The sequence below is a fragment of the Natrix helvetica genome, assembly GCF_964273705.1.
Source record: "Natrix helvetica genome assembly, chromosome: 4".
In the NCBI taxonomy this organism is placed as follows: domain Eukaryota; kingdom Metazoa; phylum Chordata; class Lepidosauria; order Squamata; family Natricidae; genus Natrix; species Natrix helvetica.
This window is the reverse complement of record NC_138550.1, coordinates 15,859,248-15,931,336: the sequence shown is the minus strand read 5'-3', so window position 1 is coordinate 15,931,336 and position 72,089 is coordinate 15,859,248. Positions and strand designations below refer to the sequence as shown.

General features: G+C 42.6%; 1 protein-coding gene across 1 annotated transcript; it reads left to right on the top strand.

The window, feature by feature from the left end:
- Positions 1-40,372: 40,372 nt before the first annotated feature.
- LOC309391492 (matrix metalloproteinase-20-like) lies at positions 40,373-66,508 on the top strand (the record flags this gene model as incomplete). Its single annotated transcript, XM_081952005.1, has 10 exons — positions 40,373-40,498; positions 43,999-44,243; positions 47,787-47,935; positions 51,931-52,056; positions 53,812-53,973; positions 56,512-56,662; positions 59,762-59,898; positions 62,655-62,811; positions 63,764-63,867; positions 66,408-66,508. The coding sequence occupies 10 exons, from the start codon at positions 40,373-40,375 to the stop codon at positions 66,506-66,508; spliced, it is 1,458 nt and encodes a 485-aa protein (XP_081808131.1).
- Positions 66,509-72,089: the final 5,581 nt, after the last annotated feature.

Sequence of the window (72,089 nt, the reverse complement as noted above, 5' to 3'; positions counted from 1 at the left end):
GAGGGGGCATACCTTTTGAGCTGGCCTTGTGTACGTTTCCTGGCAAAATACATGGGAAAATCCCATTGGGAAAAATTCTACTTAGGGTTAGGGTTAGCTCTCCAAGGATGCGCAGAGAAAAATGGACATTACCATTTGATTCAGAGCCCATCTGCATGGTTAGGAGGGGGCACACCTTTTGAGCTGGCCTTGTGTACGTTTCCTGCCAAAATGTACGGAAAATCCAATTGGGAAAAATTCTACTTAGGGTTAGGGTTAGCTCTCCAAGGATGCGCAGAGAAAAATGGACATTACCATTTGATTCAGAGCCCGTCTGCATGGTTAGGAGGGGGCACACCTTTTGAGCTGGCCTTGTGTACGTTTCCTGGCAAAATACATGGAAAAATCCCATTGGGAAAAATTCTACTTTGGGTTAGGGTTAGCTCTCCAAGGATGCGCAGAGAAAAATGGACATTACCATTTGATTCAGAGCCCGTCTGCATGGTTAGGAGGGGACACGCCTTTTGAGCTGGCCTTGTGTACGTTTCCTGGCAAAATACATGGAAAAATCCCATTGGGAATAATTCTACTTAGGGTTAGGGTCAGTTCTCCAAGGATGCGCAGAGAAAAATGGACATTACCATTTGATTCAGAGCCCGTCTGCATGGTTAGGAGGGGACACGCCTTGTGAGCTGGTCTTGTGTACGTTTCCTCGCAAAATGTATGGAAAATACCATTGGGAAATGTTCTACTTAGGTTTAGGGTTAATTATCCAAGGATGCGCAGAGAAAAATGGACATTATCATTTGATTCAGATCCCATCTGCATGGTTAGGAGGGGGCACACCTTTTGAGCTGGCCTTGTGTACGTTTCCTGGCAAAATACATGGGAAAATCCCAATGGGAAAAATTCTACTTAGGGTTAGGGTTAGCTCTCCAAGGATGCGCAGAGAAAAATGGACATTACCATTTGATTCAGAGCCCATCTGCATGGTTAGGAGGGGGCACGCCTTTTGAGCTGGCCTTGTGTACGTTTCCTGCCAAAATGTACGGAAAATCCAATTGGGAAAAATTCTACTTAGGGTTAGGGTTAGCTCTCCAAGGATGCGCAGAGAAAAATGGACATTACCATTTGATTCAGAGCCCGTCTGCATGATTAGGAGGGGGCGTACCTTTTGAGCTGGCCTTGTGTACGTTTCCTGGCAAAATACATGGGAAAATCCCATTGGGAAAAATTCTACTTAGGGTTAGGGTTAGCTCTCCAAGGATGCGCAGAGAAAAATGGACATTACCATTTGATTCAGAGCCCATCTGCATGGTTAGGAGGGGGCACACCTTTTGAGCTGGCCTTGTGTACGTTTCCTGCCAAAATGTACGGAAAATCCAATTGGGAAAAATTCTACTTAGGGTTAGGGTTAGCTCTCCAAGGATGCGCAGAGAAAAATGGACATTACCATTTGATTCAGAGCCCGTCTGCATGGTTAGGAGGGGGCACACCTTTTGAGCTGGCCTTGTGTACGTTTCCTGGCAAAATACATGGAAAAATCCCATTGGGAAAAATTCTACTTTGGGTTAGGGTTAGCTCTCCAAGGATGCGCAGAGAAAAATGGACATTACCATTTGATTCAGAGGCCGTCTGCATGGTTAGGAGGGGACACGCCTTTTGAGCTGGCCTTGTGTACGTTTCCTGGCAAAATACATGGAAAAATCCCATTGGGAATAATTCTACTTAGGGTTAGGGTCAGTTCTCCAAGGATGCGCAGGGAAAAATGGACATTACCATTTGATTCAGAGCCCGTCTGCATGGTTAGGAGGGGACACGCCTTTTGAGCTGGCCTTGTGTACGTTTCCTGGCAAAATACATGGGAACATCCCATTGGGAAAAGTTCTACTTAGGGTTAGGGTTAGCTCTCCAAGGATGCGCAGAGAAAAATGGACATTACCATTTGATTCAGATCCCGTCACCATGGTTAGGAGGGGACACACCTTTTAGGCTGGTCATGTGTACGTTTCCTGGCAAAATACATGGGAAAATCCCATTGGGAAAAATTCTACTTAGGGTTAGGGTTAGCTCTCCAAGGATGCGCAGAGAAAAATGGAAATTACCATTTGATTCAGACCCCGTCTGCATGGTTTGGAGGGGGCACACCTTTTGAGCTTGTCTTGTGTACGTTTCCTCGCAAAATGTATGGAAAATACCATTGGGAAATGTTCTACTTAGGTTTAGGGTTAGTTATCCAAGGATGCGCAGAGAAAAATGGACATTACCATTTGATTCAGATCCCATCTGCATGGTTAGGAGGGGACACGCCTTTTGAGCTGGTCTTGTGTACGTTTCCTGGCAAAATACATGGGAAAATCCCATTGGGAAAAATTCTACTTAGGGTTAGGGTTAGCTCTCCAAGGATGCGCAGAGAAAAATGGACATTACCATTTGATTCAGAGCCCATCTGCATGGTTAGGAGGGGGCACACCTTTTGACCTGGCCTTGTGTACGTTTCCTGGCAAAATACAAGGGAAAATCCCATTGGGAAAAATTCTACTTAGGGTTAGGGTTAGCTCTCCAAGGATGCGCAGAGAAAAATGGACATTACCATTTGATTCAGAGCCCATCTGCATGGTTAGGAGGGGGCACACCTTTTGAGCTGGCCTTGTGTACGTTTCCTGCCAAAATGTACGGAAAATCCAATTGGGAAAAATTCTACTTAGGGTTAGGGTTAGCTCTCCAAGGATGCGCAGAGAAAAATGGACATTACCATTTGATTCAGAGCCCGTCTGCATGGTTAGGAGGGGGCACACCTTTTGAGCTGGCCTTGTGTACGTTTCCTGGCAAAATACATGGAAAAATCCCATTGGGAAAAATTCTACTTTGGGTTAGGGTTAGCTCTCCAAGGATGCGCAGAGAAAAATGGACATTACCATTTGATTCAGAGGCCGTCTGCATGGTTAGGAGGGGACACGCCTTTTGAGCTGGCCTTGTGTACGTTTCCTGGCAAAATACATGGAAAAATCCCATTGGGAATAATTCTACTTAGGGTTAGGGTCAGTTCTCCAAGGATGCGCAGGGAAAAATGGACATTACCATTTGATTCAGAGCCCGTCTGCATGGTTAGGAGGGGACACGCCTTTTGAGCTGGCCTTGTGTACGTTTCCTGGCAAAATACATGGGAACATCCCATTGGGAAAAGTTCTACTTAGGGTTAGGGTTAGCTCTCCAAGGATGTGCAGAGAAAAATGGACATTACCATTTGATTCAGATCCCGTCACCATGGTTAGGAGGGGACACACCTTTTAGGCTGGTCATGTGTACGTTTCCTGGCAAAATACATGGGAAAATCCCATTGGGAAAAATTCTACTTAGGGTTAGGGTTAGCTCTCCAAGGATGCGCAGAGAAAAATGGAAATTACCATTTGATTCAGACCCCGTCTGCATGGTTTGGAGGGGGCACACCTTTTGAGCTTGTCTTGTGTACGTTTCCTCGCAAAATGTATGGAAAATACCATTGGGAAATGTTCTACTTAGGTTTAGGTTTAGTTATCCAAGGATGCGCAGAGAAAAATGGACATTACCATTTGATTCAGATCCCATCTGCATGGTTAGGAGGGGACACGCCTTTTGAGCTGGTCTTGTGTACGTTTCCTGGCAAAATACATGGGAAAATCCCATTGGGAAAAATTCTACTTAGGGTTAGGGTTAGCTCTCCAAGGATGCGCAGAGAAAAATGGACATTACCATTTGATTCAGAGCCCATCTGCATGGTTAGGAGGGGGCACACCTTTTGACCTGGCCTTGTGTACGTTTCCTGGCAAAATACATGGAAAAATCCCATTGGGAAAAATTCTACTTTGGGTTAGGGTTAGCTCTCCAAGGATGCGCAGAGAAAAATGGACATTACCATTTGATTCAGAGCCCGTCTGCATGGTTAGGAGGGGACACACCTTTTAGGCTGGTCATGTGTACGTTTCCTGGCAAAATACATGGGAAAATCCCTTTGGGAAAAATTCTACTTAGGGTTAGGGTTAGCTCTCCAAGGATGCGCAGAGAAAAATGGAAATTACCATTTGATTCAGACCCCGTCTGCATGGTTTGGAGGGGGCACACCTTTTGAGCTTGTCTTGTGTACGTTTCCTCGCAAAATGTATGGAAAATACCATTGGGAAATGTTCTACTTAGGTTTAGGGTTAGTTATCCAAGGATGCGCAGAGAAAAATGGACATTACCATTTGATTCAGATCCCATCTGCATGGTTAGGAGGGGACACGCCTTTTGAGCTGGTCTTGTGTACGTTTCCTGGCAAAATACATGGGAAAATCCCATTGGGAAAAATTCTACTTAGGGTTAGGGTTAGCTCTCCAAGGATGCGCAGAGAAAAATGGACATTACCATTTGATTCAGAGCCCATCTGCATGGTTAGGAGGGGGCACACCTTTTGACCTGGCCTTGTGTACGTTTCCTGGCAAAATACATGGGAAAATCCCATTGGGAAAAATTCTACTTAGGGTTAGGGTTAGCTCTCCAAGGATGCGCAGAGAAAAATGGACATTACCATTTGATTCAGAGCCCATCTGCATGGTTAGGAGGGGGCACACCTTTTGAGCTGGCCTTGTGTACGTTTCCTGCCAAAATGTACGGAAAATCCAATTGGGAAAAATTCTACTTAGGGTTAGGGTTAGCTCTCCAAGGATGCGCAGAGAAAAATGGACATTACCATTTGATTCAGAGCCCGTCTGCATGGTTAGGAGGGGGCACACCTTTTGAGCTGGCCTTGTGTACGTTTCCTGGCAAAATACATGGAAAAATCCCATTGGGAAAAATTCTACTTTGGGTTAGGGTTAGCTCTCCAAGGATGCGCAGAGAAAAATGGACATTACCATTTGATTCAGAGGCCGTCTGCATGGTTAGGAGGGGACACGCCTTTTGAGCTGGCCTTGTGTACGTTTCCTGGCAAAATACATGGAAAAATCCCATTGGGAATAATTCTACTTAGGGTTAGGGTCAGTTCTCCAAGGATGCGCAGGGAAAAATGGACATTACCATTTGATTCAGAGCCCGTCTGCATGGTTAGGAGGGGACACGCCTTTTGAGCTGGCCTTGTGTACGTTTCCTGGCAAAATACATGGGAACATCCCATTGGGAAAAGTTCTACTTAGGGTTAGGGTTAGCTCTCCAAGGATGCGCAGAGAAAAATGGACATTACCATTTGATTCAGATCCCGTCACCATGGTTAGGAGGGGACACACCTTTTAGGCTGGTCATGTGTACGTTTCCTGGCAAAATACATGGGAAAATCCCATTGGGAAAAATTCTACTTAGGGTTAGGGTTAGCTCTCCAAGGATGCGCAGAGAAAAATGGAAATTACCATTTGATTCAGACCCCGTCTGCATGGTTTGGAGGGGGCACACCTTTTGAGCTTGTCTTGTGTACGTTTCCTCGCAAAATGTATGGAAAATACCATTGGGAAATGTTCTACTTAGGTTTAGGGTTAGTTATCCAAGGATGCGCAGAGAAAAATGGACATTACCATTTGATTCAGATCCCATCTGCATGGTTAGGAGGGGACACGCCTTTTGAGCTGGTCTTGTGTACGTTTCCTGGCAAAATACATGGGAAAATCCCATTGGGAAAAATTCTACTTAGGGTTAGGGTTAGCTCTCCAAGGATGCGCAGAGAAAAATGGACATTACCATTTGATTCAGAGCCCATCTGCATGGTTAGGAGGGGGCACACCTTTTGACCTGGCCTTGTGTACGTTTCCTGGCAAAATACATGGAAAAATCCCATTGGGAAAAATTCTACTTTGGGTTAGGGTTAGCTCTCCAAGGATGCGCAGAGAAAAATGGACATTACCATTTGATTCAGAGCCCGTCTGCATGGTTAGGAGGGGACACGCCTTTTGAGCTGGCCTTGTGTACGTTTCCTGGCAAAATACATGGAAAAATTCCATTGGGAAAAATTCTACTTAGGGTTAGGGTCAGTTCTCCAAGGATGCGCAGAGAAAAATGGACATTACCATTTGATTCAGAGCCCGTCTGCATGGTTAGGAGGGGACACGCCTTTTGAGCTGGCCTTGTGTACGTTTCCTGGCAAAATACATGGGAAAATCCCATTGGGAAAAGTTCTACTTAGGGTTAGGGTTAGCTCTCCAAGAATGCGCAGAGAAAAATGGACATTACCATTTGATTCAGATCCCGTCACCATGGTTAGGAGGGGACACACCTTTTAGGCTGGTCATGTGTACGTTTCCTGGCAAAATACATGGGAAAATCCCATTGGGAAAAATTCTACTTAGGGTTAGGGTTAGCTCTCCAAGAATGCGCAGAGAAAAATGGACATTACCATTTGATTCAGACCCCGTCTGCATGGTTTGGAGGGGGCACAACTTTTGAGCTGGTCTTGTGTACGTTTCCTCGCAAAATGTATGGAAAATACCATTGGGAAATGTTCTACTTAGGTTTAGGGTTAATTATCCAAGGATGCGCAGAGAAAAATGGACATTACCATTTGATTCAGAGCCCATCTGCATGGTTAGGAGGGGGCACACCTTTAGAGCTGGCCTTGTGTACGTTTCCTGCCAAAATGTACGGAAAATCCAATTGGGAAAAATTCTACTTAGGGTTAGGGTTAGCTCTCCAAGGATGCGCAGAGAAAAATGGACATTACCATTTGATTCAGAGCCCGTCTGCATGGTTAGGAGGGGGCATACCTTTTGAGCTGGCCTTGTGTACGTTTCCTGGAAAAATACATGGGAAAATCCCATTGGGAAAAATTCTACTTAGGGTTAGGGTTAGCTCTCCAAGGATGCGCAGAGAAAAATGGACATTACCATTTGATTCAGAGCCCGTCTGCATGGTTAGGAGGGGACACGCCTTTTGAGCTGGTCTTGTGTACGTTTCCTGGCAAAATACATGGGAAAATCCCATTGGGAAAAATTCTACTTAGGGTTAGGGTTAGCTCTCCAAGGATGCGCAGAGAAAAATGGACATTACCATTTGATTCAGAGCCCATCTGCATGGTTAGGAGGGGGCACACCTTTTGACCTGGCCTTGTGTACGTTTCCTGGCAAAATACATGGAAAAATCCCATTGGGAAAAATTCTACTTTGGGTTAGGGTTAGCTCTCCAAGGATGCGCAGAGAAAAATGGACATTACCATTTGATTCAGAGCCCGTCTGCATGGTTAGGAGGGGACACGCCTTTTGAGCTGGCCTTGTGTACGTTTCCTGGCAAAATACATGGAAAAATTCCATTGGGAAAAATTCTACTTAGGGTTAGGGTCAGTTCTCCAAGGATGCGCAGAGAAAAATGGACATTACCATTTGATTCAGAGCCCGTCTGCATGGTTAGGAGGGGACACGCCTTTTGAGCTGGCCTTGTGTACGTTTCCTGGCAAAATACATGGGAAAATCCCATTGGGAAAAGTTCTACTTAGGGTTAGGGTTAGCTCTCCAAGAATGCGCAGAGAAAAATGGACATTACCATTTGATTCAGATCCCGTCACCATGGTTAGGAGGGGACACACCTTTTAGGCTGGTCATGTGTACGTTTCCTGGCAAAATACATGGGAAAATCCCATTGGGAAAAATTCTACTTAGGGTTAGGGTTAGCTCTCCAAGGATGCGCAGAGAAAAATGGACATTACCATTTGATTCAGACCCCGTCTGCATGGTTTGGAGGGGGCACAACTTTTGAGCTGGTCTTGTGTACGTTTCCTCGCAAAATGTATGGAAAATACCATTGGGAAATGTTCTACTTAGGTTTAGGGTTAATTATCCAAGGATGCGCAGAGAAAAATGGACATTACCATTTGATTCAGAGCCCATCTGCATGGTTAGGAGGGGGCACACCTTTTGAGCTGGCCTTGTGTACGTTTCCTGCCAAAATGTACGGAAAATCCAATTGGGAAAAATTCTACTTAGGGTTAGGGTTAGCTCTCCAAGGATGCGCAGAGAAAAATGGACATTACCATTTGATTCAGAGCCCGTCTGCATGGTTAGGAGGGGGCATACCTTTTGAGCTGGCCTTGTGTACGTTTCCTGGCAAAATACATGGGAAAATCCCATTGGGAAAAATTCTACTTAGGGTTAGGGTTAGCTCTCCAAGGATGCGCAGAGAAAAATGGACATTACCATTTGATTCAGAGCCCGTCTGCATGGTTAGGAGGGGACACGCCTTTTGAGCTGGTCTTGTGTACGTTTCCTGTCAAAATACATGGGAAAATCCCATTGGGAAAAATTCTACTTAGGGTTAGGGTTAGCTCTCCAAGGATGCACAGAGAAAAATGGACATTACCATTTGATTCAGAGCCCATCTGCATGGTTAGGAGGGGACACGCCTTTTGAGCTGGCCTTGTGTACGTTTCCTGGCAAAATACATGGAAAAATCCCATTGGGAATAATTCTACTTAGGGTTAGGGTCAGTTCTCCAAGGATGCGCAGAGAAAAATGGACATTACCATTTGATTCAGAGCCCGTCTGCATGGTTAGGAGGGGACACGCCTTTTGAGCTGGCCTTGTGTACGTTTCCTGGCAAAATACATGGGAAAATCCCATTGGGAAAAGTTCTACTTAGGGTTAGGGTTAGCTCTCCAAGGATGCACAGAGAAAAATGGACATTACCATTTGATTCAGATCCCGTCACCATGGTTAGGAGGGGACACACCTTTTAGGCTGGTCATGTGTACGTTTCCTGGCAAAATACATGGGGAAATCCCATTGGGAAAAATTCTACTTAGGGTTAGGGTTAGCTCTCCAAGGATGCGCAGAGAAAAATGGAAATTACCATTTGATTCACACCCCGTCTGCATGGTTTGGAGGGGGCACACCTTTTGAGCTTGTCTTGTGTACGTTTCCTCGCAAAATGTATGGAAAATACCATTGGGAAATGTTCTACTTAGGTTTAGGGTTAGTTATCCAAGGATGCGCAGAGAAAAATGGACATTACCATTTGATTAAGATCCCATCTGCACGGTTAGGAGGGGACACGCCTTTTGAGCTGGTCTTGTGTACGTTTCCTGGCAAAATACATGGGAAAATCCCATTGGGAAAAATTCTACTTAGGGTTAGGGTTAGCTCTCCAAGGATGCGCAGAGAAAAATGGACATTACCATTTGATTCAGAGCCCATCTGCATGGTTAGGAGGGGGCACACCTTTTGAGCTGGCCTTGTGTACGTTTCCTGGCAAAATACATGGAAAAATTCCATTGGGAAAAATTCTACTTAGGGTTAGGGTCAGTTCTCCAAGGATGCGCAGAGAAAAATGGACATTACCATTTGATTCAGAGCCCGTCTGCATGGTTAGGAGGGGACACGCCTTTTGAGCTGGCCTTGTGTACGTTTCCTGGCAAAATACATGGGAAAATCCCATTGGGAAAAGTTCTACTTAGGGTTAGGGTTAGCTCTCCAAGAATGCGCAGAGAAAAATGGACATTACCATTTGATTCAGATCCCGTCACCATGGTTAGGAGGGGACACACCTTTTAGGCTGGTCATGTGTACGTTTCCTGGCAAAATACATGGGAAAATCCCATTGGGAAAAATTCTACTTAGGGTTAGGGTTAGCTCTCCAAGGATGCGCAGAGAAAAATGGACATTACCATTTGATTCAGACCCCGTCTGCATGGTTTGGAGGGGGCACAACTTTTGAGCTGGTCTTGTGTACGTTTCCTCGCAAAATGTATGGAAAATACCATTGGGAAATGTTCTACTTAGGTTTAGGGTTAATTATCCAAGGATGCGCAGAGAAAAATGGACATTACCATTTGATTCAGAGCCCATCTGCATGGTTAGGAGGGGGCACACCTTTTGAGCTGGCCTTGTGTACGTTTCCTGCCAAAATGTACGGAAAATCCAATTGGGAAAAATTCTACTTAGGGTTAGGGTTAGCTCTCCAAGGATGCGCAGAGAAAAATGGACATTACCATTTGATTCAGAGCCCGTCTGCATGGTTAGGAGGGGACACGCCTTTTGAGCTGGTCTTGTGTACGTTTCCTGGAAAAATACATGGGAAAATCCCATTGGGAAAAATTCTACTTAGGGTTAGGGTTAGCTCTCCAAGGATGCGCAGAGAAAAATGGACATTACCATTTGATTCAGAGCCCATCTGCATGGTTAGGAGGGGGCACACCTTTTGAGCTGGCCTTGTGTACGTTTCCTGGCAAAATACATGGAAAAATTCCATTGGGAAAAATTCTACTTAGGGTTAGGGTCAGTTCTCCAAGGATGCGCAGAGAAAAATGGACATTACCATTTGATTCAGAGCCCGTCTGCATGGTTAGGAGGGGACACGCCTTTTGAGCTGGCCTTGTGTACGTTTCCTGGCAAAATACATGGGAAAATCCCATTGGGAAAAGTTCTACTTAGGGTTAGGGTTAGCTCTCCAAGAATGCGCAGAGAAAAATGGACATTACCATTTGATTCAGATCCCGTCACCATGGTTAGGAGGGGACACACCTTTTAGGCTGGTCATGTGTACGTTTCCTGGCAAAATACATGGGAAAATCCCATTGGGAAAAATTCTACTTAGGGTTAGGGTTAGCTCTCCAAGGATGCGCAGAGAAAAATGGACATTACCATTTGATTCAGACCCCGTCTGCATGGTTTGGAGGGGGCACAACTTTTGAGCTGGTCTTGTGTACGTTTCCTCGCAAAATGTATGGAAAATACCATTGGGAAATGTTCTACTTAGGTTTAGGGTTAATTATCCAAGGATGCGCAGAGAAAAATGGACATTACCATTTGATTCAGAGCCCATCTGCATGGTTAGGAGGGGGCACACCTTTTGAGCTGGCCTTGTGTACGTTTCCTGCCAAAATGTACGGAAAATCCAATTGGGAAAAATTCTACTTAGGGTTAGGGTTAGCTCTCCAAGGATGCGCAGAGAAAAATGGACATTACCATTTGATTCAGAGCCCGTCTGCATGGTTAGGAGGGGGCATACCTTTTGAGCTGGCCTTGTGTACGTTTCCTGGAAAAATACATGGGAAAATCCCATTGGGAAAAATTCTACTTAGGGTTAGGGTTAGCTCTCCAAGGATGCGCAGAGAAAAATGGACATTACCATTTGATTCAGAGCCCGTCTGCATGGTTAGGAGGGGACACGCCTTTTGAGCTGGTCTTGTGTACGTTTACTGTCAAAATACATGGGAAAATCCCATTGGGAAAAATTCTACTTAGGGTTAGGGTTAGCTCTCCAAGGATGCACAGAGAAAAATGGACATTACCATTTGATTCAGAGCCCATCTGCATGGTTAGGAGGGGACACGCCTTTTGAGCTGGCCTTGTGTACGTTTTCTGGCAAAATACATGGAAAAATCCCATTGGGAAAAATTCTACTTTGGGTTAGGGTTAGCTCTCCAAGGATGCGCAGAGAAAAATGGACATTACCATTTGATTCAGAGCCCATCTGCATGGTTAGGAGGGGACACGCCTTTTGAGCTGGCCTTGTGTACGTTTCCTGGCAAAATACATGGAAAAATCCCATTGGGAATAATTCTACTTAGGGTTAGGGTCAGTTCTCCAAGGATGCGCAGAGAAAAATGGACATTACCATTTGATTCAGAGCCCGTCTGCATGGTTAGGAGGGGACACGCCTTTTGAGCTGGCCTTGTGTACGTTTCCTGGCAAAATACATGGGAAAATCCCATTGGGAAAAGTTCTACTTAGGGTTAGGGTTAGCTCTCCAAGGATGCACAGAGAAAAATGGACATTACCATTTGATTCAGATCCCGTCACCATGGTTAGGAGGGGACACACCTTTTAGGCTGGTCATGTGTACGTTTCCTGGCAAAATACATGGGAAAATCCCATTGGGAAAAATTCTACTTAGGGTTAGGGTTAGCTCTCCAAGGATGCGCAGAGAAAAATGGACATTACCATTTGATTCAGACCCCGTCTGCATGGTTTGGAGGGGGCACACCTTTTGAGCTGGTCTTGTGTACGTTTCCTCGCAAAATGTATGGAAAATACCATTGGGAAATGTTCTACTTAGGTTTAGGGTTAGTTATCCAAGGATGCGCAGAGAAAAATGGACATTACCATTTGATTCAGATCCCATCTGCATGGTTAGGAGGGGGCACAACTTTTCAGCTGGCCTTGTGTACGTTTCCTGGCAAAATACATGGGAAAATCCCATTGGGAAAAGTTCTACTTAGGGTTAGGGTTAGCTCTCCAAGGATGCGCAGAGAAAAATGGACATTACCATTTGATTCAGAGCCCATCTGCATGGTTAGGAGGGGGCACACCTTTTGAGCTGGCCTTGTGTACGTTTCCTGCCAAAATGTACGGAAAATCCAATTGGGAAAAATTCTACTTAGGGTTAGGGTTAGCTCTCCAAGGATGCACAGAGAAAAATGGACATTACCATTTGATTCAGAGCCCGTCTGCATGGTTAGGAGGGGGCATACCTTTTGAGCTGGCCTTGTGTACGTTTCCTGGAAAAATACATGGGAAAATCCCATTGGGAAAAATTCTACTTAGGGTTAGGGTTAGCTCTCCAAAGATGCGCAGAGAAATATGGACATTACCATTTGATTCAGAGCCCGTCTGCATGGTTAGGAGGGGACACGCCTTTTGAGCTGGCCTTGTGTACGTTTCCTGGCAAAATACATGGGAAAATCCCATTGGGAAAAATTCTACTTAGGGTTAGGGTCAGTTCTCCAAGGATGCGCAGAGAAAAATGGACATTACCATTTGATTCAGAGCCCGTCTGCATGGTTAGGAGGGGACACGCCTTTTGAGCTGGCCTTGTGTACGTTTCCTGGCAAAATACATGGGAAAATCCCATTGGGAAAAGTTCTACTTAGGGTTAGGGTTAGCTCTCCAAGGATGCGCAGAGAAAAATGGACATTACCATTTGATTCAGATCCCGTCACCATGGTTAGGAGGGGACACACCTTTTAGGCTGGCCATGTGTACGTTTCCTGGCAAAATACATGGGAAAATCCCATTGGGAAAAATTCTACTTAGGGTTAGGGTTAGCTCTCCAAGGATGCGCAGAGAAAAATGGACATTACCATTTGATTCAGAGCCCATCTGCATGGTTAGGAGGGGGCACACCTTTTGAGCTGGCCTTGTGTACGTTTCCTGCCAAAATGTACGGAAAATCCCATTGGGAAAAATTCTACTTAGGGTTAGGGTTAGCTCTCCAAGGATGCGCAGAGAAAAATGGCCATTACCATTTGATTCAGAGCCCGTCTGCATGGTTAGGAGGGGGCATACCTTTTGAGCTGGGCTTGTGTACGTTTCCTGGAAAAATACATGGGAAAATCCCATTGGGAAAAATTCTACTTAGGGTTAGGGTTAGCTCTACAAAGATGCGCAGAGAAATATGGACATTACCATTTGATTCAGAGCCCATCTGCATGGTTAGGAGGGGACACGCCTTTTGAGGTGGCCTTGTGTACGTTTCCTGCCAAAATGTACGGAAAATCCCATTGGGAAAAATTCTACTTAGGGTTAGGGTTAGCTCTCCAAGGATGCGCAGAAAAAAATGGACATTACCATTTGATTCAGATCCCGTCACCATGGTTAGGAGGGGACACACCTTTTAGGCTGGTCATGTGTACGTTTCCTGGCAAAATACATGGAAAAATCCCATTGGGAAAAATTCTACTTAGGGTTAGGGTTAGCTCTCCAAGGATGCGCAGAGAAAAATGGAAATTACCATCTGATTCAGACCCCGTCTGCATGGTTTGGAGGGGGCACACCTTTTGAGCTGGTCTTGTGTACGTTTCCTCGCAAAATGTATGGAAAATACCATTGGGAAATGTTCTACTTAGGTTTATGGTTAGTTATCCAAGGATGCGCAGAGAAAAATGGACATTACCATTTGATTCAGATCCCATCTGCATGGTTAGGAGGGGACACGCCTTTTGAGCTGGTCTTGTGTACGTTTCCTGGCAAAATACATGGGAAAATCCCATTGGGAAAAATTCTACTTAGGGTTAGGGTTAGCTCTCCAAGGATGCGCAGAGAAAAATGGACATTACCATTTGATTCAGAGCCCATCTGCATTGTTAGGAGGGGGCACACCTTTTGACCTGGCCTTGTGTACGTTTCCTGGCAAAATACATGGAAAAATCCCATTGGGAAAAGTTCTACTTAGGGTTAGGGTTAGCTCTCCAAGGATGCGCAGAGAAAAATGGACATTACCATTTGATTCAGAGCCCGTCTGCATGGTTAGGAGGGGACACGCCTTTTGAGCTGGCCTTGTGTACGTTTCCTGGCAAAATACATGGAAAAATTCCATTGGGAAAAATTCTACTTAGGGTTAGGGTCAGTTCTCCAAGGATGCGCAGAGAAAAATGGACATTACCATTTGATTCAGAGCCCGTCTGCATGGTTAGGAGGGGACACGCCTTTTGAGCTGGCCTTGTGTACGTTTCCTGGCAAAATACATGGGAAAATCCCATTGGGAAAAGTTCTACTTAGGGTTAGGGTTAGCTCTCCAAGAATGCGCAGAGAAAAATGGACATTACCATTTGATTCAGATCCCGTCACCATGGTTAGGAGGGGACACACCTTTTAGGCTGGTCATGTGTACGTTTCCTGGCAAAATACATGGGAAAATCCCATTGGGAAAAATTCTACTTAGGGTTAGGGTTAGCTCTCCAAGGATGCGCAGAGAAAAATGGACATTACCATTTGATTCAGACCCCCTCTGCATGGTTTGGAGGGGGCACAACTTTTGAGCTGGTCTTGTGTCCGTTTCCTCGCAAAATGTATGGAAAATACCATTGGGAAATGTTCTACTTAGGTTTAGGGTTAATTATCCAAGGATGCGCAGAGAAAAATGGACATTACCATTTGATTCAGATCCCATCTGCATGGTTAGGAGGGGGCACACCTTTTGAGCTGGCCTTGTGTACGTTTCCTGGCAAAATACATGGGAAAATCCCATTGGGAAAAATTCTACTTAGGGTTAGGGTTAGCTCTCCAAGGATGCGCAGGGAAAAATGGAAATTACTATTTGATTCAGAGCCCGTCTGCCTGGTTAGGAGGGGGCACACCTTTTGAGCTGGCCTTGTGTACGTTTCCTAGCAAAATGTACGGAAAATCCCATTGGGAAAAATTCCACTTAGGGTTAGGGTTAGCTCTCCAAGGATGCGCAGAGAAATATGGACATTACCATTTGATTCAGAGCCCGTCTGCATGGATAGGAGGGGACACGCCTTTTGAGCTGGCCTTGTGTACGTTTCCTGGCAAAATATATGGTAAATCCCATTGGAAAAATTCTACTTAGGGTAAGGGTTAGCTCTCAATGTATGTGCAGAGAAAAATGGACATTACCATTTGATTCAGAGCCCGTCTGCATGGATTGGAGGGGACAAGCCTTTTGAGCTGGCCTTGTGTACGTTTCCTGGCAAAATGTATGGAAAATCCCATTGGGAAAAATTCTACTTAGGGTTAGGGTTAGTTCTCCAAGGATGCGCAGAGAAAAATGGACATTACCATTTGATTCAGAGCCCATCTGCATGGATAGGAGGGGACATGCCTTTTGAGCTAGCCTTGTGTACGTTTCCTGGCAAAATACATGGGAAAATCCCATTGGGAAAAATTCTACTTGGGGTTAGGGTTAGCTCTCCAAGGATGTGCAGAGAAAAATGCACATTACCATTTGATTCAGATCCCGTCTGCGTGCTTAGGAGGGGATAAGCCTTTTGAGCTGGCCTTGTGTACGTTTCCTGGCAAAATACATGGGAAAATCCCATTGGGAAAAATTCTACTTAGGGTTAGGGTTAGCTCTCCAAGGATGCGCAGAGAAAAATGGACATTACCATTTGATTCAGAGCCCGTCTGCATGGTTAGGAGGGGACACGCCTTTTGAGCTGGCCCTGAGTACGTTTCCTGGCAAAATACATGGCAAAATCCCATTGGGAAAAATTCTACTTAGGGTTAGGGTTAGCTCTCCAAGGATACACAGAGAAAAATGCACATTACCATTTGATTCAGAGCCCGTCTGCATGGTTAGGAGGGGACAGGCCTTTTGAGCTGGCCTTGTGTACGTTTCCTGGCAAAATGTACGGAAAATCCCATTGGGAAAAATTCTACTTAGGGTTAGGGTTAGCTCTCCAAGGATGCGCAGAGAAAAATGGACATTACCATTTAATTCAGAGCCCATCTACATGCTTAGGAGGGGATAAGCCTTTTGAGCTGGCCTTGTGTACGTTTCCTGGCAAAATACATGGGAAATCCCATTGGGAAAAATTCCACTTAGGGTTAGGGTTAGGTCTCCAAGGATGCGCAGAGAAATATGGACATTACCATTTGATTCAGAGCCCGTCTGCCTGGTTAGGAGGGGGCACACCTTTTGAGCTGGCCTTGAGTACGTTTCCTGGCAAAATGTACGGAAAATCCCATTGGGAAAAATTCCACTTAGGGTTAGGGTTAGCTCTCCAAGGATGCGCAGAGAAATATGGACATTACCATTTGATTCAGAGCCCGTCTGCATGGATTGGAGGGGACAAGCCTTTTGAGCTGGCCTTGTGTACGTTTCCTGGCAAAATGTATGGAAAATCCCATTGGGAAAAATTCTACTTAGGGTTAGGGTTAGCTCTCCAAGGATGCGCAGTGAAAAATGGACATTACCATTTGATTCAGAGCCCGTCTGCGTGGTTAGGAGGGGACACGCCTTTTGAGCTGGCCTTGTGTACGTTTCCTGGCAAAATACATGGGAAAATCCCTTTGGGAAAAATTCTACTTAGGGTTAGGGTTAGCTCTCCAAGGATGCGCAGAGAAAAATGGACATTACCATTTGATTCAGAGCCCGTCTGCATGCTTAGGAGGGGATAAGCCTTTTGAGCTGGCCTTGTGTACGTTTCCTTGCAAAATACATGGGAAAATCCCATTGGGAAAAATTCTACTTAGGTTTAGGGTTAGCTCTCCAAGGATGCGCAGAGAAAAATGGACATTACCATTTGATTCAGAGCCCGTCTGCATGGATAGGAGGGGACACGCCTTTTGAGCTGGCCTTGTGTACGTTTCCTGGCAAAATACATGGGAAAATCCCATTGGGAAAAATTCTACTTAGGGTTAGGGTTAGCTCTCCAAGGATACACAGAGAAAAATGCACATTACCATTTGATTCAGAGCCCGTCTGCATGCTTAGGAGGGGACAGGCCTTTTGAGCTGGCCTTGTGTACATTTCCTGGCAAAATGTACGGAAAATCCCATTGGGAAAAATTCTACTTAGGGTTAGGGTTAGCTCTCCAAGGATGCGCAGGGAAAAATGGACATTATTATTTGATTCACAGCCCGTCTGCCTGGTTAGGAGGGGGCACACCTTTTGAGCTGGCCTTGTGTACGTTTCCTGGCAAAATGTACGGAAAATCCCATTGGGAAAAATTCCACTTAGGGTTAGGGTTAGCTCTCCAAGGATGCGCAGAGAAATATGGACATTACCATTTGATTCAGAGCCCGTTTATGGATAGGAGGGGACACGCCTTTTGAGCTGGCCTTGTGTACGTTTCCTGGCAAAATATATGGTAAATCCCATTGGAAAAATTCTACTTAGGGTAAGGGTTAGCTCTCAATGTATGTGCAGAGAAAAATGGACATTACCATTTGATTCAGAGCCCGTCTGCATGGATTGGAGGGGACAAGCCTTTTGAGCTGGCCTTGTGTACGTTTCCTGGCAAAATGTATGGAAAATCCCATTGGGAAAAATTCTACTTGGGGTTAGGGTTAGTTCTCCAAGGATGCGCAGAGAAAAATGGACATTACCATTTGATTCAGAGCCCGTCTGCATGGATAGGAGGGGACATGCCTTTTGAGCTAGCCTTGTGTACGTTTCCTGGCAAAATACATGGGAAAATCCCATTGGGAAAAATTCTACTTGGGGTTAGGGTTAGCTCTCCAAGGATGCGCAGAGAAAAATGGACATTACCATTTGATTCAGATCCCGTCTGCGTGCTTAAGAGGGGATACGCCTTTTGAGCTGGCCTTGTGTACGTTTCCTGGCAAAATACATGGGAAAATCCCATTGGGAAAAATTCTACTTAGGGTTAGGGTTAGCTCTCCAAGGATGCGCAGAGAAAAATGGACATTACCATTTGATTCAGAGCCCGTCTGCATGGTTAGGAGGGGACACGCCTTTTGAGCTGGCCCTGAGTACGTTTCCTGGCAAAATACATGGCAAAATCCCATTGGGAAAAATTCTACTTAGGGTTAGGGTTAGCTCTCCAAGGATACACAGAGAAAAATGCACATTACCATTTGATTCAGAGCCCGTCTGCATGGTTAGGAGGGGACAGGCCTTTTGAGCTGGCCTTGTGTACGTTTCCTGGCAAAATGTACGGAAAATCCCATTGGGAAAAATTCTACTTAGGTTTAGGGTTAGCTCTCCAAGGATGCGCAGGGAAAAATGGACATTACTATTTGATTCAGAGCCCGTCTGCCTGGTTAGGAGGGGGCACACCTTTTGAGCTGGCCTTGTGTACGTTTCCTGGCAAAATGTACGGAAAATCCCATTGGGAAAAATTCCACTTAGGGTTAGGGTTAGGTCTCCAAGGATGCGCAGAGAAATATGGACATTACCATTTGATTCAGAGCCCGTCTGCCTGGTTAGGAGGGGGCACACCTTTTGAGCTGGCCTTGTGTACGTTTCCTGGCAAAATGTACGGAAAATCCCATTGGGAAAAATTCCACTTAGGGTTAGGGTTAGCTCTCCAAGGATGCGCAGAGAAATATGGACATTACCATTTGATTCAGAGCCCGTCTGCATGGATTGGAGGGGACAAGCCTTTTGAGCTGGCCTTGTGTACGTTTCCTGGCAAAATGTATGGAAAATCCCATTGGGAAAAATTCTACTTAGGGTTAGGGTTAGCTCTCCAAGGATGCGCAGTGAAAAATGGACATTACCATTTGATTCAGAGCCCGTCTGCGTGGTTAGGAGGGGACACGCCTTTTGAGCTGGCCTTGTGTACGTTTCCTGGCAAAATACATGGGAAAATCCCTTTGGGAAAAATTCTACTTAGGGTTAGGGTTAGCTCTCCAAGGATGCGCAGAGAAAAATGGACATTACCATTTGATTCAGAGCCCGTCTGCATGCTTAGGAGGGGATAAGCCTTTTGAGCTGGCCTTGTGTACGTTTCCTTGCAAAATACATGGGAAAATCCCATTGGGAAAAATTCTACTTAGGTTTAGGGTTAGCTCTCCAAGGATGCGCAGAGAAAAATGGACATTACCATTTGATTCAGAGCCCGTCTGCATGGATAGGAGGGGACACGCCTTTTGAGCTGGCCTTGTGTACGTTTCCTGGCAAAATACATGGGAAAATCCCATTGGGAAAAATTCTACTTAGGGTTAGGGTTAGCTCTCCAAGGATACACAGAGAAAAATGCACATTACCATTTGATTCAGAGCCCGTCTGCATGCTTAGGAGGGGACAGGCCTTTTGAGCTGGCCTTGTGTACATTTCCTGGCAAAATGTACGGAAAATCCCATTGGGAAAAATTCTACTTAGGGTTAGGGTTAGCTCTCCAAGGATGCGCAGGGAAAAATGGACATTATTATTTGATTCACAGCCCGTCTGCCTGGTTAGGAGGGGGCACACCTTTTGAGCTGGCCTTGTGTACGTTTCCTGGCAAAATGTACGGAAAATCCCATTGGGAAAAATTCCACTTAGGGTTAGGGTTAGCTCTCCAAGGATGCGCAGAGAAATATGGACATTACCATTTGATTCAGAGCCCGTTTATGGATAGGAGGGGACACGCCTTTTGAGCTGGCCTTGTGTACGTTTCCTGGCAAAATATATGGTAAATCCCATTGGAAAAATTCTACTTAGGGTAAGGGTTAGCTCTCAATGTATGTGCAGAGAAAAATGGACATTACCATTTGATTCAGAGCCCGTCTGCATGGATTGGAGGGGACAAGCCTTTTGAGCTGGCCTTGTGTACGTTTCCTGGCAAAATGTATGGAAAATCCCATTGGGAAAAATTCTACTTGGGGTTAGGGTTAGTTCTCCAAGGATGCGCAGAGAAAAATGGACATTACCATTTGATTCAGAGCCCGTCTGCATGGATAGGAGGGGACATGCCTTTTGAGCTAGCCTTGTGTACGTTTCCTGGCAAAATACATGGGAAAATCCCATTGGGAAAAATTCTACTTGGGGTTAGGGTTAGCTCTCCAAGGATGCGCAGAGAAAAATGGACATTACCATTTGATTCAGATCCCGTCTGCGTGCTTAAGAGGGGATACGCCTTTTGAGCTGGCCTTGTGTACGTTTCCTGGCAAAATACATGGGAAAATCCCATTGGGAAAAATTCTACTTAGGGTTAGGGTTAGCTCTCCAAGGATGCGCAGAGAAAAATGGACATTACCATTTGATTCAGAGCCCGTCTGCATGGTTAGGAGGGGACACGCCTTTTGAGCTGGCCCTGAGTACGTTTCCTGGCAAAATACATGGCAAAATCCCATTGGGAAAAATTCTACTTAGGGTTAGGGTTAGCTCTCCAAGGATACACAGAGAAAAATGCACATTACCATTTGATTCAGAGCCCGTCTGCATGGTTAGGAGGGGACAGGCCTTTTGAGCTGGCCTTGTGTACGTTTCCTGGCAAAATGTACGGAAAATCCCATTGGGAAAAATTCTACTTAGGTTTAGGGTTAGCTCTCCAAGGATGCGCAGGGAAAAATGGACATTACTATTTGATTCAGAGCCCGTCTGCCTGGTTAGGAGGGGGCACACCTTTTGAGCTGGCCTTGTGTACGTTTCCTGGCAAAATGTACGGAAAATCCCATTGGGAAAAATTCCACTTAGGGTTAGGGTTAGGTCTCCAAGGATGCGCAGAGAAATATGGACATTACCATTTGATTCAGAGCCCGTCTGCCTGGTTAGGAGGGGGCACACCTTTTGAGCTGGCCTTGTGTACGTTTCCTGGCAAAATGTACGGAAAATCCCATTGGGAAAAATTCCACTTAGGGTTAGGGTTAGCTCTCCAAGGATGCGCAGAGAAATATGGACATTACCATTTGATTCAGAGCCCGTCTGCATGGATTGGAGGGGACAAGCCTTTTGAGCTGGCCTTGTGTACGTTTCCTGGCAAAATGTATGGAAAATCCCATTGGGAAAAATTCTACTTAGGGTTAGGGTTAGCTCTCCAAGGATGCGCAGAGAAAAATGGACATTACCATTTGATTCAGAGCCCGTCTGCATGGTTAGGAGGGGACACGCCTTTTGAGCTAGCCTTGTGTACGTTTCCTGGCAAAATACATGGGAAAATCCCTTTGGGAAAAATTCTACTTAGGGTTAGGGTTAGCGCTCCAAGGATGCGCAGAGAAAAATGGACATTACCATTTGATTCAGAGCCCGTCTGCATGCTTAGGAGGGGATAAGCCTTTTGAGCTGGCCTTGTGTACGTTTCCTTGCAAAATACATGGGAAAATCCCATTGGGAAAAATTCTACTTAGGTTTAGGGTTAGCTCTCCAAGGATGCGCAGAGAACAATGGACATTACCATTTAATTCAGAGCCCGTCTGCATCGTTAGGAGGGGACACGCCTTTTGAGCTGGCCTTGTGTACGTTTCCTGGCAAAATACATGGTAAAATCCCATTAGGAAAAATTCTACTTGGGGTTAGGGTTAGCTCTCCAAGGATGCGCAGAGAAAAATGGACATTACCATTTGATTCAGAGCCCGTCTGCATGGATAGAAGGGGACACGCCTTTTGAGCTGGCCTTGTGTACGTTTCCTGGCAAAATACATGGGAAAATCCCATTGGGAAAAATTATACTTGGGGTTAGGGTTAGTTTTCCAAGGATGCGCAGAGAAAAATGGACATTACCATTTGATTCAGAGCCCGTCTGCATGGATAGGAGGGGACATGCCTTTTGAGCTAGCCTTGTGTACGTTTCCTGGCAAAATACATGGGAAAATCCCATTGGGAAAAATTCTACTTGGGGTTAGGGTTAGCTCTCCAAGGATGCGCAGAGAAAAATGGACATTACCATTTGATTCAGATCCCGTCTGCGTGCTTAGGAGGGGATAAGCCTTTTGAGCTGGCCCTGAGTACGTTTCCTGGCAAAGTACATAGGAAAATCCCATTGGGAAAAATTCTACTTAGGGTTAGGGTTAGCTCTCCAAGGATACGCAGAGAAAAATGGATATTACCATTTGATTCAGAGCCCATCTTCATGGTTGGGAGGGGACACGCCTTTTGAGCTGGCCTTGTGTACGTTTCCTGGCAAAATGTACGGAAAATCCCATTGGGAAAAATTCCACTTAGGGTTAGGGTTAGCTCTCCAAGGATGCGCAGAGAAAAATGGACATTACCATTTGATTCAGAGCCCGTCTGCATGGTTAGGAGGGGACAGGCCTTTTGAGCTGGCCTTGTGTACGTTTCCTGGCAAAATGTACGGAAAATCCCATTGGGAAAAATTCTACTTAGGGTTAGGGTTAGCTCTCCAAGGATGCGCAGAGAAAAATGGACATTACTATTTGATTCAGAGCCCGTCTGCATGGTTAGAAGGGGGCACACCTTTTGAGCTGGCCTCGTGTACATTTCCTGGCAAAATGTACGGAAAATCCCATTGGGAAAAATTCCACTTAGGGTTAGGGTTAGCTCTCCAAGGATGCGCAGAGAAATATGGACATTACCATTTGATTCAGAGCCCGTCTGCATGGTTAGGAGGGAACACGCCTTTTGAGCTGGCCTTGTGTACGTTTCCTGGCAAAATATATGGAAAATCCCATTGGAAAAATTCTACTTAGGGTTAGGGTTAGCTCTCAATGTATGTGCAGAGAAAAATGGACATTACCATTTGATTCAGAGCCCGTCTGCATGGTTAGGAGGGGACACGTCTTTTGAGCTGGCCTTGTGTACGTTTCCTTGCAAAATACATGGGAAAATCCCATTGGGAAAAATTCTACTTAGGGTTAGGGTTAGCTCTCCAAGGATGCGCAGAGAAAAATGGACATTACCATTTAATTCAGAGCCCGTCTGCATGGTTAGGAGGGGACACGCCTTTTGAGCTGGCCTTGTGTACGTTTCCTGGCAAAATACATGGGAAAATCCCATTGGGAAAAATTCTACTTGGGGTTAGGGTTAGTTCTCCAAGGATGCACAGAGAAAAATGGACATTACCATTTGATTCAGAGCCCGTCTGCATGGATAGGAGGGGACATGCCATTTGAGCTAGCCTTGTGTACGTTTCCTGGCAAAATACATGGGAAAATCCCATTGGGAAATATTCTACTTGGGGTTAGGGTTAGCTCTCCAAGGATGCGCAGAGAAAAATGGACATTACCATTTGATTCAGAGCCCGTCTGCATGGTTAGGAGGGGACACGCCTTTTGAGCTGGCCCTGAGTACGTTTCCTGGCAAAATACATGGCAAAATCCCATTGGGAAAAATTCTACTTAGGGTTAGGGTTAGCTCTCCAAGGATACACAGAGAAAAATGCACATTACCATTTGATTCAGAGCCCGTCTGCATGGTTAGGAGGGGACAGGCCTTTTGAGCTGGCCTTGTGTACGTTTCCTGGCAAAATGTACGGAAAATCCCATTGGGAAAAATTCTACTTAGGGTTAGGGTTAGCTCTCCAAGGATGCGCAGGGAAAAATGGACATTACTATTTGATTCAGAGCCCGTCTGCCTGGTTAGGAGGGGGCACACCTTTTGAGCTGGCCTTGTGTACGTTTCCTGGCAAAATGTACGGAAAATCCCATTGGGAAAAATTCCACTTAGGGTTAGGGTTAGCTCTCCAAGGATGCGCAGAGAAATATGGACATTACCATTTGATTCAGAGCCCGTCTGCATGGTTAGGAGGGGACACGCCTTTTGAGCTGGCCTTGTGTACGTTTCCTGGCAAAATATATGGTAAATCCCATTGGAAAAATTCTACTTAGGGTAAGGGTTAGCTCTCAATGTATGTGCAGAGAAAAATGGACATTACCATTTGATTCAGAGCCCGTCTGCATGGATTGGAGGGGACAAGCCTTTTGAGCTGGCCTTGGGTACGTTTCCTGGCAAAATGTATGGAAAATCCCATTGGGAAAAATTCTACTTAGGGTTAGGGTTAGCTCTCCAAGGATACGCAGAGAAAAATGGACATTACCATTTGATACAAAGCCCGTCTGCATGGTTAGGAGGGGACACGCCTTTTGAGCTGGCCTTGTGTACGTTTCCTGGCAAAATACATGGGAAAATCCCTTTGGGAAAAATTCTACTTAGGGTTAGGGTTAGCTCTCCAAGGATGCGCAGAGAAAAATGGACATTACCATTTGATTCAGAGCCCGTCTGCATGCTTAGGAGGGGATAAGCCTTTTGAGCTGGCCTTGTGTACGTTTCCTTGCAAAATACATGGGAAAATCCCATTGGGAAAAATTCTACTTAGGGTTAGGGTTAGCTCTCCAAGGATGCGCAGAGAAAAATGGACATTACCATTTAATTCAGAGCCCGTCTGCATGGTTAGGAGGGGACACGCCTTTTGAGCTGGCCTTGTGTACGTTTCCTGGCAAAATACATGGGAAAATCCCATTGGGAAAAATTCTACTTAGGGTTAGGGTTAGCTCTCTGTTCTGACCCCCAGCGGCACCGGCTGGGCCACAACAGCTCTCCAAGGATGCGCAGGGAAAAATGGACATTACTATTTGATTCAGAGCCCGTCTGCCTGGTTAGGAGGGGGCACACCTTTTGAGCTGGCCTTGTGTACATTTCCTGGCAAAATGTACGGAAAATCCCATTGGGAAAAATTCCACTTAGGGTTAGGGTTAGCTCTCCAAGGATGCGCAGAGAAAAATGGACATTACCATTTGATTCAGAGCCCGTCTGCATGGTTAGGAGGGGACACGCCTTTTGAGCTGGCCTTGTGTACGTTTCCTGGCAAAATACATGGGAAAATCCCTTTGGGAAAAATTCTACTTAGGGTTAGGGTTAGCTCTCCAAGGATGCGCAGAGAAAAATGGACATTACCATATGATTCAGAGACCGTCTGCATGCTTAGGAGGGGATAAGCCTTTTGAGCTGGCCTTGTGTACGTTTCCTTGCAAAATACATGGGAAAATCCCATTGGGAAAAATTCTACTTAGGGTTAGTGTTAGCTCTCCAAGGATGCGCAGAGAAAAATGGACATTACCATTTAATTCAGAGCCCGTCTGCATGGTTAGGAGGGGACACGCCTTTTGAGCTGGCCTTGTGTACGTTTCCTGGCAAAATACATGGGAAAATCCCATTGGGAAAAATTCTACTTGGGGTTAGGGTTAGCTCTCCAAGGATGCGCAGAGAAAAATGGACATTACCATTTGATTCAGAGCCCGTCTGCATGCTTAGGAGGGGATAAGCCTTTTGAGGTGGCCTTGTGTACGTTTCCTGGCAAAATACATGGGAAAATCCCATTGGGAAAAATTCTACTTAGGGTTAGGGTTAGCTCTCCAAGGATGCGCAGTGAAAAATGGACATTACCATTTGATTCAGAGCCCTTCTGCATGGATGGGAGGGGACACGCCTTTTGAGCTGGCCTTGTGTACGTTTCCTGGCAAAATATATGGTAAATCCCATTGGAAAAATTCTACTTAGGGTAAGGGTTAGCTCTCAATGTATGTGCAGAGAAAAATGGACATTACCATTTGATTCAGAGCCCGTCTGCATGGATTGGAGGGGACAAGCCTTTTGAGCTGGCCTTCTGTACGTTTCCTGGCAAAATACATGGGAAAATCCCATTGGGAAAAATTCTACTTGGGGTTAGGGTTAGTTCTCCAAGGATGCGCAGAGAAAAATGGACATTACCATTTGATTCAGAGCCCGTCTGCATGGATAGGAGGGGACATGCCTTTTGAGCTAGCCTTGTGTACGTTTCCTGGCAAAATGTACGGAAAATCCCATTGGGAAAAATTCTACTTAGGGTTAGGGTTAGCTCTCTGTTCTGACCCCCAGCGGCACCGGCTGGGCCACAACAGCTCTCCAAGGATGCGCAGGGAAAAATGGACATTACTATTTGATTCAGAGCCCGTCTGCCTGGTTAGGAGGGGGCACACCTTTTGAGCTGGCCTTGTGTACGTTTCCTGGCAAAATGTACGGAAAATCCCATTGGGAAAAATTCCACTTAGGGTTAGGGTTAGCTCTCCAAGGATGCGCAGAGAAATATGGACATTACCATTTGATTCAGAGCCCGTCTGCATGGTTAGGAGGGGACACGCCTTTTGAGCTGGCCTTGTGTACGTTTCCTGGCAAAATATATGGTAAATCCCATTGGAAAAATTCTACTTAGGGTAAGGGTTAGCTCTCAATGTATGTGCAGAGAAAAATGGACATTACCATTTGATTCAGAGCCCGTCTGCATGGATTGGAGGGGACAAGCCTTTTGAGCTGGCCTTGTGTACGTTTCCTGGCAAAATGTATGGAAAATCCCATTGGGAAAAATTCTACTTAGGGTTAGGGTTAGCTCTCCAAGGATGCGCAGAGAAAAATGGACATTACCATTTGATTCAGAGCCCGTCTGCATGGTTAGGAGGGGACACGCCTTTTGAGCTGGCCTTGTGTACGTTTCCTGGCAAAATACATGGGAAAATCCCTTTGGGAAAAATTATGCTTAGGGTTAGGGTTAGCTCTCCAAGGATGCGGAGAGAAAAATGGACATTACAATATGATTCAGAGCCCGTCTGCATGCTTAGGAGGGGATGAGCCTTTTGAGCTGGCCTTGTGTACGTTTCCTTGCAAAATACATGGGAAAATCCCATTGGGAAAAATTCTACTTAGGGTTAGTGTTAGCTCTCCAAGGATGCGCAGAGAAAAATGGACATTACCATTTAATTCAGAGCCCGTCTGCATGGTTAGGAGGGGACACGCCTTTTGAGCTGGCCTTGTGTACGTTTCCTGGCAAAATACATGGGAAAATCCCATTGGGAAAAATTCTACTTAGGGTTAGGGTTAGTTCTCCAAGGATGCGCAGAGAAAAATGGACATTACCATTTGATTCAGAGCCCGTCTGCATGGTTAGGAGGGGACACGCCTTTTGAGCTGGCCTTGTGTACGTTTCCTGGCAAAATACATGGGAAAATCCCTTTGGGAAAAATTCTACTTAGGGTTAGGGTTAGCTCTCCAAGGATGCGCAGAGAAAAATGGACATTACCATTTGATTCAGAGCCCGTCTGCATGGATAGGAGGGGACATGCCTTTTGAGCTAGCCTTGTGTACGTTTCCTGGCAAAATACATGGGAAAATCCCTTTGGGAAAAATTCTACTTGGGGTTAGGGTTAGCTCTCCAAGGATGCGCAGAGAAAAATGGACATTACCATTTGATTCAGATCCCGTCTGCGTGCTTAGGAGGGGATAAGCCTTTTGAGCTGGCCTTGTGTACGTTTCCTGGCAAAATACATGGGAAAATCCCATTGGGAAAAATTCTACTTAGGGTTAGGGTTAGCTCTCCAAGGATGCGCAGAGAAAAATGGACATTACCATTTGATTCAGATCCCGTCTCCATGCTTAGGAGGGGACACGCCGTTTGAGCTGGCCCTGAGTACGTTTCCTGGCAAAATACATGGGAAAATCCCATTGGGAAAAATTCTACTTAGGGTTAGGGTTAGCTCTCCAAGGATACACAGAGAAAAATGGACATTACCATTTGATTCAGAGCCCATCTTCATGGTTGGGAGGGGACACGCCTTTTGAGCTGGCCTTGTGTACGTTTCCTGGCAAAATGTACGGAAAATCCCATTGGGAAAAATTCCACTTAGGCTTAGGGTTAGCTCTCCAAGGAAGCGCAGAGAAAAATGGACATTACCATTTGATTCAGAGCCCGTCTGCATGGTTATGAGGGGACAGGCCTTTTGAGCTGGCCTTGTGTACGTTTCCTGGCAAAATGTACGGAAAATCCCATTGGGAAAAATTCTACTTGGGGTTAGGGTTAGCTCTCCAAGGATGTGCAGAGAAAAATGCACATTACCATTTGATTCAGATCCCGTCTGCGTGCTTAGGAGGGGATAAGCCTTTTGAGCTGGCCTTGTGTACGTTTCCTGGCAAAATACATGGGAAAATCCCATTGGGAAAAATTCTACTTAGGTTAGGGTTAGCTCTCCAAGGATGCGCAGAGAAAAATGGACATTACCATTTGATTCAGATCCCGTCTCCATGCTTAGGAGGGGACACGCCGTTTGAGCTGGCCCTGAGTACGTTTCCTGGCAAAATACATGGGAAAATCCCATTGGGAAAAATTCTACTTAGGGTTAGGGTTAGCTCTCCAAGGATACACAGAGAAAAATGGACATTACCATTTGATTCAGAGCCCATCTTCATGGTTGGGAGGGGACACGCCTTTTGAGCTGGCCTTGTGTACGTTTCCTGGCAAAATGTACGGAAAATCCCATTGGGAAAAATTCCACTTAGGCTTAGGGTTAGCTCTCCAAGGAAGCGCAGAGAAAAATGGACATTACCATTTGATTCAGAGCCCGTCTGCATGGTTAGGAGGGGACAGGCCTTTTGAGCTGGCCTTGTGTACGTTTCCTGGCAAAATATATGGTAAATCCCATTGGAAAAATTCTACTTAGGGTAAGGGTTAGCTCTCAATGTATGTGCAGAGAAAAATGGACAATACCATTTGATTCAGAGCCCGTCTGCATGGATTGGAGGGGACAAGCCTTTTGAGCTGGCCTTGTGTACGTTTCCTGGCAAAATGTATGGAAAATCCCATTGGGAAAAATTCTACTTAGGGTTAGGGTTAGCTCTCCAAGGATGCGCAGAGACAAATGGACATTACCATTTGATTCAGAGCCCATCTGAATGGGTAGGAGGGGACACGCCTTTTGAGCTGGCCTTGTGTACGTTTCCTGGCAAAATACATGGGAAAATCCCTTTGGGAAAAATTCTACTTAGGGTTAGGGTTAGCTCTCCAAGGATGCGCAGAGAAAAATGGACATTACCATTTGATTCAGAGCCCGTCTGCATGCTTAGGAGGGGATAAGCCTTTTGAGCTGGCCTTGTGTACGTTTCCTGGCAAAATACATGGTAAAATCCCATTAGGAAAAATTCTACTTGGGGTTAGGGTTAGCTCTCCAAGGATGCGCAGAGAAAAATGGACATTACCATTTGATTCAGAGCCCGTCTGCATGGATAGGAGGGGACACGCCTTTTGAGCTGGCCTTGTGTACGTTTCCTGGCAAAATACATGGGAAAATCCCATTGGGAAAAATTCTACTTGGGGTTAGGGTTAGTTTTCCAAGGATGCGCAGAGAAAAATGGACATTACCATTTGATTCAGAGCCCGTCTGCATGGATAGGAGGGGACATGCCTTTTGAGCTAGCCTTGTGTACGTTTCCTGGCAAAATACATGGGAAAATCCCATTGGGAAAAATTCTACTTGGGGTTAGGGTTAGCTCTCCAAGGATACACAGAGAAAAATGGACATTACCATTTGATTCAGAGCCTGTCTGCATGGATAGGAGGGGACATGCCTTTTGAGCTGGCCTTGTGTACGTTTCCTGGCAAAATACATGGGAAAATCCCATTGGGAAACATTCTACTTGGGGTTAGGGTTAGCTCTCCAAGGATGCGCAGAGAAAAATGGACATTACCATTTGATTCAGATCCCGTCTGCGTGCTTAGGAGGGGATAAGCCTTTTGAGCTGGCCTTGTGTACGTTTCCTGGCAAAATACATGGGAAAATCCCATTGGGAAAAATTCTACTTAGGGTTAGGGTTAGCTCTCCAAGGATGCGCAGAGAAAAATGGACATTACCATTTGATTCAGATCCCGTCTCCATGCTTAGGAGGGGACACGCCGTTTGAGCTGGCCCTGAGTACGTTTCCTGGCAAAATACATGGGAAAATCCCATTGGGAAAAATTCTACTTAGGGTTAGGGTTAGCTCTCCAAGGATACACAGAGAAAAATGGACATTACCATTTGATTCAGAGCCCATCTTCATGGTTGGGAGGGGACACGCCTTTTGAGCTGGCCTTGTGTACGTTTCCTGGCAAAATGTACGGAAAATCCCATTGGGAAAAATTCCACTTAGGCTTAGGGTTAGCTCTCCAAGGAAGCGCAGAGAAAAATGGACATTACCATTTGATTCAGAGCCCGTCTGCATGGTTAGGAGGGGACAGGCCTTTTGAGCTGGCCTTGTGTACGTTTCCTGGCAAAATGTACGGAAAATCCCGTTGGGAAAAATTCTACTTGGGGTTAGGGTTAGCTCTCCAAGGATGCGCAGAGAAAAATGGACATTACCATTTGATTCAGATCCCGTCTGCGTGCTTAGGAGGGGATAAGCCTTTTGAGCTGGCCTTGTGTACGTTTCCTGGCAAAATACATGGGAAAATCCCATTGGGAAAAATTCTACTTGGGGTTAGGGTTAGCTCTCCAAGGATGCGCAGAGAAAAATGGACATTACCATTTGATTCAGAGCCCGTCTGCATGGATAGGAGGGGACACGCCTTTTGAGCTGGCCTTGTGTACGTTTCCTGGCAAAATATATGGTAAATCCCATTGGAAAAATTCTACTTAGGGTAAGGGTTAGCTCTCAATGTATGTGCAGAGAAAAATGGACAATACCATTTGATTCAGAGCCCGTCTGCATGGATTGGAGGGGACAAGCCTTTTGAGCTGGCCTTGTGTACGTTTCCTGGCAAAATGTATGGAAAATCCCATTGGGAAAAATTCTACTTAGGGTTAGGGTTAGCTCTCCAAGGATGCGCAGAGACAAATGGACATTACCATTTGATTCAGAGCCCGTCTGCATGGTTAGGAGGGGACACGCCTTTTGAGCTGGCCTTGTGTACGTTTCCTGGCAAAATACATGGGAAAATCCCTTTGGGAAAAATTCTACTTAGGGTTAGGGTAAGCTCTCCAAGGATGCGCAGAGAAAAATGGACATTACCATTTGATTCAGAGCCCGTCTGCATGCTTAGGAGGGGATAAGCCTTTTGAGCTGGCCTTGTGTACGTTTCCTTGCAAAATACATGGGAAAATCCCATTGGGAAAAATTCTACTTAGGTTTAGGGTTAGCTCTCCAAGGATGCGCAGAGAAAAATGGACATTACCATTTAATTCAGAGCCCGTCTGCATGGTTAGGAGGGGACACGCCTTTTGAGCTGGCCTTGTGTACGTTTCCTGGCAACATACATGGTAAAATCCCATTAGGAAAAATTCTACTTGGGGTTAGGGTTAGCTCTCCAAGGATGCGCACAGAAAAATGTACATTACCATTTGATTCAGAGCCCGTCTGCATGGATAGGAGGGGACAAGCCTTTTGAGCTGGCCTTGTGTACGTTTCCTGGCAAAATACATGGGAAAATCCCATTGGGAAAAATTCTACTTGGGGTTAGGGTTAGTTTTCCAAGGATGCGCAGAGAAAAATGGACATTACCATTTGATTCAGAGCCCGTCTGCATGGATAGGAGGGGACATGCCTTTTGAGCTAGCCTTGTGTACGTTTCCTGGCAAAATACATGGGAAAATCCCATTGGGAAAAATTCTACTTGGGGTTAGGGTTAGCTCTCCAAGGATGCGCAGAGAAAAATGGACATTACCATTTGATTCAGATCCCGTCTCCATGCTTAGGAGGGGACACGCCGTTTGAGCTGGCCTCGTGTACGTTTCCTGGCAAAATGTACGGAAAATCCCATTGGGAAAAATTCCACTTAGGGTTAGGGTTAGCTCTCCAAGGATGCGCAGAGAAATATGGACATTACCATTTGATTCAGAGCCCGTCTGCATGGTTAGGAGGGAACACGCCTTTTGAGCTGGCCTTGTGTACGTTTCCTGGCAAAATATATGGAAAATCCCATTGGAAAAATTCTACTTAGGGTTAGGGTTAGCTCTCAATGTATGTGCAGAGAAAAATGGACATTACCATTTGATTCAGAGCCCGTCTGCATGGTTAGGAGGGGACACGTCTTTTGAGCTGGCCTTGTGTACGTTTCCTGGCAAAATGTACGGAAAATCCCATTGGGAAAAATTCTACTTAGGGTTAGGGTTAGCTCTCAATGTATGTGCAGAGAAAAATGGACATTACCATTTGATTCAGAGCCCGTCTGCATGGTTAGGAGGGGACACGCCTTTTGAGCTGGCCTTGTGTACGTTTCCTGGCAAAATGTACGGAAAATCCCATTGGGAAAAATTCTACTTAGGGTTAGGGTTAGCTCTCCAAGGATGTGCAGAGAAAAATGGACATTACCATTTGATTCAGAGCCCGTCTGCATAGTTAGGAGGGGACACACCTTTTGAGCTGGACTTGTGTACGTTTCCTGGCAAAATACATGGGAAAATCCCATTGGGAAAAATTCTACTTAGGGTTAGGGTTAGCTCTCCAAGCATGCGCAGAGAAAAATGGACATTACCATTTGATTCAGAGCCCGTCTGCATGCTTAGGAGGGGACACACCTTTTGAGCTGGCCTTGTGTACGTTTCCTGGCAAAATGTACGGAAAATCCCATTGGGAATAATTCTAATTAGGATTAGGGTCAGTTCTCCATGAATTCGCAGAGGAAAACGGTCATTGCCATTGGATTCAGAGCCCATCGATATGGTTTAGGAGAGTTCAAGCCTTTTGAGCTGGCCTTAAGTACATTTTGTGGCAATATCCCACTCGGAAAAATTCTATTTAGGATTAGGGTTAGTTCTCCATTAATTCGCAGAACAAAACGTACATCGCCATTGGATTCGGAGCCCATTGGTATGGTTAGGATGGGGCACGCCTTTTGAGCTGGCCTTGTGTACGTTTCCTGGCAAAATATATGGAAAATCCCATTGCGAAAATTCCATTTAGTATTAGGCTGGCTCAAATTGCAGGATGGGATAGGATAGGATAGGATAGGATAGGATAGGATAGGATAGGATAGGATAGGATAGGATAGGATAGGATAGGATGGTAGGTAGAAGGCAGGTAGGTAGATAGAAAGAAAGAAAGAAAAAGGAAAGAAGGAAGGAAAGAAAGAAGGATGGAAGGAAGGAAGGAAGGAAGGAAGGAAGGAAGGAAGGAAGGAAGGAAGGAGGGAGGGAGGGAGGGAGGGAGGGAGGGAGGAAGGAAGGAAGGAAGGAAGGAAGGAAGGAAGGAAGGAAGGAAGGAAGGAAGGAAGGAAGAAAAAGAAAGAAAGAATGAATCTAGGACTGGTAGTTCTCATACACAGTAATGAACATAATTGTTAAAAATTATATCCAAGATTTTAAAACATAAATGTTCATTTCATAAGTAGATAAAGCCAGTTGATACAGATCAATCTTAACTGCCAGTTCTGTGTCCGAGGGCAATCAAAATACAAGTTGGATTTTGGGCAGCCATTCACACAGAAAGGCTTCTGCTGGGGCAAAACAGAGAATGGTTTTCAACCTTCAAGCAGGTAGCAGAGAGCATGTGTGACGGCATGTGCACCTTCAGGAACAGAGGGCAAGACTTTTGGAAACACAGGTTTTCTCGAAGGATGCCTGGATTAGGAGACAGCGATGATTCCTTCCCCAAGTTGTCTTGCCATAGAGAAATATAGAAGAAAATTATTTCAAGAATGAAATCATGCTCTCTTTATCTCTAATTGAAGGTTTGCCACAGAGCAGGGCCACAAGTCATGAGAGACAATGTTATGTTAGAGAATCACAATGGTCAAAGGTACCACAGGCTAAAGAGATTTTTTTACCCTTGACCCTCCTCCCAAAACTTATGCTGACAAAATTCAGTGGCATGCTAGTGAAATTTCAGGCCATGTAGGGAGGTTGAGAGTAGTGTGTTCTGAAGAGCCTCTTACTCAGCAGCCCTCTTGTTGGTTAATGTTGGTGGCACCTTGCATCAAAGTTGAGGCACTCCAAAATAAGGAAGGACTATGTTGGGCAACACTGTGAAGTCAAACATCATTCATTTGAAGATGAAACCTTGAGCGCAGGATTCGTGTTTTGAGTCTTGGTGCTAATTATGGCAAACTTGTTCCTTAGAAGATCCTGTCCTTTTTGTCTTGAACTTCCTTGGAATTTGTGTGATGCCTCCTCTTACACTCCTTCCAAAACCTCACACTGCTTTACTATAAAATTAGCTAGTCTTTCATCTATATTATGTATACACCAGGGGTTTCAGCCGGTGTTACTGCCGCTTTGCTTGTGCGCGTGCATGCACAGTTCAATGGAAAGTGTTCTGTGCATGCGCAGAACTCAAAAGAAATGATGGTGGCAGTGACCAGGGAACTGGTTTGGGGGCGTGGCCAGCCTGGGTCGCTGCGACCCAGGCCGGCATACCACTACCGGTTCCGTTGAACTGGGCCAAACCGGTAGGAACCCACCTCTGGTATACACATGCTGAAATTTACCTGTAGTATAGAATACGTCATAATTTAGTTATCATAATACATTTAGGGTATGATTCAACTTAGGTCCTACATGTAGCCTTCTGGTATGAAATTGTGAAGCAGAGTTTGGTGAATTAGACACAGAAATGGAAGCTATAGCTGGACTGAGAGCCCTAAGTGTGGAGTTTACCATTATTTCAGTAGCCTCAAAAATAATTCATTGAAATCCATGATAAGCAGGAAGTCTAGGAAAAATGAAACTAAAGAAAAGGGTCAACATTTGTGTTAGGTCAGATCAGGAAGAAAGATTTCAGGAATGTTACTGTGTTGATGTAGGGTATAATTTGAAAGCCTGTTTCCCTCTACCTCCTCAGAAAATGCAGAGCACCCAGGTTTGAGACATCAAGTGAAATGACCCCAAAAGAGAAATGGCACCAGCTGCCAAGCCACCATGACTCTGCTCTAAGGGGCAAAAGTGGGGTGAGAAAATTCAGAATGCTTCTGGGAGATGGCTTGGAACTTCAGCCTTCTTCTTTACGGATTAGCAGCTGTAAAATACTGGAACAACTAGATGAAGGAGAAGTTAATCTGCTGTAGGAAAGAGCCTTAGAAAGGAAACATGATGAAGTTCCTTCAATGTAATTATCTTGTTATAACTTTGGGAAGGTTTTACATGTTTCAAGATTGTGATGTTCCCCTGACTAGCATTAAAGCTCTCATTCTGAAATCTCTGTGCTTCTTGTTTCTTGAATTTGCCCCCATGATAACAAGACAACAAAGAGGCCAGTAGAAGATAATTGAAAAAAAAGAGGATCTCCAAAAGTAGAATCAACACAGGCTAATAGCAGATGACTCCCACCATGTTTCATGTAGTGTGTTTACTAAGTGTTTAATGTAGCGATAATACATACAGTAGTGCAGTATTCCTGTAGTCCTTTCCAAGAAGCCAACTTTTCATGCTTACAATATAGTATATTCTACTAAATGTCTATGAAAGCATGTGCAACAGAAAGTCTTCTCCAACTAAGAACAGAAGAAAGGTTGGACTCCCAGGCAACTGAAGCACAACAAGTAAGGTACCACCACACGATGACACAACTTTCTTCTTCATTTTGAAGTTGATAAAGAAACAAGAATTGCCCCAATACCTAGACTAGCCTTTGAAGAGCCTTTAACAGCTGCAATAAACTGTTTCACACCAACATGATACTTAACCATAGGTACATGTGTGTTAGTCGTTCCCGACTCTAGGGGGTGGTGCTCATCTCCGTTTCAAAGCCAAAGAGCCAGCAGGGTCCGAAGATGCCTCCGTGGTCATGTGGCTGGCATGACTAAATGACGAAGGTGCACAGAACACTGTTACTTTCCCACCAAAGGTGGTCCCTACTTTTCTACTTGCATTTTTACGTGCTTTTGAACTGCTAAGTTGGCAGAAGCTAGGACAAGTAATGGAAGCTCACTCCATTATGTGACGCTAGGGATTCGAACCGCTGAACTGCCAACCTTCTGATCAACAAGCTCAGCAACCACTGAGCTACCAGGCCCCTTGCTACTTAAATATAAATGAGTATATTTCAGAAGGAGTTCATATTCATTTAGAAAAATGCTGATGTATATGTCAATGTACCATGTAATTTAGTAAGCAGATACAGGGCAATAACACTGCAAGGCATCCAGAATAGGCTTTCATTGTGATTTTGCACATCATACACAAACTACACTATAATTGTACCGGTTGTTCATAAACATCTTTCAAAATATAACCCAGAAAGCTTACACTTAGGATAATTAACAGTAATAGAAGTTTGTCAAACTATTCATATGTCTTTGAGAGTAAACACGTTTATATATCTCTTTTTGCAGCACTTACTAAATAGGTGAAAGTAGATAAATTAGAAGATTCATCCAACAGACGCATGCATCAGACAGAGAACACACAATAAGCACAACGGCAATCTTTCCTCTTCACAGCACTTGCATCTGCTGTGATTATGAAATTTCCTTCACTCCATTATCTTGTGCATATGCTTGCACCACAACAGATGGCTTCATTGTGGTTGATGTCTTTCGATCATCCTGTTGAGGTAGTCTTCTTCTATTGTCATGCATACATAAGTGATTCCATAAGGTCAACTCACTTAAGCAATTGCTTCACGAAAAGAGCGCAACAGATTACATTCTTCCGCCGATAGTTGTATCTCTGCAAGCAACAGACTTTTTCATTCATAGTGTGCATTCAGTGATAGAAAATGACTATCCTTTGAATAGATAAGCAAGAAGGGTGATCCTTCTCACATATTTGATTATACTATTAAAATAGAATAGAACAGAATTTTTTATTGGCCAAGTGTGATTGGACACACAAGGAATTTGTCTTGGGTGCATATTCTCTCAGTATACATAAAGAAAAAATAAAACAGAATACATTCATCAAGGCTCATAAGATACAACCCTTAGTGATAGTCATAGGTTACTAATAAGCAATCAAATCATACTAGGAAACAAATAAAACAATATAAATTTAAAGATACAAGCAACATGGTTATAGTCATAAGTGGAAAGAGATAGGTACTAGGAAGGAAGAGAAGAATAGTAATACAGTCTTAGTAAATAATTTGACAGTGTTGTGGGAATTAGTTGTTTAACAGAGTGATGGCATTCGGGGGGAAACTGTCCTTGCATTGTGTTATTCTGGTGAGCAGTACTCTATAGCATCGCTTTGAGGGTAGCAGTTGAAGCTATTTATGTCCAGGATGTGAGGGGTCTGCAGATATTTTCACAGTCCACTTTTTGACTCGTGCAGTATACAGGTCCTCAAGGGAAGGCAGATTGTAGCAATTGTTTTTTTTTCTCTGCAGTTCTAATTATCCATTGAAGTCTGTGTCTGTCTTGTTGGGTTGCAGAGCCAAACCAGACAGTTATAAAGGTGCAGATGACACTCAATAATTCCTCTGAAGAACAGGATCAGCAGCTCCTTGGGCAGTTTGAACTTTCTGAGTTGGGGCAGAAAGAACATTCTTTGTTGTGCTTTTTTGATGACATTTTTGATGTTAGGTGTCCATTTTAAGTCTTGAGATATGATAGAACCTAGAAACCTGAACGTCTCTACTGTTGATATTATGTTCTCTAGTAGTGTAAGAGGTGGTAGCATAGGAGGGTTCCTCCTAAAATCTACCACCATTTCTACAGTTTTGAGTGCATTTAGTTCAAGATTGTTCTGGTTGCACCACGAGGCTAGTTGTTCAACCTCCCGTCTGTATGCAGATTCAATGTTGTCTCGAATAAGACCAATCACTATTGTATCATCTGCAAACTTCAGTATTTCAACAGAGGGATCTTTTGAGATGCAGTCATTGGTGTATAGAGAGAAGAGAAGTGGAGAGAGTGCACAGCCTTGGGGGTTTATTCTGACTGACATTCCCAACTGCCTTTGATCAAAGTTGTTTCCAAAGACTATGATAAGTTTCCGTAATGATACCAATGATATTAACTATGACATCAAGTGACAACATGACTGTTGTTGCCACAGCATGCATGAAAGAAAAAGAATGTTTGTACTAATGACACCACATGCACCAATAAAAAGGGTGCACATGTCAGCAGTAACAGAGTAAATATCTACCACAGAATATATAAATACTGTGATGCTGTATTTTTCGGAGTATAAGACGCACCGGAGTATAAGATGCACCAAGCTTTTGAAGAGGCAAATTTTTAAAAATGCACTCTGCAGACCTCCCAAAAATAGCCAATTTTTGGTGAAAATGGGTCCGTTTTTTGTCAAAAAAGGGGAACATGCATAGCCTTTAGGAAGCTTGTAGAGTGCTCCTGAGGGCGGGGGCGGGGAATGAGAAAAAAATGGCCACTTTTTCACAAAAACGGGCTCATTTTTGTCAAAAAAAGGGGCATGTATAGCCTTTAGGAGGCTTATAGAATGCTCCTGGGGGCTGGGGGGAGCAAAACAGAGCAAAAACCGGCCCATTTTTTGCTCATTTTTGCCCTCCCCAGTTCCCAGGAACATTCTGGAAGCCTCCTAAAGGCTGTGCACGACCATTTTTGCAAAGGGGGTGGGGTTTCAGGAGGCCAAAAATGCTGTATTCAGTGTATAAGATGCACCCAGATTTTCACCTTCTTTTTTGAGGGAAAAAGGTGTGTCTTATACTCCGAAAAATATGGTAACTTCTTCATATAGAGTCTGACAGACCTGTATCATCTAAGAAGGAGAGAATTGTCTCATGCCCATCCTGAAAGAAACCAGAGGGGTTGATTAAGACCTTCTCTATGGTAGACCTGTCCCTCAGGAACAGGTTGCTCCATGTGGCTGGATAGCAATAGCACTTACACCACTTTACATGCCACTTTACAGCCCTCTCTAAGTGGCTTACAGAGTCAGTATATTGCCCCCAACAATCCTGGTCCTCGTTTTACCCACCTTGGAAGGATGGAAGGCTGAGTTAACCTTGAGTCTGGTGAGATCCCAACTGCCAAATTGCAGAAGTAACCTGCAGTATTCTGACAATGGTTCAAAAGATTATGAAAACAGTGCTCTTTAAGAAAGAATGTGGAAGCATCCGATACAAAACCAGAAATTTATTTATAGTTTTTCATAGTTTTGTTTACCATTTATTGGTTTTATGGAGGGATGCTATTGCTTTCATATTTTGTCTCATAACTTGTAAGCCATCTAGAGGTGAAAACGTAGGTAGCATTTGGATCAATGTAACAAATAAAACAGTTTGATGGGATCAGATTACTTCTAGTAATTCAGTATAAAAGTGGCTGAATTTCATTGTGGAAACAATCCAGGGATGGTATACACTTACCTTCCCTACCAGTTCGCAAATGTGAGTGTGTGTGCGCGCATGTGTGCTTCGCTCACACAGGCCACCTCTGTGCATGCACAGATCCTTCCACAAATGTGCTTTGGTGAAAAAAGGGTCTAAATTGGATGCCATGGACCAGGACATGGGTGGGCGAAGCCACCCATGATTTCCGCCACCAGTTCAGGCAATCTGGTCTGAAGCAGTAGAATGCCACCGCTGAAACAATCCATTGTTAGCAAGCATTTTTCCCCATAATATCCCTCATGTTTCCTCACATAGCAATGGTTAGAATCAGGTTGGGTGGTCATTACACTTTAAAAAGGCTCATTTCATAGCTAATACGCTTCATACGATATATAAATCATTGAGTCTGTCATCTGCACCTCCATAACTGTCTCATTTGGCTCTGCAACCCAGCAAGACAGACACAGACTTTGGAGGATAATTAGAACCGCAGAAAAAGCAATTGCTACCAACCTGCCTTCCATTGAGGACCTATATACTGCACGAGTCAAAAAGAGGACTGTGAAAATATCTACAGACCCCTCACATCCTGGACATAAATTGTTCCAACTTCTGGCCTCAAAACGACACTATAGAGCACTGCACACCAAGACAACTAGACACAAGGACAGTTTTTTCCCCCGAATGCAATCACTCTGCTAAACAACTAATTTCCACAACACTATCAAACTATTTACTGAGACTGAATTACTATTATTCCTCTCATCTTTCCTATTACCTATCTCCTCCCACTTATGACTTCAACCATGTTGCTTGTATCTTAACGATGCATAATGTTTTGCTCATTTTCTAGTATAATTTGATTGCTTATTAGTAACCTATGACTATCACTAGGTGTTGTATCTTACGATTCTTGATGAATGTATTCTATTTTATTTTTCTTTATGTACACTGAGAGCATATGCATCAAAGACAAATTCCTTGTTTGTCCAATCACACTTGGCCAATAAAGCTATTCTATTCTATTCTATTCTATTCTATTCTATTCTATATGGAGTAAGTCTTCAGATATTCAGAATGGTTCTTAGGAAGGGATGGTAGATGTAATTGCAATGTGAAGAAGCAATAAGTTCGGTTATAAAACTGGTGTTCTATTCTGGATCCAACACACTGAATTTCTGTCGCATTCTGCAGTGTTTCTTACTTGGCAGTGTTTTTAATGAGTTAGAAGAAATCTAACTTTTCCTCTACCTAAGTACTGGTGTGTTACCCCTTCATCAAATCTTTAAGCTGTATAATTACCTTCGAAGACATGAGTCATCTTGGCTCTTAGCTTCCAAATTAGGTGTCCTCTATAAAAGGAGAATGGGATCCTTTTGCCTGCTCTTCTCAAGCCACTCCTCATCTCCAGGAAGAAATGGAGCTGTTTTGCGTCTTCTCCCCAGCTTTACTTTTGATATTTTCTTTGAAATACTCAGCTGCAGCCCCGGCTCTTTTCGCATTGCCAAAAACGTCTAACTGGAGTGATTTCTACATTGCCCAGGTGGGTAATGGTTTGCATGCTTTAACAATTTAGGCTGCAATTCTAGGCGTTGGGAAGCCTACTGAATTTTTCAATGGAACTGGGCTTAACTGTTAGCATAACTGAACAGAACAGAATAACGGAGTTGGAAGAGACCTTGGAAGCCTTCTAAGTTCAACCCTATGCTCAAGCAGGAGACCCTGTACCATTTCAGACAAATAGTTGTCCAATCTCTTCTTAAAAACTCCCATTGTTGGAGCACCCACAACTTCTGGAGGCAGGTTTTCCACTGGTTGTCTAACTGTCAAGGAAATTTCTCTTTAGTTCTAGGTTGCTTCTCTCCTCTGTTAGTTTCCATCCATTGCTTCTTGTTAAGTGCTTCAGGTACTTTGGAGAATAAGTTGACTCTCTCTTCCTTGTGGCAGCCCCTGAAATATTGGAACACTGTTATCATAGTCCTTCTTTTCATTAAACTAGGCATACCCAGTTCCTGCAACCGTTCTTCATATGTTTCAGCCTCCAGTCCCCTAATCATCCAACTAACATATACCGAAAATATGTTGTGCAGGTATTAACAGGATTTAATTTAAGTTGTCATTTTAAAACTCTGCCCTTAATAGCCCTGGGAAGAAATTAGGGAAGATGTTTTAATTCTTTTGGATTAAATGACATTTTTAAAATATTTTGCTGAATAACTGAAACTCTGCCTTTCTCTCCCAAATGTTGATACCACTGTCACCATTTAGAAAAAGACATTTGGTTTTGGTGTTTCCTTTTCCCATACTAAAAAGGGACGCGATGGATGGCTCAGTGGCTAAGATGCTGAGCTTGTCGATCAGAAGTTTGGCAGTTCAGCGATTCTAAACCCTAGTGCCGTGTAATAGAGTGAGCTCCCATTACTTGTCCCAGCTTCTGCCAACCTAGCAGTTCGAAAGCACGTAAAAATGCAAGTAGAAAAAATAGGGACCACCTTTGGTGGGAAGGTAACAGCGTTCCGTGAACCTTCAGCATTTAGTCATGCCAGCCACATGACCATGGAGATGTCTTTGGATATTACTGGCTCTTCAGCTTTGAAACAGAGATGAGCACCGCCCTCTAGAGTCGGGAACAACTAGCACATATGTGGAAGGGGAACCTTTACCTTTCCTATACAATTGGGGAAAATATGCTTTAAATGCCAACAGGGTCTTAAATCTCAAGAGTGGAAGTCTTAAGTCTTCAAACTGAAAATATAATAGAATCTTGCTTTAAATCTTAAGCATGCACTTTATGCAACCTGCAACTATGTGGATCATTAGCAATGTCAAGCTATTGGAATCTTGAGCAATAATTTCCTTAACATTTTAATAACTTTAGGAAAGCAATTTTGGAAAGTGTTAACCTGCATTAGAATGACCTTGACTCTAAATATTAGTAAGGGAGAAAAAAACGATATCTTCCTATTTGCATGTTAAGATGCAAAGCTTTTATGCTTTGGTTTACAAATATATAATTCATAGAATTCATGTCACAATATAATAAAGCACATTTCATCAGTTTCCTTTGTGCACATAGGCACCAGACACACATACTGTATGTCTGCTTGACAGAGTGATGATAGATATTTCAATAATCTTGCAGCTTCAGGATTAACATCTGTTGGCAAGTGATAATTTGGAGAGCTGCAGTCTCAACACATCAAGGAAATTCCAGGTTGGAGAAGACAGTCTAATAAATGATAAAACAGCCATGTAACGTCCTGAGCCACAATGTAGTTGAGTTTTGCAAATTGTGTAAACCAACCATTGTGGCTGATGTATGATTATAATTTAATGCATATTGCAAATCCGTTGCATCCTTGATGTCTTTAATACATCTTGGTTAAGCAAACCATGGCTTGTGTGATTTGCTACCTCACTAAATGGAGACTGTAAATGCAGAGATTAGAACCATCATTTTAAAAGCATCAAATTGTCATTTTATTCACTGTATCACACTGGGCTTGAAACATCTATATGTGTATTTTATTTCGTAGTAATATATCCAGTTTAAGTAACTGTAGAAGGTTTCATTTTAAGGATTTCTTAGAACATAATCCTTTGCTTCAAAACATCTTCAAAGAGAATAGGGAGCTTAAAAGTTTCCTAGCACAATAGGTATCTGAATAATACAATACAATAGCAGAGTTGGAAGGGACCTTGGAGGTCTTCTAGTCCAACCCCCTGCTTAGGCAGGAAACCCTATACAGTTTCAGACAAATGGCTATCCAGCATCTTCTTAAAGACTTCCAGTATTGGGGCATTCACAACTTCTGGAGGCAAGCTGTTCCACTGATCAATTGTTCTAACTGTCAGGAAATTTCTCCTCAGTTCTAAGTTGCTTCTCTCCTTGATTAGTTTCCACCCATTGCTTCTTGTTCTACCCTCAGGTGCCTTGGAGAATAGCTTGACTCCCTCTTCTTTGTGGCAACCCCTGAGATATTGGAACACTGCTATCATGTCTCCCCTAGTCCTTCTTTTCATTAAACTAGCCATGCCCAGTTCCTGCAACTGTTCTTCATACGTTTTAGCCTCCGGTCCCCTAATCATCCTTGTTGCTCTTCTCTGCACTCTTTCTAGAGTCTCCACATCTTTTCTACATTGTAGGGACCAAAACTGAATGCAGTATTCCAAGTGTGGCCTTACCAAGGCATTATAAAGTGGTATTAACATTTCACGTGATCTTGATTCTATCCCTCTGTTGATGCAGCCTAGAACTGTGTTGGCTTTTTTGGCAGCTGCTGCACACAGCTGGCTCATATTTAAATTGTTTTGAATTGAATTGAATTGAATTGAAGACAATATTCAGAGCACTAATTCACATAAACATGATGATGATGATGTCAACCTTTATTAAACAGAGAATTTAGTAGCTATTGGAATCAATTCAATTCTACTATTCAACTAGGTTTGAATTTCTATTTCATTTTGTAAGTTTTGTCTAATATTGTCAAGATTCAGTTTGAGGATTTTATTCTGGAATTTAGTACTTTGGTGTTGTTTCATTATAACCTGATTGAAGATTACTTTTAAAGGGTCAATATATAAATACATGAAATAGTGTGGGATTCAAATATTTTTACTAACAGTTCTGTTGGTGTGGCTTGGTGGGTATGGCATGGCTTGGTGGGCGTGGCAGGGGAAGGATACTATAAAACCTCCATTCCCTCCCCACTCCAGGGGAAGGATACTGCAAAATCCCCATTCTCTCCCGATCAGCTGGGACTCGGGAGGCAGAAAATAGATGGGGGCGGGGCCAGTCAGAGGTAGTATTTACCGGTTGTCAGAACTGCTCAAAATTTCTGCTACTGGTTCTCCAGAACTGGTCAGAACCTGCCGAATACCACCTCTCAAATGAACACAGTGCAATCATTTTAGGAATACATTATAGCAGACATGGATCTATACAGTATTTAAATGAGGGTTTCCTAACTTTATGCAAATCTATACATTTGGTTGTGATGTGTAAGAGGACAACTTACTCCTTTAGGTCTCTGCCTTTAGGAATACCTTGACAAATATTACACGCCAAAAGGAAGACACCAAGTTGGAGAAATGATCAGTGGCAGCAATTCCATGACAAAGAAAGTCCAGCAGATGCAAGCTTTCTTTGGCTTACAGGTCACTGGGAAGTTGGACTACAGCACTATGGATATAATAAAGAAGCCTCGATGTGGAGTCCCCGATGTAGAAAACTATCGACTTTTCCCTGGGCAACCTAAGTGGAAGAAAAGGACACTGACATACAGGTAATGGATATTTGATCTTGAAATATTTACATTATTTGCTCTTCTGCAATTTAGTTGCCTTGTATACTGGCAGCAGTCTATACGTTACAGATTATAGAGGTATATCAACATTTGCCATTTGAGGGAGGTGGGCCAATTTATCGTTCACTTATTGGTTGTAGAAATGGTATATAGCAATAGCAATATAACTTGAATTTATATACCACTTCATAGTGCGTTTACAGCCCTCTCGAAGCAGTTCAGAGAGTCAGCATATTTCCACCAACAATCTGGGTCCTTATTTTACCCACCTTGGAAGGATGGAAGGCTGAGTCAACCTTGAGCTTGGTGAGATTTGAACTACAGAAATGCAGCTAGCAGTCAGCTGAAGTAGCCTGCAGTATTGTGCCACCTCGGCTCAGCATGTCAGTACTTAGGCCATATAGGATTTTAATAATTCTCCTAAGACAGTGGTCCCCAATTCCTGGGCTCCACAGCTGGATGTGAACAACAGGCAAGCAAGCAAAATTGAAACCATTTTCCTCCCCCCCCCCCTCAATCCCTGGATAAATTGTCTTCTACAAAACCAGTCAATGGTTCCAAAAAGGTTGGGGATCAATGCCCTAAGATATGACCATAGGGCAGTGATGGCGAACCTATGGCACGCGTGCCACAAGTGACACGCGGAGCCATTTGTCAGGGCACGCGAGGCGCTGCTCTGTCAGCTGGCCAGCGCGCATGCGTGCGCTGGCCAGCTGAGTTCACCTTTTTAAAAGCTATTTTTCGCCTTACCCAGGCTCCAGAGGCTTTATAGGAGCCTGGGGAGGGCAAAAAGAGCCTCCCCGCCCCCCTGGAGGTTTCAGGGGCCGTCCGGAGGCTTCCCTGAAGCCTTCGGAACTCTCAAAATGACCCTCCGAGCAACCCGGAAGTCACTTCCGGTTTGCTCGGAGGGTGGTTTTAAGCGCTCCGAAGGCTTCAGGGAAGCCTCCGGACGGTCCCTGAAGCCTCCGGAGGGCCTCCGGGGGGGGCGGGGAGGCTCTTTTCGCCCTCCCCAGACTCCTATAAAGCCTCTGGAGCCTGGGGAGGATGAAAAAAAGCATGTAAAAATTTGGGGGGGTGCGCGTTGTGCGCGCATGCGCACTGGGAGATTGCACGTTGCATTATGGGTGCGGCACACCCGCACACGACCCCCCCGTGCTCCCCCCACTTGTGGCACGCGAGCCAAAAAAGGTTCGCCATCGCTGCCATAGGGGGTCAGACGTCACTAACAAACATACCAATTGATGTCTATGGATATTCTCAGTCATCCAGGTCATGGTTGTCCCAAAGGTACTTTTTCAAGAGGCAACTGAACTTGCTTGTTTTTCTCCGACGACTTTCCTTTCTTTTTTTTAAATAATCTTTATTGAATGTTTTAATCTTTAAAAACAGTAAAGAAGACACAACAAGAAAAAAACCCACAGAACATACATAACAATATACAGTCATTTTACAGCTTTCTATATCGGCTTTCCTGCTGTAGCTTTTATAGTTCTCCCTTCTACATTGCCTTCCTGTTGCTTTAAACTTGTCCTATAATGTAGCAAACATAGTATTAACACTTTTTCTGTTCATCAAGATCCACTGACAAGCCTATAGGTGCACCGTTTCTACAATTTATGACCTCTGCATGAGAGTATTTAACCTTTACTAACTCCATCCTGAATGTATTTGTTTCAGTTGAGTGTGCATTATATGCAATTTTCTTTGCTCTAACACTATCAGAATGACTGATTCAACAAATAACTCACAAATAACTGGAGCACCATCTACAGGCTGTTTGAAACTATCATTGCAACCTATCATAAACAATTATATGGCTTTAAACCATAAACTACTGTTTATAGGGGTTCCCATCGATCAAATTTAAAGTATTTAAATAATTTTCCATTAAAAAAATTCCATCCAATTTCTTTTCAAAATAAACAATGCAGGTAATCCTCAGCTTGCGACCACAATTAAGCCCACAATTTCTGTTGCTAAATGAGACAGTTGTAAAGTGAAATTTGCTCCATTTTTATGAATGTCCCTGCCATTCACTGCAATTAAGTTAGTAGCACAGTTATTAAGTGAAGCTGGCTAACTTTGTTTGTCAGATGGTCGCAAAAGGCAACCCTGGTCATAATATGGTCATAAATCACTATTTTCAGTTCTGTTATAACTTTGAAAAGTCACTAAATGAAGTGTTTTAAATCGAGGAATACCTGTAAATCCGTGTTCCATAAATGAAAATAAGAGTTTTTCCTTCTCTGCCCTTTCGCAGACCAATGGGACAAGATTACCTCCGACGACTGGGTACGGCATACCATTAGGTCAGGCTTAGCTCTAGAATTCCTCTCCACCCCACCCAAGGTTCTTTATTCATTGCCTGATGTCCTGCAATCCAGACAAGACAATCCCTCATGAATTCAGCAATACAACATCTCCTGGACATCAGGGCTGTCCAACTGGTAATTGGATGACCAATTTCATCAGGGAGTCTATTCGATTCTTTTCGTTATTCCCAAAACCTCGGAGGGTTGGAGAGCAATTCTAGACCTGAAACGGCTCAATTGCCACCTAAAATATTGGAGGTTTAAAATGCACTCTTTGCATTCTATTCTAGCAGGGGTGCGGGAAGGTGACCTCCTCACATCCATTGACTTGACGGAGACTTACCTGCACATTCCTAGTCTATCCGAACACTGTCAATATTTAAGGTTCTGTTATTGGGGGGGGCGACACTATCAGTATAAGGCCCTGCCATTTGGCCTTTCCTCTGCCCTCCCGGGCATTCACCAAGGTGCTGGCAGCATTGGCAGCACATCTGAGGGCTTTGCCCGTGCGTGTCCAATGCTACCTCAATGATATATTGTTCCAATCCAGGCCACTGTCTGGAGCAAGACAGGATTTTTGCTATCATCATGCCTGATAATGAATTCTGAAAACCTCAAGAATTTGCACTTCTAAATAAAAACATTTGCCTTGATATCCATTTTGCCTTTTTGCTCCAAGGACCAGCATAGCTACGATTGCTTTGTAACTGCTTCACATATTCTAAAACCCTTTTCGCTACCTGGCCACACGCTGTCTCACTCCAATCTTTTCATACATATGTCCAGAAATGTGCTGTTAATGGCTGGAAATCAAGAGTTCCGTCAAACGTCTCAGTCTCAGTCATCCAAAGGTGCTTTTTCAAGAGGCAACTGGACTTTCTTCTATTTCTTTGAAGAGGTTTCACTTCTCATCCAAGTGAATCATCTTCAAAGAAAAAGTCCAGTTTCCTCTTGAAAAAGCAACTTTTGGACAAGAGTTCAGGCAGTTCAAATGAATGTATGTATAGGTTTATTGCAAGCTTAAACTCTTTACAAGAATCTGAACTACTAACGGTCAAAGCAAATTGGCGGTAGATAAGAGTAAATGAAATCCCAGGTGGGCTGGACTTAGATCTCTTGTGGGCGCAAAGGGACTTGAGACTGATGACATGTTTGGTGCCTCCTTTGGGCTTAGCCTGGTCATCTCCTACATGTGCCTTCTTCTCCACAGAATAAAAAAATACACCACTAGCCTATCTCAGGCAGAAGTTGACAAGGCTGTGGAGATGGGTCTGAGGACATGGAGTGCTGCTGCCCCCTTGAGCTTCATCAGGGCAAAAACAGGAGAAGCAGATATCATGATATCATTTGAAAATGGAGGTAACTGCTCTTAGTAATATCCGTCATACTGAATTTCAGATATTTGCCTTTATTCTTAACAGGCTAAGTTTCTCCTGGAAAAGAGCTGACATTTTCAAAATAATGCAACTATTAAATTTCTAAGCAATTTTGGGTTGGAAGGCCGCCATGTGAGTATGGATGAAGTGAAAAGGGGTAAGTGTTTTAGGAAACACTTTCATCTGAGGCAATGAAACATGATGTGCTATATTTCTTATGATATTTAAAGAGGGCTAAATACATGTCAGTTTGGCAAAAGGGAAGGAAAAGACACTTATGCTTCTTAGCCAAAAGCTTAAGGGGTGTCAAACTCGATTTCATTGAGGGCTGCATCAGGGTTGAGTTTGACCTTGGGGGAGTGGGGGCATGGTCAACTCGATATCACTCCAGTCGGGAGCTCCTGTACTGGCCCGAGTGCTCTGCCAGCAAAAACAGATTCCAGAGCTCTGTTTTTGGCTGCCACGGCCTCCTGCAACCCTCTGCCAGTAACAATGGAGCTCGGGAGGGCTGCGTGTAGTACAGTGGTGGGCAATGTTCCTTTTTCAGTGTGTGCGGAAAAGTATAGTGTTTGAGCGGCACATTTTCATGCCTGAGCACCTGATTTTTTTTAGCCATAATTGCCATTAGAGCAGATGTTGGGGAGGGGGGCAAGGAGGTAAAGGGCCCCCTCCATCTCCCTCAGACCCCCAGGAAGGAGGGAAGGGAAGGGAGGGGAAGGGAAAGGAAAGGAAATGGGAAAGAAGAAAAAGAAAGGAAAAGAGAAGAAAGGAAAAAGAAAGGAAAAAGGAAAGAAAAAGGAAAGGAAATGGAAAAGAAGGAAAAGAAAAAAAGGAAATGGGAAAGAAGAAAGGAAAGGAAAAGAGAAAGGAAAGGAAAAAGTGAAATTAGTGAATTAGTTAATTACATAGTGAAATTAACACCAACAGTAGCATCTCTGTCTAGTTGTATTTATCTTTAAGAAACAAAAAAAAATCAAGCAGGGTGATAGATTGCAGAACGGCTTTCAGAAGTGAGTGTCTTATCTGAGCAATATGAAGACGTGTTCTTGAGCTTTACTTCAGGAAATCAGAAGAAAGAATAATCACTATGTAGTGAGCAGATTAACCCGATTAGTTCACTTCCAAAAACTACAGGAAAAACATGACATTATAGAAAAACACAAAAAAGTTCTGGTTTTTTGGCAGCAATCTGCAGTGCAAGTCACTCAGTAGTGATTCATTAGCACTTCCTCAGTTATCCTGCATTAAAAAAAAAGCTAGCAGAAAACCCTAACATTAGCTGACTTAGGCTAGCAACATCAAAAGGGCTCTGAAAAAAAATCCAGAAAGATGAGGATTCTGCTTCCATCATTAAAGAGAGCTGCCAATTTGCAATTATCAAAAACAAGATACCATTTATTTGGCCTCTGCACCAATCCATCCTCAAACTTTTGCCCCATATTCATGAGAAGTAGAAATCACAGGATGAAAGGTATGGGACTTGAGTTTATTTATTAGATTTTTATCCCACCTTTATTACTTCATAGGTAACTCAAGAAAGTGAACATACATAATACTTGGGTATGGAGAAAGGAAGGGAAGTGGAAAAGAAAGGAAGGAAAAAGGAAAGGAAAGGAGAAAGGAAAGGAAAGGAGAAAGGAAAGGAAAAGGAAAAGCAAAGGAAGATAGAAGAAGGACAGAAAGGGAAAAGGAAAGAGTGGAATGGTACTGCTCAAAAACCAAGTCTCAAGATCCTGTGGACCCCTTTGGCTCAGGGAGTCCAATTCCCCGCTGCTTCCCTCTCTCTGCAAAGTGAAGGGATCTCAGAAGGGCTGCCTAGCTCAGAACGGGGCTTCAGACGATGCTATGCCTGAGAAACCCTGGATGTGCAGGGAACCGCAGGCTACAACCAGCAAATCGCGTTTTCCCAGGAACTGACGAAGCCCCAGAGGGCCAATGAGAATTCTCCCTTCTGCAGTATCATCAGTCTCCAGGTAGAGTCTTCCTTGATTTGACCAATCACCAGATGGAGGAGAGAGTTCGGTGCAGAGAGAGAAGGGAGGGAGGGGGGATATTTTCAGTCATATTTTAAGACATTAAAAAACACTGCACGCAGTTTGAAACTTCTGTGCGGTGTTTTCTTGTTATGTGCGCGGCCGCCCAGGCGCACAGCTTAGAGGGAACAGTGGTGGTGGGTTCTGGCCAGTATGGCCCAGTACAGCCGCACCGGTAGTAGTCGGGAGCAGCACCCACTGTACCAGTATGATCGCTTGTTTGGCCCGCCTGCCCACGTTCCATACCTGTTTTTAAGGCAACTGGGCCAATTGTGCCCGTGCACATATCGACGACAAGCAGCTGGGTGTCGCAGGGGCGGTGGAATGCACATGCATGCACAGCGCACATCAGTTGCGTGCACAGTGCACATCCATCGTGTGCACAAACAAACTACGAGCAGCATACCAGTAGTGAAGGTAAGAGGAACCCATCACTGGTGCAGTACTCACTTTTGTTGCCAGCAGTTTAGACATTAATGGCTGTATGTTTCATTATTTTGAGGGGACAGCGCATTTACACTGATGTACAAGTTGTATACTCACTAGTTTACATTGTAGCCAAGTGTCATTTCTTCAATGTTGTCACATGAAAAGATATACTTAAATATTTACAAAATGTGAGGAGGTGTACCCACTTTTGTGATATACTGTAGCTTCAAACTGTTGTTAAACAAAAATGTGTAAGTCCAGGAGTACCTGTATTAATTCTGCTATACAGATAGTCCTCGACTTATGACCACAATGGAGCCGCAAATTTCCATTGTTAAGTAAGACACTTGTTAAGTGAGCTTTGCCCCATTTTACGTCCTTTCTTGCCACAGTTGTTAAGTGAATCACAATCCATTGCTAAATTGGTAACCCTGTTGTTAAGCACATCGGGCTTCCCCATTGACTTTGCTTGTCAGAAGGTCGCAAAAGGGGATCATGTGATCCCGGGAGACTGCAACTGTCATAAGTACATGCCAGTTGCCAAGCATCTGAATTTTGATCATGTGACCGTGGGGATGATGCAAAGGTCGTAAGTGTGAAAAATGGTCGTAAGTCCATTTTTTTCAGTGTTGTCATAACTTTGAACGGTCACTAAATGAACTGCTGTAAGTTGAGGACTAACTGTACAGGGAGCCAAACAAAGAATTTCAACACAACTTTGTGTGTTTTGAGGAAGGGCCTATGCTATGTCAGATGCTACGGCGGAGCTTCTGTCCTGATTCACTGAATGCTAGCGGGTAAAAAAAAACTACCGTATTTTTCAGAGTATAAGATGCACCACGATTTTGAAGAGGCAAATTAAGAAAAAAAGTTTTTGCATTCTGCAGACCTCCCAAAAACGGCCCGCTTTTCACGAAAACTGGCCTATTTTTTGTTTAAAAAAGAGCATGCATAGCCTTTAGGAGGCTTGTAGAGTGCTCCTCTACAAGCAGGGGTCCAAAAACGAGCAAAAAATGACCCGTTTTTCGCAAAATGGGTCTGTTTTTTGTCAGAAAAAAGGCATGCATAGCCTTAGGACGCTTGTAGAATGCTCCTGTGGGGAGCCCGTTTTTTGCTCATTTTTGCCCTCCCCAGCTCCCAGAAGCACTCTGGAAGCCTCCTAAAGGCAATGCACAGCCATCCTTGCAAAGTGGGGTGGGGTTTTGGAAAGCTAAAAATGCTGTATTCAGTGTATAAGATGCACCCTTTTGGAGGGGGAAGGTACGTCTTATACTCTGAAAAATACGGTAATTAAAGCCAATTTCATCCTAATTGATCAAGGATTGCTTTAAAATCAAGTGGCTATTGGTCACTGGTTTATTTGGTAGCACTTCTACAGTCATTACCAAGTTACATGGAGCCTCTTCCATTTATAGAATTCTAGCATACTAAGAGTAGAAAAACATCATGCAGTTTGGAGAATATTCTAATTTTCTGATCATTCTAAGGTGCCGTTTTGTTTTTATATTCTGATAAGACCACGGGGACTCCTACCCATTTGATGGGCCACGAGGGACCTTAGCCCATGCTTTTGCACCCGGGGAAGGACTGGGTGGAGACACTCATTTTGACAACGCAGAGAAGTGGACAATGGGGATGAATGGTAGGTATAAAACTATACACTAATATGAAAATACTTTGAAAAGGCAATTTGTTCAAAACCAATCCTCTGTATAAACAAATATGCAAGCAACCAGAAATGAACTGAAAAAGGATGTATCTTGATCCTTAAGTCACAGGAAAACCACTATGTATTGCAATGCATTGTGTTTAGTTCAACTGGAATGAAGTTTGCTTTTCAGTAGATTCAATAGGTTAGATCTTCCTTGATTTCTAGATAGTTCCCTACCCTGGAAGATCAGGACTATCAATTGCTTATAGGTTAATGGAGTTTAGCAACCCCCTTAACATATTGGCTTATATTTTAATCATAGCTTTGGTTTACTTTTTCTTCTCCCTCTCTTTCTCTTAAAGCATAGCAATTAAAGTATTGAAGCGGGCAAGAGACTATGGATGGATGATTTCTTTTCTTTTATGTTGTTCTGTTTTGCTTCTCTCTCTCTCTCTCTTTCTCTCTCTCTCTCTCTCTCTCTCTCTCTCTCTCTCTCTCCCTCCCTCCCTCCCTCTTTTCTCTTTTTTGTTTAGGTAGGTGAATGATTAGAGGTTAGAAAGAAAAGAAAGGAAAAGTCTTTTAATAAAGGGTGATATGATTAAAAGCTAGAATAGGTGACAGAAATAAGAGAAGGGGGCATATCAGTGCATACATTTTTATATAATAAATTGAAAGCAATAACAAGAGAAAACATAATAACTGAACAATGAAATTGCAATTTAAGACAAATGCATATTATTTACTAGAAATATACAAGTTGATTGTAATAATTCTGATTGATTTTGTTAGTTCTATTTGTATTAGAATGGATGACACCTAGATGTCACACTGTTTACATATAGATTTGATGCATTTATAAAAAAATAAAAAACTTGAAAGGAAAAAAAATATATTGGCTTGTATTTCATGTATAAAAAGTCTCAAGAGCTACATTTTATGAAAAAAACAACTAAATTACATGAACATTGACTTAAGGCAGGGGTGTCCAAACTTGGGAACTTTAAGACTTATGGACTTCATCTCCCAGAATTACCCAGCCAGCATAGCTGGCTGGGTAATTCTGGGAGTTGAAGTCCACAAGTCTTAAAGTTCCCAAGTTTGGACACCCCTGACTTAAGGGCTCTGGGGTGGTCTCTGATTGTTTTCTTGCAGATATTTCATTACCCAAACTAGTGACATTCAAGCTCAGAGAGCACCCATTTCAACCCTGAACTGCAAATATTGTTTTTTATTGGTAACAATTACTTATATAGCTTGGATTTGCAGCAGCCCAGAAGCTAAATATCGTTCTTAGTTTCTTTTTCAAAGAATGAGACATTCCTGTGAAAAACGCATAGGATTTCATTCTTTTTTGTAAATTTAAAGTCTTAAATTGCTATTGTGGTCGATAGTCAATCATGCTAAGCATGGAAGAAAAACTGTAAATGAAAAGTAATTAATTCATTAAAGTTAACTCAGTTGTTCCAAAAAACAGGGGAAATATCTGTTTTCATGTTTACTATATAATCCAGCATCCATCTCTGTTTGTGCAATGGCATCATATTCAAATCGTTTTGCTTTATCAGATATATACTGCAGAATATTGTAGCTGGAAACTGTATCACCAAACTATTATAGGGCAATGAAGTTATGACTTTTGGCCTTTAACACTTAGCTCAAATGATTCCTAGATCACAATCAGTAGCAAGGAATCCAACAAAGCTATAGTAGTTATTAATATTAACATTGTATTTTGTTATTATATAGGATTCAACTTATTCACTGTGGCTGCTCATGAGTTTGGTCATGCATTGGGACTTGCCCATTCTACGGATCCGTCGTCTTTGATGTACCCAACCTACAAATATCAGCACCCCTTTGGCTTCCGACTCCCAAAAGATGATGTGAAAGGGATTCAGGCATTATATGGTAACACATATTGCTTTTTCTTTTTAAGTTTCCCTCTTAACATTTTAAATTCTTTAGATTTAATTTATTTACTTCCTTACAACGGTCCTTTTTTTTTTTAGTAATTCATGCAAAACATTAGCATTCTTTATTCATGCAGAGCTATTTCCATTTTATAAAGTAGGATGTATTAATATTACTTGAGATAAATTCTCGAATCTGGCTGGGGTTAATTAACGCCTACTAATCACGGATGCGGTGGTTCAGTGGCCAAGACACTGAGCTTGTGGATTAGAAATGTTGGCAGTTCGGAGGTTCAAATCCCTGGCGCCATGTAATGGAGTGAGCTCCCATTACTTGTCCTAGCTTCTGCCAACCCAGCAGTTCGAAAGAATGTAAAAATGTAAGTAGAAAAATAGGAAACAGCTTTGATGGGAAGGTAACAGCATTCTGTGTGCCTTTGGCATTTAGTCATGCCAGCCACATGACCACAGAGACGTCTTCGGACAGCGCTGGCTCTTCGGCTTCGAACCAGAGATAAGCACCACCCCCTAGAGTCAGGAATGACTAGCACAAATGTGCGAGGGGAACCTTTACCTTTGCCTTTAATCATTACTTGATGTCGTCATGCTAAACTTTAGATGAGAATATTTTTAATTCAGGGTTGAACTTGGGCTGTTGTTTACTGTTAGCTTGTTTGTCTGGGTGCCGTAAATAACAGCCCAAGGAACTACCATGACCATTCCCACCAACACTAACAGGGCAAGCCAATAATATATAAAAGAGAGCAAGCACTGATGGTGTTACTTTACTTGGTAATGAAACATCTGGAAGAAAACAACCAAGCTCTGGGAGCACTAATAACGCCATCCTAAATTATGGCTGTTCAGAAACCACAACTGGATAAGTTCAACCAACTTCCTAGCTCAAATTCAGCCACATACATGCATTTATTAACCATCCTATGCTAAACAGTCTTTCGACTTCTTCTCCAGCTCACCTTTTCTATTATTATTATTATTATTATTATTATTATTATTATTATTATTATTATTATTATTATCATTATCATTATCATTATCATTATCATTATCATTATCATTATCATTATCATTATTATTATGCTTTTAAAAATCCCATAATCCACTCACTTAGCATGTACATGTCACAATTGTTTATACCGTCTATTTACTTTTTGGCACATTGTTTCCCATTTGGCAACGTGAGACCCACAACATGTGAGGTGACTTGGGAAAATGGACAGAACATTTATGTTTCATTCTAATTCCCCCAAGAGTTTGGAGAAAGATCACTGTTATGGTCTGAACCTTCATACATGACGGCTGCAAGTCAATTCCGGTTTGCTACGAGGGTGGTTTTAAGCATTCCGAAGGCATCAGGGAAGCCTCCGGACGGTCCCTGAAGCCTCCAGAGGGCCTCCGGGGGGCGGGGGAGGCTCTTTTCGCCCTCCCCAGTCTCCTATAAAGCCTCTGGAGCCTGGGGAGGGTGAAAAAAGCATGTAAAAATGGGGGGGTGCGTTGTGCGTGCATGCACACTGGGGGGGTCGTGCGTTGCATTATGGGTGTGGCACGCCCGTACACGACCCCCCTGCACTCCCCCCACTTGTGGCACGCAAGCCAAAAAAGGTTCGCCATCGCTGAACTATAGCTTTGCAATCTTAAAGTGGAGTATGCATTTCTAGAAATATCCCAACATTTTCAGTGAAACTGTCTCCCATATACCCTGTTTCCTTTAAAATAAGCCCTCCCCCAAAAATAAGCCCTCCCTGAAAATATTGCAACACAGCAGCAGTCATGAGGTGACCGTGCTCACCACCTCCTGCAAAAATAATAAGACCTCCCTGAAAATAAGGCCAAGCACTTATTTAAAAGAAAATAAGACCCTGTCTTATTTTCGGGAAAACATGGAAATTAGAATAATAGGTACTGATAAATTTGGAGAGCAATTCAAGAAGTCAAATAAAATCTAACATTCCAAAATCCAGGAGTCTTTTCAATGATAACATTCCCAAGAACTAATCTTGTGCAAAAATGCTGGAATTTTGTTTCAGATTTATGCTATTAAATAAGAAAATTGCTAAATCCATTTGGCAATCTCTTGACAATTCAAGAGATTAACATATACCATAGCTTCGATATATTAATATATAATCTAAAATTCTATCTATCATCCATCTATCCATCTGTCCATCCATCTATTTATCTATCTATCTATTTATCTATCCCATCTACTTACCTACCTAAATCTGTCCATCCATCTATACATCATCTGTCTGTCTGTTTGTCTGTCTATCGACTGACCCATCCATCCATCCATCTAGCTATCCAACTATCCATCCATCCATCCACCCACCCACCCATCCATCCACCCACCCACTCATCCATTCACCCACCCACCCATCCATCCACCCACCCACCCATCCATCTAGGTTTGGAGGATCACAAATAAGAATGTGTAAGCAATACACATATCAGCCACATATTAGTCTTACAATGAGTTTTTACTCCTAATTCAAAGAGAATTTATATCATCTTCTAGGTCCAAGGGAATTTGGATCCCGAAAACCACAGGTTTCACGTCAACCTTTTTCCAAACCACCAACCCCATACCATCCAGATCATTGTGACTCCAAATTTTCATTTGACGCTGTAACAACGCTGGGGAAAGAGTTACTTTTCTTCAAAGACAGGTAAGTGTCTTTCTTTATCCAAGATCCCAGTGACAGTAGAATATTATCAGCTTTATTTCTAGAAGAGGAGTACGGTCCTGATTTTTTTTTTAGGAAGGCCAGTTTCTAGCTATATGAACCAAATATAGCCATTTAGGTTCAAATTCCCTTTTTGGGGAATAAAGGCAACATCCCCTTTGATAAGATTGTTTCACACAAAACTCTTGGTTCTGAAGGGGAAAAAACCATCTAAAACTCCCCTCTTTCTGCTTCCTGCTCTAGAATGACTCAATGGTTTTGCCATTAGGCGTAACTTCTGTGGTGCCTACTAGATAAAAAGGAAAGTGATATGCAATGACACACATAAATCTTTTTTTTTCTGTGCTGCCTATTCTCACACTTCTAGGCAACTTAAGTAAACATCAATAAAATACAAAAGCAAACCCTTAAAAAACAGTCAATGCTATTAATAAAATCTGTAACTATAAAACTGTTTGTTACAGAATAAATCCCCCCCCCCCTAAAGAGTACTGTTTTCACCATTTTGCAAAAGGCCACCAGCATATCTATCTTGGGCAGGTAAATTGATCTAGACTGAGGGGTCTATTGCTGAGAATATCATTCTCTGGGTCTCAGCTCCCCTAATCTCTATCAGACCGGATCCTGGAGCATCCTCTCCTTACTAGATGGTGTAGGGCAGGTAGATTCTACCTGAAAAAGACAATCATAGAGGTGTTTATACGTAAGCAGAAGTCCCTTGGCTCAGAAATCTATTATCAGTCAAGGCTGGGTCCCGCAGGACAAGTGTCATTCAACTGACCAGTCAGTGCTGGTCAGCAAATGGGTCAACACATTCTAGGCTAGGGGTGTCAAACTGGATTTCTTTGAGGGACGGATCAGCACCGTAGTTCTGCTCTGTGGGCCGGGGGTATTGGAGATGGCCTGGATGGTTTCCTGTAGCACTTTGCCAGCCAAAATGGGGTGCAGGGGTTGCTCTGTTTTGGCTACCAAAAGAACCCCAGGCCAGTCCTTGGCTATTTCCAGGCCAGGCCCACAGGCCAGATTTAGACACCCCGCAGGCTGGATCCGGGCCTTGAGTTTGACACCCCTGTTCTAGACCTTCTGCAGCTTGGTGACATGTTTGTGTGCAACCCCGCACAGAGCAAATTGCAGTAGTCTAAATAAGAGGGTACAAGAGTATGAATTATTGTTTTTGGTGTCTCTGGTCCAGCAAAATGTTCACTTTCTAGATTATACCATGATCATTTTGTTTGTGTGAAAGATGTGGGTGGGTGAGTATGGTGTAACACAGTGGTAGGTTCCTACAGTTTACTACCGGTTCGCTGAGGAGAGCGTTTTGCACACACACAAAATTTTTGCCTGCATGCTGCTCACTTTGCTTGCGTGCACACACACACCACACATTGCTGCGCATGCACAGTTCACTGAAAACTGTTCTGCACATGCGCAGAAACATGCAGGCGACAGGAGAAGAGATTGGGGGACTGGTTTGGGGGCGTGGCAGGCCTGGGCCGCTGCCAGTTCCAGCGACCCAGGCCACCAAACCACAACTGGTTCAGCTGAACCAGTCTGAATTGGTAGAAACCCACCACTGGTGTAATACTAGAAGGCGAAAACAATCCCAATTTTTCTCTGAATTTCAGTAAAGGTGTTTGGGGCAGGGACAAGGAAAATTACTTTTACCTGAATCTTTCTGTTATTTTTCACTTCTCTGATTTTCTAGCCCTCTTTTTAAACCAAGACAACAGGTATAAGTATAAACATGGACATGAGCACAGGAAATGAGTACAAATAAATGGGGACGGTAGGACAGGGATGGTAGGCACGCCGGTGCACTTATGCACGCTCCCTTTACGGACTTCTTAGGAATGGGGTGAGGTCCATGGTAGACAGTTTAACGTTGAAGTTGTGGGGGGTTAGTGGAAGTAACAACGGAGTCAGGTAGAGCATTCCAGGGCCTGACCACTCTATTGTTGAAGTCGTATTTTCTGCAATCGAGTTTGGAGCGGTTTACCTTGAGTTCGTATCGATTGTTTGTCCGTGTATTATTGCAGTTGAAGTTGAAATAGTCGTTGACAGGTAGGACATTATAGAATACTATTTTGGGTACAATGCTTAGGTCAGACCGTAGGTGGCATAGTTCAAGGTTGTCCAAGCCCAAAGTTTCAAGCCTGGTGGCACTGTTAGAAAACATCTACCAGTGAATAGAAATCCTAACTTCCCAGTGTTAAAGCTTCCATCAAAATAAAGGGTAGGCAACAGATTGCTTACGAACACCATTTCCTCCCAGATGCTTCCTTTCCAGACTTCTTATTTTTCCTCAATTTTTAATAGATATGAGGGGTGGATGTCGATCTCATGTAGTTTCCTTGGTAACATTTTTAGAAGTGGTTTGCCATTGCCTGCTTCTTCCTGGGGCTGACACAGAATGACTGGCCCAAATTCACTCAGCTAGCCTTATGCATAAAGCAGAAGTAGAATTCTGGTTTCAATGCCACACATACTGTATGTACAAAGGTGGGGCAGAACCTGAAATGCATGGTTGCATCTATCACATTGGCCTTTTGGCTTCTTTCTGCATGTTGGTTAGCTAGGTGTTAAATGTGCATTTGTAATTGATCAAACTCAACATAGCACCTACCGTATTTTTCAGAGTATAATATGCAGCTTCCCCCCCCCCCCAAAAAAAAACAGCATGGAAATGTTTGTATGTCTTATACACTGAATATAGCCATTTTTGGCCTCCCGAAGCCCCATCCCCACATCCCATTTTTGTCAAAAACGGGTGAAAAAATGGGCCATTTTTCACAAACGTAGAAGTGTTTTTGCCTTCCCCCTGCCCTGCTGAAGCCTGCAGAGTGCTCCTGGGGGCCAGGGAGGACAAAAACTTTTTTTCTTACTTACCTCTTTGAAATCTTGGCGTGTCTTATACACCGGTGCATCTTACAGTCCGAAAAATATGGCATTTTACGAATAAGCAAGCTTCCCATAGAGTTATTTTGCAAGCTTATCACCATGTCCTCTCAAAGATCCGGAGGTATGTTTGCTGTGCAATAAAACATTCTCTTTTCTTCTCCTTATATTTCTGCCTCTCAACAGGTACTTCTGGAGAAGGCAGCCTCAACTCACAAGCCATGTGCAACCACTCAGCATTACCAGCTCTTTCCCTCAGCTCATGTCCAATGTGGATGCAGCCTACGAAATAGCTGAGAGAAGCATGGCTTTTTTTTTCAAGGGTCGGTCAGTTTTGAAAACATTCGGCATTGTTTTCTTAGGAAACTTGATCTGTGAATGCCTAGTCATCATTTGTGTAATGGTAACCTTTAACCAAGGTTCTAGTTTACCTGAAAATCAGTCTTGGGTGAAAGACTGCTATTAACGGTGCTTCTGCCCCATATAATTACCGGGCCTGTACCAGCAGTACAGTGGATGCAGAGATAAAATAAAATTTCTACTAGCAGTTGCTCTTTTTCAATCACGAGCAGAAGGCATTGCATTTCCTTGATGGATTATGTTCAATTTAGTCAATCATCTAATGCTACATACATACGTAATTTTGAAGGAGGTTTTATTTATTTGTTCTGTCAAGCATGTACAAGATAATAGGTATAAGTACCATATTTTTCAGAATATAAGATGCATCATCCCCCCCCCCCCAAAAGAGCATGGAAACGTTGATGCGTCTTATACACCGAATAGAGCCATTTTTGGCTCCCCCAAAGCCCCACCCCTGCATCCCATTTTTATGAAAAACGGGCTGGGTTTTTTTGCAAAATGGAGGCACTTTTGCCTTTCCCCTGCCCCCAGAAGCACTCTGGAGGTTTCAGCAGGGTTGGGAGAAGACAAAAATGTCCCTGTTTTTGCGAAAAACAGGGGAAAAATAGGCCGTTTTTCACAAAAACTGAGGCATTTTTTGCCTTCTCCCAGCCTCCAGAAGGACTCTGCAGGCTTCAGCAGGGCTGGGGGGCTGGGGGGAAGCAAAAATACCCCCATTTTTGTGAAAAACAGCCCATTTTCTGCCCATTTTTCACAAAAACTGGGACATTTTTGCCTTCCCCCAGCCCTGCTGAAGCCTGCAGAGGCCAGGGAGGACAAAAGCTATTTTTCTTACTTACCTCTTTCAAATTTTGGTGTGTCTTTTATGGTCCCCAAAAATATGGTATATGCAAGATTATGAATACATAAAATGATTACAAATAAATGGGGTTGATAGAACAGGGACAGTAGGCATGTTGGTGTGTGTCAATAACAACGAAGACTGCTGTTTTGCAGCAATCAACACCCAGATCAACCCCAAGAGTAACAGTAGGTCAAGGGTGTCATAATTAAAGGCCCACAGGCTGGATCCAGCCCAATGGGTGTTTAGATTTGGCCCTAGAAACAACAAAAGTCCAGCCCACAGTATGTCTGCTAGTAAAAATGGAGCTTGGGAGGGCTGCACATAGCCATCCCAAGCTCCATTTTCAACTGTGATGGCCTCCTGCAGCCCTCTGCCAGTGAAAACAGAGCCCAGGAGAGCCACATGTCGCCCTCCCAGGCTGTGTTTTTGCTGGCAGAGGGCTGCAGGAGGTCATCGCAACCAAAAATGGAGCCCAGGAGGGCCATATGCAGCCTGCAGGACATCAAGCTACACCAACCCTGACCACATCACCCCAGCCACACTAACTCAGTGCCCTCCCCCGAGGTCAAACACAACCCTGATGTATCCCTCAATGAAATTGAGTTTGACACCCCTGCACTAGAGTGTTAGGAGTGTTAACTAGACTGTTAATCAAGCAGTAAAGAATACCCCAATCAAGGAGCTAGCAATTCAGACAAACAATTGAACAGTAAACAACAGCCTAATCAAGGAACTATGAAGAAGAAAACAGTACCTCCACGAAATCTGACAGAGCAAGCTATTTGTATATAAACCGAGAGCAAGCCCAACTCCCTTCTAGCATGGATGGTGTTACTGAGTTGAGTAATAAAACAACTGCAAGGAAACAGCCAAGCTCAGACAGCACCAAAGAGCCCACCTATTTTCAAGCCCTTTTACTATTATGTTTGGCCACACAGTCAGCCCGATGCTTAGGCTGGATTTGATATTTTTGTCGGCTTTGCGAGTCTTTCCCAAGGAGCTGGGCTAGGCAGAGGTTGTGGTTTGATGGTATTAAAGGTATCATTGCAAAATGTAAGCTGCCCCAAGTAAAGCTGCTTTTTGTAATTAACATTACAGTACTATTAATCATTATAGTTATTCTGCTCTGCATCATTATTTGAAGTTGCTTAGTGTGAGGTTTGTAAAAATTAAGACTGCGGCTTAGAAGAGGAGATGGCCACCAACATCTACACCAAATGGCACTGACACCTGGCATTAGGACCATGAAAGTTTCAGTTTTGTTCTCACTAAGTCAAAAATTGTGTAAACCAAACAATGGCAGATGATCACACAGATTTGAATTGATTCCAGAGCAGTGAAGAAGCTCTGTGTAGAAGTGCCCTAGGACAGTGATAGCAAACCTATGGCACGCGTGCCGGAAGTGGTGCACAGAGCCATCTCTCCAGGCACACCAGCTGTCACCCGTTGGCCTTCCAGGTTCTGGCGCACACATGCCAGCTGGTCTTCGTGCATACAGAAATGCCAGAAACCGGAAGAGTAGCTCCCTGGGGTGCATACGTGTTCTGGGAAGCTTAGGTTCCCGTTTCTGGTGCGTGCATGCGCACAAGCCAGTTGATCTTTGCATGTGCACCAGAAACCGGAAGACCAGATGACCGGTGTGCATGCTCTTCCATTTTCCAATGTTCCCGCACATGCACGCCAGGCAGCTGCTCTTCCGATTTCTGGCGCACCTGCGCACGGACATTTGCTCGTGCTCCCTTTTCAGCACTCAGTGCCGAAAAGGTTCACCAACAGTGCCCTAGGATATTCTATTAAACATTAGAAATTCAAATTACTAGTGCAAGATTATGTAGGGTCATTTTATTTATCTATTTATTTATTTATTGCTAGGTCCTCATTATTGGACAACTCATGGTTTCCACATGCAGGGCCCTCCTCGGTCTATTGCAGATTTTGGATTTTCTAGAAATGTGCTGCACATAGATGCTGCTGTCTACCTGAGAGATGAGAAGAAGACCCTCTTCTTTGTAGAAGACGAATTTTACAGGTTTATTGTCTCCTAATAAAAATAGGTTTTCAATGATCATGAAATTTCATTGCTTGGTGTTGAACGAGGGACCAAGGGGAAAAAATATTTTCTTGTTCATAGTACTTGAATATTTCCTCAGCCAGTAAAAGGGATCCCCCCGCATCTATTTAGCCAACATATAGAGAGGTGTGATTGTATAACTTTTACATTTCTCGTTGTGATAGGATAGTTTCTTTCCTGGTGTGCCTTGAAATTTTCTTCTTTCTTTATCAGCTTACAAGTGGGAAAGATACATAAATGTCAAATACAGATTTTCTTACAGGAATCAGATTGAAATTGGGTTTTTCCTGGATCAATTACTTACAAACTGGGCAATCCATTTTTTTCCTGTTCTTATGTCTTGCCAGGAAATACGTCAAGATAGCATAGGAACATGATTTTAATGGATGAGATTTTCATTCAATAGCATTTAAAACTTGGCCCTAATAAGCAAAAGTTGATGTATATATTCAGTTCCTTTTGCACACATACATGTCTTCCACGTTAATTAAAGATGTTGTCCAAAGAAATGGACACGTGGTACCACAAATAGACAAATACAGGGCACCACATATCTAAATAAGATTAGTGAAAATAGAATTAAGATCTATGCAACTCAGAACAGACAATGGTAAATATTTCCTTCATATACACATATACATATTTGCTATAAATCTCTGCTTGGAGGTATGGCAATGACCATTGACTTAGATGCTATTGTCAAAAGTTGTGCAGTTGTGCAGCGTTGGTGCTCATAGTGTGTATATTTAGAAAAAAAGGCAAAGTCATAGTTAGAAAAAAGGATTAATGAAATTGCAAGAATTATCGCTAAATTAATTTCCAAGTTCACCTCAACTCTTATGTAATACTTTTTTTTTCAAAACATTGCATCTATACATAGTTCTTTTTTACAATGTTCCTTTTTTTCAAGCTATGATGAAATAAAGCGGAAGATGGACAAAGACTTCCCAAAGACCATTGAGGATGAATTTTCAGGAATTAATGGTCGAATAGATGCTGCTGTAGAAGTGAATGGTAAGTATTCTCTCTATCATGTGATTTGTTTCAAGCAGATTTTTAAAACATTCTTGTTAAAATCTCTTGCAATTTAATTTTTCTGAATGTTTTTCAAGACATCTCTGGGGTTTTTTTTCGAATCATACTTTCTTTAGTTATCACAATTACTTTAAAGTATGTATTTTCCTCATCCTCTTTTTATTCATGATATGATGCTGTAGAATAAGTAGGTCAACAGGTTAAACTCAGTGAATTAGTTATTTGACCAGGGATGGCAGGGGGAAGACGTAAACATGGATTTCCTACTCCCAAGGCAATATTCTGGTTCTGAGAAGGAATGGAAAGTTTCCCTTCCCCCTCGATCGAGGTGTGAATCATTGCCCCTCCTTGTTAGCATATCTCCAGATAAGAAATAAAACCCAATAACATGTTCTAATTAAAAACAAAATTTAATATGAAAATAAAAATAAACAAATCTATCTAATTGTTACATTTTGGCAAGAGCAATTGTCATCCACCTTCTTGGCAGACGAACAGAAGAACAAAAGTCTCTGGAATGTGTGTGAGCAGGTGCAGTACATCATTTGCTGATAAGGCCAGTGACCTGCGCAGTAACTCTTCAGCTCAGCTAGCAAACAATTAACGCAGTGACAGGTTCTTATCTAATGGATGGGATTCCAAGTCCACAAACTGCCCATGCTAGTTGGGCTTGATTGATCATTCATTCATTCATTCATTCATTCATTCATTCATTCATTCATTCATTCATTGAATGTATAGGTATCCTGACTTACAAAGACCAACAATTAAGCAAGTAGTAATAGAATAGAATAGAATTCTTTATTGGCCAAGTGTGATTGGGCACACAAGGAATTTATCTTTGGTGCATAGGCTCTCAGTGTACATAAAAAGACAAGATACATTTGTCAAGAATCATAAGGTACAGCACTTAATGATAGTCATAGGGTACAAATAAGCAATTGGGAAACAATCAATATCAATATAAATCATAAGGATACAGGCAACAAAGTTACAGTCCTGCAGTCATAAGTGGGAGGAGACGGGTGATAGAAATGATGAGAAGACTAATAGTAATAGTAATGCAGCCTTAGTGAATAGTTTGACAGTGGTGAGGGAATTATTTGTTTAGCAGAGTGATGGCATTCAGGAAAAACCTGTTCTTGTGTCTAGTTGTCTTGGTGTGCAGTGCTCTATAGCATCATTTTGAGGGTAGGAGTTGAAACAATTTATATCCAGGATGTGAGGGGTCTGTAAATATTTTCACAGCCCTCTTTTTAACTCGTGCAGTATACAGGTCCTCAATGGAAGGTAGGTTGGAAGTAATTGTTTTTTCTGCAGTTCTGATTATCCTCTGAAGTCTGTGTCTGTCTTGTTGGGTTGCAGAACCAAGCCAGACAGTTATGGAGGTGCAGATGACAGACTCAATAATTCCTCTGTAGAACAGAATCAGCAGCTCCTTGGGCAGTTTGAGCTTCCTGAGCTGGCACAGAAAGAACATTGTTTGTTGTGCTTTTTTGATCATGTTTTTGATGTTAGGTGTCCATTTTAGGTCTTGGGACATGATAGAACCTAGAAACCTGAAGGTCTCTATGGTTGATACTGTGTTGTCTAGTATTGTAAGAGGTGGTAGTATGGGAGGGTTTCTCCTAAAGTCTACCACCATTTCTATGGTTCTGAATGTGTTCAGTTCCGATTATTCCTGTCGCACCACAAGGCTAGTTGTTCAACTGCACGCGGTTTCATTGTTGTCTTGAATGAGCCCAATTACTTTTGTAACACGTGCAAACTTCAGTAGTTTAATAGATGGATCATTTGAGATGCAGTCATTGGTATATAGAGAGAAGAGGAGTGGAGTGGAGAGAGCACACAGCCCTGGGGGGGCTCCTGTGCTAATTGTGAGCAGGCTCCTGCTGCTTCCTGTCTGTTAGGAAGCTTGTGATCCACTTACAAATGTGTTCAGGTATCACTAGCTGATTTAGTTTAGTTAGAAGAATGTCCGGTATGATGGTATTGAACGCTGAACTAAAGCCTACAAAGAGGACCCTTACGTAGGTCTTTGGAGATTCAAGATGTTGTAGGATGAAGTGCAAGCTATTATATGTGGAAAGGGAGAGAGAGAGAATGAGAAATGTACAACATAATGAAAATATTCAGAACAAGACCAAAACAAGACCAAAACAAAACAAAGTAATTCAAGTGAGCTCCAAAATCATTCTGTTCCCCAAGGGTGAACAACTACTTCTTCAGTAGTTTTCCAAATGACATACTCTGGAACTCACTGTCCCAATGCAACTGACTCTCCATCAAAGAAGGCTGATAGAGCAGCAAAAAATGCCTTCAATGTAATTAAATTCTTTTAGTTTGTGACTTTATGTTCCTTTATAAATTAAAAAAGGGCTAAATAGAGTTCGCAGATAGAAATACCACGGTCCAGTATTGTATAATCTATGATAGACTAATAATTCGGAGCCTAATAACAATAAGCCTTTCTTTGAATCCTTCTCTTCCTTTTTTTTCCTCCCTTTTCCTTTTTTTAGGTTTCATTTACTTCTTTTCAGGCCCCAAAGCCTATAAATATGACAGAGAAAAGGAAGATGTGGTTAACATTGTGAAATCCAGCTCTTGGGTGGGCTGCTGATCTAAAGTGACCATAAAGAGGATGACAAATGAGCCAGCCAATGCAGAAACCAAGGCATGACCAACCAGAAGGAAAGAATTGCAGTCCCTCTGCTTTTATATTCAGAAAAATGACTACAGAGTACTGTGTTATAGTTCAAATCCAGTGAAGAAAAGAAAGCAAAAGAAAAATAAGCAATTCAAGAAATAGACACGATAGAATATCAGTTTCTTTGATAATCCCCAATTCACAGATGTCATGAACCTACCCAAATCATATGAATAAGTCATTAAAAATTCTTACCTGATAAGTTCAGATAAAATGCAGAAGCGATAACATCTGTATTTTCTTATTAGATGCCATTCCCTTGCTTCTATGCCTCTTCTAAATAGCCCTAAGTGATTATGTTGTGTTTTATCCATAATTCCTCATCAACAACCTGTATTATTAGCACAATCCTTCAGAGGATGTGATATGGCCAGTGTCTGGAAGATCATTCATGATTTGTGGCAGAAGTAAGGGACATTAGTAGCAACAGTCCTCAAATGTCAGGCAGTGGCCAAACAAATTGTCCACCTCTTTCCAAAGCCTCTTAAGTCTTCCCCAATTCATTTTTTCTTTCTCTTTTCTTTCTTTTGTGCTTTGAGTCAATTTTTGACTGTTGGAAATTGCCTGGACAAGTCCCTGCAGTTTTCTTGGCAAGATTTCAAAGTGGTTTGCCATTGCCTTTTTTCTAGGGCTGATACAATGATCGGCCCAAGTTGACCAGCTCAGTGGTGGCTTGCAAATATTTTTACTAACAGTTCGGGCTTGCACATGCTCACACACACATGCAATGCTTCTGTGCATGCGCAGAAGCGTCAGGGCGGATGGGTGGGGCCTCCCACTACTGCTACTACCGGTTCTGCCAAACTGGGCTGAACTGGGAGCAACCCATCACTGACCCAGCTGGCTTCATACCTAGGGTAGGACTAGAGCTCATTGTCTCCTGAATTCTAGTCTGATGCCTTAACCACTAACCAAACTGACTCTTCCCCAATTCATTATCTGCAAGAAAGTTGTAAATCACCTGTAGAGGCTGAAAGTATTCCTCAAGAGAATTTATCATAGCAGTAGCAATAGCACTTAGACTTATATACCGCTTTTCAGTACTTTACAGCCCTCTCTAAGCGGTTTACAGAGTCAGCCTATTGCCCACAACAATCTGGGTCCTCATTTTACCCACCTCGGAAGGATGGAAGGCTGAGTCAACCTTGAGCCTTTGCCAAACTGCAGGCAGCCGGCAGTTAGCAGAAATAGCCTGCAGTACTGCACTCTAGCCACCGCACCACCGTGGCTCATCATAGTGCCAATTTGCTAATTAAATAATTAATTTATAATCAGAGGGGCTTTGGTTTAATAGTTTCAAAGTTATGCTCATCTCTTAAGAAGAATGTAAGCTTCTTGATTCTAACAGGAAATTATGTTTCTTCTGAGCACAGATAGAACAAATACCATTTCTTTTTTTTTTTTTTTTTTTTTTATAAATGTTTATTTATTTTTCTTTAAAAAGACAAGACAACACATAAGATACAAGAGCAGGGAAGTAAAAAAAAAAACACATTTTCATCAAGCATGTCGTTTGGTTACAAGTTTTTGTGCGATGGTTTTTACAATTAAGGATGCGTTCACTAATTATCCATTAAATATAGTTAAATATTTCATTGAGCATTGCATGTTCAAGTTACCATAGTATTCTTTCTTTTATGACAACCCTTATTTCTTTATCTCTACAATTATGTACTAGGTAGCAATAGGTCTTTATAAAATTGTATCACCATTCTCTCAAAAATAAAAGTGGAGATTAAGTCAAAGAAAAAAAGAAACTCATTACTTCATATAAGACATTTCTATTTTCCATTAATCTTAAAGTTTCCAATCATCCTCAACTCCAAATTAAATTTCCCATTATTATTTGTCAATCCATGTAGTCATTAAATATTTTAATCTATATTCACATCCATTGTTCATTACATCATCATTATTCCATTTTATATTATAAAATAGTCACCAGCCATAATCATACCTAACAGTTTAAATCATCTCACTCTTATATATTAAATACATTATTATTCTTATCTCGTATAAGTAAATGATCTATTTCATAATAAAGGCTTAATATGTATAGAAAGAGAAAAGAAAAAAAAAGAAAGAAAAAAGAGAGAGATTTTTTCAAAACATTAAGTATAACTTTCTATTATTATTACATATAAGATAGGGTAAAGAAAAAGAAAAGATTCACTTCCAAGTTTTTTTATCCAACCATTGATAAAACAAGTCCCATACTTTATAAAATTGCTCATCCTCTAATTCTCTAATTTCAAATGTAAGTTTACTCATTTCTGCACAGTTCATTATCTTCCGAACAATTTCCTCCTCTGTTGGTACTTTCTCATTTTTCCAGTATTTAGCAAATACAATTCTAGCAGCTGTTAAGACATTTATGATCAAATATTTCAAGTCTTTATTGTATGTTTCTGGTATTATTCCCAATAAGAAAAGTTCTGGTTTCAAGTCTATATGTTTATGTATCATTTTCTCCAACCACATGTGTATTTTAGTCCAGTATCTCTTAGCTTCAGGACAAGTCCACCACATGTGGTAATATGTGCCGGGTGTATGTTGACATTTCCAGCATTTTTCAGACTTATTCTTCGACATTCTTGCTATTCTCGATGGGGATAAATGCCACCTATAAAACATCTTATACAAATTTTCTTTATATGCAGTTGACATTGTCATTTTATAATTTTGAGTCCACAATTTTTGCCATTTTTCTAAATCAATCCCATGTCCAAAGTTTTTTCCCCAGGCTAACATAGTTCCTTTCACTTGTTCTTCATATAATTTCACCTCTAATAAATAATCATAAAATTTTTTAATTAATTTTTCATCGTTACCTGTTAAAATTTTATCTAATTCAGTCAGTTTATCATAAAAACCCTCATTTTTTCGATCTTCATTGTATCTAGAATGTATTTGCACATATGAGTACCAATTGAGTTCAATACCTTCTTGTTTCAATTCTTGTATAGATTTAAGTTCACCCTCTGCATTCAATAATTCAGCATATCTAACTGCTTCTTCCCTTTTAAATATTATTGGATATGAAAAGGCTTCAATAGTTGATATCCAGACTGGAATTTTCAAGTAGTGCGACCTCTTAACCTTCTGCCAGTTTAATAACAGAGCCTCTCTTATAGAATGGTCTCTAAAGTAACCATGTTTTTTAGTTCCTTTATACCATAAGTATGCATGCCATCCCAACAGCAAGTCATGACCTTCTAGATTCAAAAGCCTATCATTTCTTAGCATTATCCATTCCTTGATCCACATCAGACTAGCTGCCTGATAGTATAACTCCCAATCAGGTAAACCCCACCCTCCCCTTGATTTGGAATCTTGTAACAATTTACATTTTATTCTTGCTTTTTTCCCTTGCCATATAAATTTCAACACTATTTTATTTAATTCTTCAAAATATCCTTTCCCCAACTTAATTGGAATAGTCTGAAACAGGTATAACAGTCTAGGTAAGATATTCATTTTGATTGTTGCGATTCTACCAATCATTGATAATTGAAGATTCTTCCATTTCGCCAAGTCTGTTACAATTTGTTGCTTCAATTTAATATAATTATCTTCTTTGAGAGTGCTGCACTTGGCTGTTAGGTGAATCCCCAAATATTTAACTTTGTTTGTGATTTGCATTTCCAAATTTTCCGCCAATTCTTCTTTTTGTTTTCGGGGTATATTTTTTGTTAAAATCTTTGTTTTGTCTTTGTTTATTTTTAAACCTGCAACTTTTCCATACGCCTCGATTTCTCCTATCAGTTTAGGTGCAGATTGAAATGGCTCCTCAAGGATGAAGACTAAGTCGTCAGCAAATGCTTGCAACTTGTATTCTTCCTTTTTAATGATCATTCCCTTTATTTCTTCCTCTTCTCTAATCTTTCTATTTAGTACTTCTAATGTTAAAACAAAGAGCAGTGGTGACAGTGGACAGCCTTGTCTCGTACCTCTTTTAATTTCAATTGGATCCGTCAGCTCTCCATTTATCATTATCTTGGCTGTTTGCTTGTGATATATCGTTTGTATGGCTTGAATAAAATTCTTGCCAAAATTCATTTGTTCCATTTGTTGAGTCATAAATGTCCAATTCACGTTATCAAAGGCTTTCTGCGCATCCAAGAAAATCAAAGCCATTTGCTTCTCAGAGTGGACCTGATAATATTCTAAGGTATTTAGAATTGTCCTTATGTTATCTCTAATTTGCCTCTTTGGTAAAAAACCATTTTGGTCCGGGTGGATAAACCCATTTAGGTATTTTTTCAGTCTCTCTGCCAGTATTGAGGCAAATAGTTTATAGTCTGAGTTCAACAAGGAGATAGGTCTATAGTTCTTAATTTGCGTATGGTCTGCCTCCTCTTTGGGTATTAATGTAATATATGCCTCCAACCATGAATTAGGTATTTTACTTTCAATCATTACTTCATTCATGACTTCTAGTAATGGAACGGCCAAGGATTTTTCTAATGTTCTATAGAATTCCACAGGAAGGCCATCCGGTCCCGGGGCCTTCCCATTATTTTGTCTTTTAAGGGCCTCAGTTAATTCCATCATTGTTATTTTATCTTCAAATATAGTTCTAGTATCATTTGGTATTTGGGGGAGTTTGGCGTTTTGTAAATATTGTTTCACTTCTTTCTCTTCTATGTTCTCTTGTTCATACAGCTTGGCATAGTAATCTTGAATAATTTTCCTTTTTTCCATATTTCCATGATGCAATTGTCCTTGTTCATCTCTTAGTTGTAGTATTTTCTTGGTCTCTCTTTCTTTTCTCAGTTTATAAGCCAGCCATCTGCCTGGTTTATTTGCATTTTCAAAATAGTTCTGTTTGGCGCCTCTGATTTTTTGGGCCAGGTCCTCCTTTTCCAATAGGTCAAGTTTGTGTTTTATTGTGTCCATCTTTATTTTAATCTCTTTCTTTTGTGAAGATTTCTGTAGTTCTTTTTCCAATGTGCTGTAATCTTTTTCTAGATCCTTAGACACTTGTCTTTTCTTTAAGTTTCTCTTTCTTATATAGTCTATTATCAAACCTCTAGAAAAGGCCTTCATTGTATCCCAAAGATTCTGTAAAGACGTATCTTCTTTTTTGTTTTCTTTAAAGAAGAAAGTCAATTCTTTTTCCATTTTCTTTACAAATTCTTTCTCTTTCAATATCCTGTTATCTAGTGTCCATCTCGATCTTCTTCTTTGTTGTCTCCAACCTATTGCCATTGGATTGTGGTCTGCCCAGATGTTTGGTTCAATCTCCACATCTAGTGCGCTGCTGGATATGCCCGTTGAAGCCCAAATCATATCAATTCTAGAGAACGATGAGTGTCTATTTGAATAAAAGGTATATTGTTTTTTAATGGGGTTCCTTTCTCTCCACACATCTTTTAGATTTATTTCATCCATCATCCTGAAGAAGGACTTTGGGAGTGTTTTTCTATTTTGTTTTGTTGTTTTGTGGGTCTTATAGTCCAGTTTCTGGTCTACAATACCATTGAAGTCTCCC